We start from the raw sequence: 69,667 nt of genomic DNA, 5'->3' as shown, positions 1-69,667 counted from the left end.
TATTTTTATTTCGATTGACGGTTGAACCCTTACATTTGCTTAAACAATCTTAAGGTGATTTTGTTGCCGATCCAGACTTATTGGGTATATTTGTTAATGTGAAATATTATGTTATATTTGTTTACATGTTTTGTATTTAAAGGACTTCCTATCAAAATGATTTTTTATACGTTGGGGATTGTGAAAAGTATTTCTTGAAACTGTAGAGGCAGTATAAACTTTACAGCTTTTAGATTGTCGGGAAAGATATTTTGAGACTGCAGGAGCAAGGTAAACTTTGCAGTTTTTAGGTGACTAGGAAATGTATTTCTTGAGACTGTAAGAACAAGGTAAACTTTGCAACTTTTAGGTGGTTGAAAAATATATTTCTTGAGACTGTAGGGACAAGGTAAACTTTGCAGCTTTTAGTTGGTTGGGAAATGTAATTATTGAGACTGCAAGGTCAAGGTAAACTTTGTAGATTTTTGTTTCTTTCAGTATACTTCGTGAGGGTTGTTGGTTTTTTAAAAGTTCAAAACAACTATTCTAGTTAAATCATGATAAATTTATTTGAAGTTGTTTTGGATTTCTTGTGTTTTGTTATTTATATTTGGTTTGGTTGAATGTAATGCAACCTAAGTGATGTCAATATTTTTTTTGTAAAGATGGATGTATGCATGAGTTTTGTGATTGATGGAGGTCAGGTTTTAATGTATAAATTGTTGATTTATAATGGTTTTGATATATAAATGGTTGATTTATAGATGATTTTTAGTTTTTTTTGACATCCCTAAAATAGCCCTTATTTATTTTATTTTTTATTTATAAATAAAAATAAATAAATATTATGAAAAAATATATTAAATGAACTAATAATATTTAATATATATAAATATATTATGTTGATAACTAATAAATGAAAATATTTAATTTATTTAACACAAATAATTATACACAATAATAAAATATTAAGAAAATTAATACTGATGAAACGCCCTTTATATAATTTACAAAACTTAAATATCTAATACCTCCACCATACTTTTACAGTAAGCTGCAAACTAACCCCTCATGAGAGAGTCAAATGATCATCCTGAATTAGAGCAAGATTAGTATGTCACGAATATTAATTTCGATTTTAATAATATAATTAATATTCATTTCATAAGTTTTCACATTAGAGATATTGTGAGGTCATGTCGATCACTGAGGGGCTACAAAGTCATGGGTCAATCCAATTAATATATCATAACAGTTCGATTTTGAGAAATTAATGACGATATCCGCATAATCTTCTTAAATAACAGAGTGTGAAATTAGCAGATATGGGGTTTACGAAAATTTATGAAGGAATTAAGATAGAGGAGAAGTTCTATAAGAGAGAAGGGAGACCGAACAAGAAAGGAACAAAAACTAGAAACCAGTGTTTTTTAATATTATGATACTTTAGTTAAGGTTCATCTTGACTAGAATAGATATATTATCAACTATTTTTGTAAATATAAGTAAATCTTCGAACTCAAAAGTTTAAGGTAAGATCTTATAAAATTATTTCATTGAAGAAAATTGTCTTGCTAATTAGATTAAGGTTCTGTTTCTTTAATTAATTTTAATAGTTTTATTTTTATCTAAATAAGTTGCGTCAAATAAAAATATTTGTTAGTATGCGTAAATAATATTTTTTAAACAAGTTAATTTTTTTTCCCTTTTTCTCTTTTTTTTTCCTAAGGATGGGTGAATTCCAAGACGTAGGAAAAAATTAATTTTTAAAGAAACATGTAAAAGTAATTTTTTATCCTGTCTCTTTATTTCATTTTCATTTCTCAGGGAAAGTTGTTGGACTATCTGGAAGCCTCTTTTCTGACCCATGTTCCTTTTAGGAAGGTTTTCTTCCACACCCCCGTTTTTTTCCTTATGTACATTCTCACTTTATTCTTAAAAAATAATTTTAGATTATATAATTCAGAAGTTTTTTTTTATAAATATTTTGTATACATTTCATAATTTGAAAATAATTTTTTACTTTTAAGTTATAAAATTTAAAAACTACTTTTACTTTTAAATTGTGTAATTCATGGTACAATCGATAAGTCATCTTTGCATGGAAAAAATACGTTTTCATATTACACAATTTAAAAACTAATTTTTACTTCTAATTTCTATAATTTAAGAAAAAAATATTTTCAGATTGTATAAAGGGTAACGAAAGATGATAAAAAAGAGACAATTTAATCTTTTAATCACTCATAAGATAAGATGTACATAAAAACTATGTGAATGCAGAAAGAAATTACCTCTTTTATTTCACCATTCACCACCCAATTTGCTACTTTCTCAGCCCAATTCGATTCCCAAGCCCAATATATTTTGTCCAATTTTAAACCAGCGTGTTTGTAGGCGTTTTCTTCCTGCAGCTCCACAGTTTCTTCCCGCACCTCCTCCATAATTCTTTTAATTTCAAAACTACCATTCGAAAAAAAAATGCATGGTTTGTTTTTTTCATTTCCAAAGTCTACAATTTGAAATACAAAATTGTATTTGTATTTCATATTATAAATTTCAGAAGATATTTTCAAATTCAAAAAATATCTTTTAAATTCTATATTTTAAAATATAAAATAACATTTTGAATTGTAAAATTTGGAAGGATTTTTTAAATCCAGAAAATACTTTCTAAATTTTATAATTAAAAAAGGAGAAATTAAAATTTTTCGTATGGAGTTGCAAGAAAAAAAAGTATGGAAGTGCATTGTTTGCTATGTGACTCACTTTTACTTTTAACATAATATTTATTGACAGGAAGTCAAAAGAGAAAAGAAAAATTATGCAGGTGTATGTAAAGTATTTTAGAATATTATCTAATAAAAAAATGGATAATATATATATATATATATATATAAAATAAATTTATTAATTTAAAAAAATCTCAAAATTTATGTATACTATTATTTGTGATTTCATTAATACCGTGCATGTTTATTAAACTTAAACAATAAATAAATTCCTATTTCCTTCCTACATAAAAACTATATTAAATATTTTTCCGTTTTTATTCCACATTTAGGTTTCACTTTTATGAGTCTTTTTATTTAATTTAAATAATTTATTGTGATGACTAATGTTTTTTCATACCTTTATTAGTGTGCAGCACATACAAATTTTTCTCAATCACATTTATTCCATCCACAATACTAAAAAATTTGAGATTTTGTTTAAGGACACAAACTCATATTATAACCAAAGACTTGCTGGTAAATAAAAAATTGTATGTGATTTATGACAACTTATATAATAATAAAAAAATGTTAATTTGAGAGTATTTTATTAGAAAGAATTTTTTAATTTTCAAAAACACCAAAATTAGAAAAGCATATTTCTCACACGAGTATATTTTTTTGAAGGAAAAATACTAGCTTCTTGAATATTAAAGTTGAAAAGGTTTATTACTTATTTAGTTTTTTTTTGTTGTTTTTTAAAGTAATATTCACCTGAAAGCAATGTTTGTTTTGAAAGTGATTTTTGGTCAACTTTCTCATGCGAGAACTCAACTTTGTCGAATTGAAATTAAAATTTTAATAAAAAATAACATGATTATTGTGTTGAATTATTTATTTTGGTATTTAAGTAAAATTATTAGATAACAATTAAATTAAGAAATAAAAATAATAAATCATTATTATGACTAAAATTTCAAATTCTTTTCTTTTTGTCTTTATGTCATGAAAAAAATCCCTCTAACATGCATGCATGTCAAATTTAAAATAAGATTTCTAAATGGTTCTATCTAGGTTCTCCAACCCTACCACTTTTCCTTTACTTCAAAGTGACATTGGATCAAGGGCTTGACATAAGAGGTTCTCTTAAACCCTAGTTAGTGGAAAATATCTATGTACTTTCAAAGAGTTAAGCAAGTTTTGATATTACTTTCACTTTAGGGTTCTATAAACATATCTTTGAAACAATTTCATGCTACTTAGAAATCAATTTCTCATCCAAAATCCACCAAATTTGGAAACAAGTGTTTTAAAAACAACAAATCATCTTCTTTTATTTTATGGTTCTTACTAAAAAAAATGGACTACTCAAAACATATAAACTTATTTTTTTTCATAAATTAAAATTACTTATATATATAAGCTAAAAAAATTAAAAAAATATATTGATTCAAAAAGGTTTTTCTATATCAAGTTTAAGGCCAAATTAATAATCATGTTTTTATCTTAAAGATATAATACACAACAATTTAGAGAATTATTAACCCTTAGTTTGAAAACGAGAAATATAAGTAATTTGAGTAATGGAAACAAGTAAGAAGCAATAAATGCACCAAAATACCCTTACTTTGGCTTTTTCTTTAATTAAGATGTCTATATCATTTTGTATACAACTTTTACTTTACACAAATTTTTTTTCTAGTTTTTAAATATTTCTAATTTTTTTTCGATACCAAATGACTTACACAATTATATTAATTTGTATTGTTTTTATTTTCTCTCACTTTATTCCTTTAATTTCATTTTTTTTTCTAAAACAAACATATCTTAAAGTACCTTAACCCAAGATAAAGTTACTTGAACAAGACTTGTCAGCTCCCCATATGACATGTCAATTTCTTAACAAAAACTTTAAATGATAAGCTTGCAAATCAAATTTTCCACAAGCTAAATAACCCGAATTCCCTAAAGTATATGTTAATTTGACTTTTTTTTAATCTCAAAACCCACTTTTAAAATAAGTAAATGAATTTATATTTTTAGATTTAAAGTTAAAATTGATTAATAATTTTATAATACTTAAATTGATGATTTTTTTCAAGCTAAAAGATGTTTCATATAGTGTGTTTTTTATTACTAAGTTTTATGATAGTATATTGAATAATAATAAATAAGATGAACAATACATATAAAAAATATATAAATTTATTTTTTTAAAATTAAGTTAGAGGTGATGTTAATATTTCATAGATATATTGATACAAATTGTTAGAATTTTAGAAACAAGCCAAGCATAATATGTTTGTGGGTTGGAATGTACTATTCTTCTCCTTTTAAATACTCATAGTCAACAATGTCGGACTTGGTAGTCGATGGGTTGAGGAGGGTTACCTACAAAAGATATTCCAATACCTAAGTTAGTAATCGATATGTGGTAGCCGATGATAATAAATATTGTTTAATGCACACCTTTGTGTTGATTGAAATGCATATTTATATAGGATAACAGTGAACATCTGATACTGAATCTGAATTATGGTAAGTTATTAGATTAATTTCAGCATTAAAATAATATTTCATATCATGATTATACTAATTATGTTATCTGAAAAGACGTTTATTAGGTCATTCAGAGTCATTTCCACCAAGTCATCCAAGTTGTATTCGATCAACTATCTAAACCGAAGGGGTCTATGATGAACAATACCTTCTATTTTTGTATTTTGGATTTCTTTTTGGCATATATATTTTTTTTTCTTATTATGACACTACAAGAAAATGATGAAATAGAAACCAATTTTTAGAGACCAAAATAATTAGTTGCAATAGTAACTAAATTAGAGACCATTTTGGAAACTAAAACAAAAATTAGTTTTTAAATTAGTTTATATTATTTTCTATTATTGTTAAATAGTTTCTAAATTGGTCTCTAATTAGCAACCAAGGTTTTAGAGACTAAATTTAGAAACTAAATAATTGGTAGATAAAACATTGGTTGCTAATTAGATACTAATTTAGAAACTATTTAACAATAATAGAAAATAATAGAAACTAATTTAGAAACCAATTTTTGTTTTAGTTTCCAAAATGGTCTCTAATTTAGTTACTATTGCAACTAATTATTTTGGTCTCTAAAAATTGGTTTCTATTTGATGATTTTCTTGTAGTGTGAGTTCTAATCCAAATACGCAATAAGTCTGAAATATTTGTGAGTACTGGAGCAAACTAAAATAGTTATAATGAAATTCCCTTACACATATGTTTTACAATTAATTCCAAAGGAATCATATCTTCTAGATCAAGATCACATTCTCCATCTGCATTTGACTAAGTTCAAACTGATGTGTAGTTACTTAGAAAAAATAGATTATCTAGAAAGCAGCACCAAATCAAATATAGGTAAAAATTTGTCTCCTAAAAAGATCTTAGTCGATATTAAACTTCGAATCCAAGCTCTTGGGACATCATCAAAAGCTGGAAGCCAGCCATCTAACTTCCACCAAAACTCAAGAGTCTGCTTTGATTAGATAAGCAGCATATACTGATTCTGATTTGCATATCTTCTGCTCTCTCTCTCTCACACACACACACAGACACAGAGTTAATTACTCACACATAACCATAAGATAAACATAGATGACACTTTAGCCTTTCGTGACACATGAAAAAGGATCATCAATGTAATCTCACCAAGGGACAAGATTAGATGAGTCAGTAAACAATGGAAAGTAAATCTAAACGTATCATACTTAATCCTTTCTTATTATTATATGATTGTGTTAGGAAGAGAGATATCTATATATTTGATAAAACTTATGTTTTGCTCTTCTATTTTTGGTATAAATTACATGCATCTTCTGGATGAGACGTAGCAACACAACTGTATATTTAGAATTTGAACTTATTCAGAATCGTTTAGTTAAACTAAAGCAATCTTACATAAGATGGCAATGTATTGGGTGATTATGTTTTTTAATGACTAGAAGTTATAGCAAGAGAGAGGATTAAATCCAAAGATATATAAGCATAATCTAAGATTCATTGTGATTAATAGATAAAAATGTGATGAAATAGCTGGCCATTTGCCTTGATAATTTGAAGTAAAAAAGAAAGATGTTATTGTTGGAAGTTAGCAACGTGAGGCAAGATAGAATCCAACAAAACCTCCAACCCACCTCAGAGTTGAGGTAACCTTGCCGGGTGCCTGTTCCCGTGGCTCAACACTCTACTCAATGCTTTGTCTGCATTATTTTATACCAATGTCCCCTCTTTTCATGCTCACCTTTGCCACTTTTCTAATTAACCACCCATTTGCACCCCTCCAAACTCTTAGTTAAATTAATAACACTTATGTAGCACAAACACAAACACAAACACTGATACGACATCAACACGAAAATATGAATCTATATATCATATAATTATAAATTATATAAATGATAACAAAAATTTATGTGCATTAAGTATATTTCAGTTTTTTTTAGTAGAAATATGTTTTTCATAACTAGTTCAAAATGACTTGTTTTTTATAAAAATTTTATATAATAAGTTTGAATTTTTAGAAAATTAATGTATTTTTTTTTTTAAAATTATGTTAGATTCGTATTAGAATTGTCAGAAATGTAAAAAATGTCACTTCAGTAATAAACGTATTCTATTCTACGAGTGTCATGTATGGGTGGATATCCGTGTCTGAGCTTCATTGGATAACACAACTACTACACTATTTTATTGCATCATCAAAAAAAAATGTTACCAAGACCACGTTCATTCCCCCTTAACTTCATTGAAATTTAAACCCTTAAAGCCTGCAAATCCCTCAGTTTTCGAGCTTGCCCACGTTCACCTAATCGCTTCCTTTTTACTCCATCAAGTCAACCTTTGCGTAGGGCACTAGCTTATATATATATATATATATATTGTAGCCACCCCACGAGTAGTTCCTCAGGCTGTGTAGCGAGCCTTTTTTTTAGGGGTTTTCCCTTTCAGAAAATAGAAGGCTTTTTGCTACTGTTGCTTTGTAATTTATCATCATCATCATCGTCATTATACAGCATCCATGGCTGAGTTTCAAAACTACAGGTGCAAGCAAAAAACTAAGGTTCCCTCAAAGAAAAAGGGATATAGCAGCAAGTGTGCTTCTTTGGTGAAGGAGCAACGTGCGCGTCTCTATATCCTACGTCGATGTGCCACCATGCTACTTTGTTGGTACATTCAAGGAGATGATTGAGTTTTACACTCTTATTTCACCCTCCTTTGCTCTTGTTTGTATGTAACATATATATCCTAAACTTCTAAAATGATGATATCTTTGTTTGAAGGAAGCTCCTTGCCATGCATGGTCTGCCAGCACAGTTGGGTTGAACTTCACTATGGATTTGTCATTTTAGTCTCCTTTGTTCCTTCTTTTTTTACCCATTTGAAATATCCCAATGGGTTTTTATGGAGAAAGGAGAGTTTTATGGACACCCCCAGTGCTGTTTTTCCACAATATATGATGTTGGCAAGGAGTTCAGTAACTAAACGTCCTTTAGCTCATTCTTGAATAATTGGAACTTGTACTTCACTTGGAAACTATTCTACCCTTTTCTACCAAAACCCCATTTCCTTGTATTACATATGTTACTTCTTTCACTAATGGTATTATGGCTTAATAACTAGCATTTGGCATCTCTCTACTCATACAAAAGGGAAACTCAACAAGATGTAAAATCATAAAGTTGCTTCAACTTGAGAAATATTATGATGGCTTTATATACTTCCTCTGAATTCAAGGGATAGAGTTAGGGCTATAGGACTAGTGGCAAGCATTTTGTTCCAGACTCTTACACTATTCCAGTTATTATTTGGATTGAATGAATCTCCTTAAGGGGCGACAAAGGTTTCACTGTCCATAACCTTGTTTCAAGAACCACATAGAAGTCAACTGTGAACAAAATATAAAACGTTGGTGGGGGGTTAACAAAAATTGGTGCAATTCATGATATACAAAACTCAGTGATTGTGAAGTGAAGAAGATGTTTAAGGATTTATGAGGAGGCATCGTGTTGAGAAAAGGTTGATTTGACAGCACATATGTATTGGATCTAGCTAAGACTAGATTTCCATTATATTGGTTGGCCATGCAAAGACAAACATATCTCTTGATCCATGTTCTTTGTCATTGCAAGTTCGTACACCCTAACCAATTTGATTCTAAAATAAGCAAGTCATGTGGATCTCATTTTTAATTCGGAAAATGCTACTATTTCAAACCCTCATATGCTCTTTTTGCTTCAACATTTTCAAAATGGTCCATAGGAGTCCTTCACTCCGAGCATGGCTGCTTCTTCCTGCACCCCATGTGTTTTTGAGGCACCCATAGTAAATAGGAAATTAATGTTTTGTCATTCAGTAAATAATTTAAAACCCAAAACCCTAAACAGTTGCTCTCTTCTCTCACCCTGCGACACCCCTAACTTGTGTTGCATTCCAAGATCCCATTTGTGGTGATTCTTGACAGATTTTAAAGGTTTTGCTCTCGCTTGTGATTGTGTACTTGCAGAGTTCAGTATTTATGTTTATTGAAATGTTTTCTAAGGCCATTTCCTTTGTTTTTTTTTTCAGAACTTCTGGATTACATAAATCAAAAGCAATTCATCAATATTTTCACTTCATTCTGGGATCCAACATCTAAATTAACATTTCGATTTATATAATCCATAATACATAGTTGTGTTATGAATTACATAAGCCGAAATGTTAATATGGACTCAGGAGTGAGTTCTGAATTATTCAATTCAGAATATAATTACTAATTTTTTAAGCTTATGAATTAGATAATTCGTAAATGCACCAGATTACCCAATCCAAAACACAATTAAACCACTATATCTTTGCAGCACAGTCACGGAAAACAAGTTGAAAATTCACCTGAAAATGCTACCACCATCACAAACCGCCGCCAACAACCTCCAACCGCGGTCAACCCAACCCACCACCTCCACCTTCAACCCACACACTCTCTTCACTCACCAACCAACAGTTTCAACACCTGCACTGTCAATGCCTCATGTTTTTAACTTTTTACTGAGAAGGGCAATTATGGAATTTTAAAATTTACGGGGTGCAGGAAGAAGCAGCCCCGAGAGGTTTGTGAAAGTCTTTGCCATTATAATTAGTCTTTTAATAAGTAAGCAAGTCTTTTAATCCTTACACTGTGTTCACAATCAAAATTTGCTTCTTATAATCATTCTTCCTTTGCAGCATTATATAATTTAGTTTTTTTTAATAAATGTTTTTTCTAATGTGTATTATCTAAACAAACAAAAAAATTACAAATTTCAACTCTAAGAAAATTAAAAAATACAAAGAAATATTCATAAGAGAAATGGAAGCTGTGAAGAAAAAGGAAACTAAAAGAGAACTGCAATTTCTGAGACAAGGAAAACTATTCGATAAAAGAGAAGGTTCTGTCAATTCTGCCCATTGTTTGCACCTTCGAATTCAACAGCTTCTTTCACATTCGATTGTTCTTTATCATAGATTTTGTTTTTCTTTGCAGAAAAAAAAACTTTTAAATATGGATATAAATTTAATTTCTTTAACTAAGTCTTTGTAACATACATAGTCATATTGAAATAATTCAGTTAAGAAACCCATATTTTAGGTGGTAATTGGATACAGACTACTTGTATCTTTGGTTAGAAAGTATCATAGTTTAAGAGGATAAAACTATGGAAATTAATTCCAGTACCTGATAAATTGTGACATGTCCTCGATCGATGTTATATAAAATGAAAAAAGTATTCTTAAATAAGAGTGAGTATCAAATACATTCAATAATATGTTTTTATATTTTGTTTTCTGAAATTTCTTCTTCAAAATGTATTTTTTTTATTCTAGAACTGTTTTACCTTAACAAAACTTAGATTTTCCAATTCTATTACAGAATTTAATTTGTAGAACACAAAAATCTATTCCAGAATTGTTTTTCCAGAATGTATATTTTTTCTATTCTAGACTTTCAATTCCAAAATGAAAGACAATTTTGGAAATTAAAATCTGAATCCGGTGGCAATAAAGTTATCTATAAGCTTGAATCTCACCTAAGATGATAATTGAAAAAGTTTAACAAAAAACTGTATAAAGATTCCAACAGTTGTTTTTATAAACAAGGAATCAATTCATGATTTGAAGATTTTAAGGTTAGGTAAATTGTAGTTATAAACCAGTGTGCGAGGGCGAAATAACCAAAAGGTGAATTATTACACTCATAAAAATAATGCATATATTAGTCAGGTGAATATGTATATGATTTAATTCCACGTAAGTAATGAAGTGGGATCAGTGTAAGATTTAACACTTGACATTTAATACGCGTTTTCCACATAAATTTTGTTATGACAGCATATTATATAATATGACAAGCAATAACTAATAGCTCAGTATAACATTATTTTATGACAGATAGTTAATATAGTTGAGATTCTTTGTTGATGATTCGAAGGACAAGGCAGTATTAAAGTATATATAAACAAAATGAATAACAAAATTGAAATCAAAACAAACAGATACAATAACTCAACTAACAAAACCGTTTGGTATAACTTGATGTTGCGTATGATCATAACCATGTCAGTGAATAATTTAAACATGAGTTTCAGGGTACCAAGTAAACATATAAAAGCCTCAACATATGATTAGTTAGATCATGTTGATGGCGATTACTTTCTTGAACATGTAATTGGATCTACAAATTTTCACTTTAAAGTAAATAAAAGTGGATGTAAAACCTGAATGGTATCGCTCTGATAGGACTTTGATTCTTATTTGTCAATCCAATCCTTGAATAGCAACATCATGTAAAGTGGAACATTAACTGCTGCAATGACAGTGAACATTCGCAGTGTTCGTATCAACCTCTGGATTATAAGTTTTGTCTTTGATTTGCCTGTTCTGGGAGGTATTCTACCAACAGGATCAAGAGCAATTCCTGAATCCACGTTTACAGAGTGTTCTCCTTCCTGAGCAGTATTTTTTCTAGCTGCTGCCCGCATCACAACATTACCCCTGGCAGCATATAAAAGAAACAAAAGGAAGAAGCTAACGTTTTGCCTCACGATTCACAATAAGTTCAATATAATAGTTCTACAGGATTAAACTGCCACATATATGGAAACCAAAGTTTACCTTTCTCCTAAGCTTCGGTCGTTTGAATTTACAGTAGATGGATTCAAGGGTTTCTTTACAAGATGCATTGACCCTTCTGCATCCCACATCATCTCATATTCATAGTTAGCATCCTCATCCTTGTCTTTCGTTTCACTTCTAGAAAAGATGCCAGAGATTAGTTGTTTACAACAGCCAAATAAGCCCCAACACTGATGCCAAAAACTTGTGCCACTTGTTGGCCAAAATAGGGTGGCAAGAAGGGTCAGGACAAATAGCACAATATACCTGACATTTATAGCAAGATAGAACTCATCAAGAAAAAGATGACCCAAAAGATCTGGTGAAAATTAGACTCACTTCACTTTAGACATACCACATGTAAATGTGTAATTGAATTGGAAGATAACATAAGTGAGTCAACAAAGCATCTCTTGGAATGGAAGCATTTGGAAGAGTTGAGTTGTCAACTGATAACAGCATGAACGAAGGATACAAGTTTCCTTGTTGCCAACTTATAGTACCTAGAGTGTGCTGCATACTACTGTCAGTTAAATTTTTCCAAACAATCAAGGAGACTGTTTAAGCAAGAAGATAAGGTTTTTACCTCTTCTACAGGCCCAGATTTAGGTTGATGAGTGACGGTACACTGATCATGATCATGACCGGACAAAATAAGCTTCTGTCAAAACCAAAACTGTTAATTCAGAGACCAGTTACCCTCACTATAGTTTCAGCTCCCAACTCCCCTACATTGAGTCGTCCTCCACTTCTCAGTCATCGCAACAGATAAAATGAAAATGACCCGGCTATTTTTATCGGTACAGAACAAGGTCTTAAAAAAATGAAATACATATATTGAACAACAAATAATTGATAAACCCACCAAGGATTATTTTTCACCACACCCATATTAAGGTAGAAATAGCAACACAACATTCCAAAAAGGAGATGGATGACTCACAGGTTTGATTGCATCCAGTAAGTACTTTGAAGACTTCTCAGAAACATAATTTTGATACCTGGATAAAATAAAATTTAAATCAAACATCAGCAGTTATGAGCTACCAGCACAAGATTCATGCAGTTGTCATGCTTCTCGCATGGTTTGAAAGATGAGTAACTTACGCTATCTCATTAGTATTACCATTTAGAGCATAATTTATCCTCTGAAATATAAGAAAGATTTGTTAACAAGTTTCCAGAATGGCAGCTAATAAAACATTCAGATTTCAGACACAACTCACTGCAAAATATTATTCCAATAACCAATGCCATACTACATTCAATGTGCCTGATATAGATTTGTTTCAAGAAACTAAAATAAACTTTACCTGATTGATAACTGGGGAACTACGATGAGGACCACAGTCAGTATCATCACGTCGATATAAAGGAATATGCGTCAACAAGACTCTTGGATGAACCACATCACCTAGTAAAGTTCAAAAGAAACAAGCATTACAATGAAACAATTGACCCAACCTAACAATGAAATATATTTATTCATAGGCCACTTCATACCAACAGAGATATTCTTCAGAAAATCCCAAGCTTGAGAAGTCAGATGATTCTGTGGTTGTCCTGTAGAAAACATAATTAGTTCAGCATTTTCAGCTTTATCAAAATTTTCCAAGCACAGATAAGGACATATAGAATATGATTTAAATTTACAATATTTAAATTATATAAATTGTTAGATATTTAGATAGCTAAACTATAATTGCTTGTTTCAGATAAAAAAAATGTCAAAGAATGAAACATAATTCATAAATAAACCCTTGTCCAAATGGAGAAATGTTCATTGTTAAAGGCCATGAAGGAGGAATAAGTTCCCTGTGAAACATAGTAAATGGCACGAGGTAACACAGATACAAAAACATCTATTCCAGCAGGTACAGCTGAGAGAAGAGGGTTTGATCAAAGGAAAAAACTTAAGTGTCAGATAAATCAGGATTATATATTGCACTGAAAATTAGACAAATGTGATGACTTGGTACCATAAAATAAGAGTACTAGCAATTACAGCATTGCTACTTAAGAAACATGACAGATCATATTTATAAGGCAAATCAAGCTTACCATCCACAACTTGAGCATCAATGGCAATAAAATCCACTTTTCCAACGGTAAATCTGTAGTTCCTTGTCCCAAATGCTTCCTCATAGCGTTGGATAACCTATGCTCATGTAATGAAAGAAATGTTAAGAACAAGGAAGGAACCAAACGAGAGAAAACAATTAATGGTCAGTGCAAAACTAAACCACAAATTAGATTGTAAATTATGTAAAATTGAAGGGAAAAACTTATTTGAAGAACCATTTAATAAAACATTTTGAAAACATTTAGGATGTGGTTTAAAGCTCCTCTTCATAAATCACAATGAAAAAGACAGATATCTGACATTATTGCAAAATGTCATTTTACAGTTGTCAGTATCAATCATCAAGCAAGTTCAATGAATTTTTGTGTCATTCACAACCACCACAACATGAAGACATTTCATTGTTACGATAAAAATGTCATGTTCTATTGACATTCATATTCTAAGAATATATGAATAATGCATAAATGTCAAGGAGATTAGTTTATACAAATTTCATCTCACTCAACAACAATTTGTATGTCATCAATAGTCCAAATTTTAAATTGGGAAAGGATTATATTGACTTCCTGAACTTTAGTCCATTTCGAAATACACACGTTGAACTTGTTTTCATTGCAACTACTTCTTAATTTTTTTGTATTAATAATACAATTCAGTAATAGAGCCTTCAATTAACCTTCCATTAACTCACTACCGGACAACTCATCCTAACGCTCCATTGAGATTATATCTAAGCAGTTCAATTACTATTATTTTAAAACATAATTTCCTGATTTTTGGCTTTCAGAGGTCTAAAAAAATAACAAAATAAAATAAGAAAGACTCGGAATACCACATAACGGACTCATCTTGTATTCTTCTCCTTTTTCATTCACCCAAGGTCATGTTTCACTCTCTAAAAACCTTTCTAACAGAAAAAGTCAGGGTAAGTCCAAATGCTTGAGTCTCTTCCATGCTCCATGCATTAATGAGAACTTGAGTACTTCTGGGTACCCTAAGGCCACACATGTCTAACTCAGCCCCTGATTTGTGGATTCCTATTGAAACTTCTAGGTGCGATCTAAGGTTTTTTTCCCAATGGTATGCAGATTAGGAGCTTACTGATATCTGAATCTTTAGGTTCTACATACATATTTCTCTGGGTTTTGTGGCAACTCAGCCATAGCCCATTCTACTGTGGCTGATGTTGCATCTATCCCATCCATAAATGAATCCTTCCACAAAATGTGAGACAAGCAGACATGTATGACTTCGGAGTGTGGATGAAATGACAAAGATGAAAATGAAGTCACGTGGTCCTTGAAGTCTTTCTTCATGTTAATTTTTTTAGATATTAAAAACAGAATAATCAGGAAAATGTGTTTTAGAAAGAATAACATTAACAATAGTATAGTAGTAGTAGTAGTAGTAGAAAACTGAAAGGCTAACATTTATCTCAAAGAAGGATCAAGATGAGTAGTTCATTAGTGACTTAACAGAAGGATCCATTGCATTAACACAAAAAGCTTAAGTAGTAATTAGAATGAATATAAAGTTCAAGGTGTTTATTTGCAAATGACCAGAGTTTGAGGGTTCTATATATTCTTTTCCCTTTTAATATCAACATTCAACAACCCTTAGGCACAATAAATGTAATTTCTCGTCCTTGAGGTCTTGAGACCATTGTAACCACGACTACATTCTTAGACTCTCAGTCATGTCTTTGGGCATTTGATTCGCTGCATAATCAGGAGAGTTATTCCGTAATTAAGTGCAGATTTCATTCTCTATTTATTAAGACAGATTTGATATTTTTTAGTGATTTGATTTGATTTGTATAATTTTAATTACCTATTATTTCTTTCCTTAATTAGGTCGTAAGTAGTCTATAAATTTAGACTGTAATCATAATTGTAAACCCATCTCAGAAATACAATCCATCTATTTCTTTCAACTGTTATACAGTATACAAGTCAATTCAAACAAGCCACTTTATAGTTATTGAACTTTGGGAATAAAAAGTTGAGCTATAGCATGTTGAAATACCTCTGGTTTTAGAGAATGAAGACTTCCGTACCCAATATCATGGTTTCCCGGAATGTAGTAAACTTGCATGTCCGTGTATTTTCCTTGTGCATTCAAACCAAAGATATGTCTGAAGCGACTGAAAGACTCTTGCCATCTATCCATCCAAAAGATTGTAAAAGCATTTCATAACAGAAAATTTGAGTGAACATGCTGAGCAGTCATTCAAGATAAATGGCTTAAACAACATATTACTTGAAATTAATCAGCAGCTCCTTAACATATAATCATATAAATGTTTGCTACAGTAATCTAGGGATTTCTTTTTCTATCTTTTTTTTTAACAATATGGAAATTTAATTTAAATATGACTAAATTATCAACTGATATAAAGAATTTGGAAAACAAGAGGGTTAAAACTTAACATTAAGCACCAAAGACCCTTTAACCATTTAGTTTCAGCATTTCACTCAAGTCTTTGACCAAAGACTTAATATCCATAAATTTTTGGTTAGATTCTACTTGGTGCTCATATGATGATTTTTTTAGGATGACTTATTTTTATACAAAAAGAGGAACTAGCACTTCATTTTTGCTTTTGATTATTTTGTCCACTAAATTCTTCTGTAGCAAATGTGAAAAAGAATCAAAATCTAATCTGTAAAATGCATCATCTCTTTGGTTTTCTGTTTTCTGAAGTGAAAGATAAAAATTGAGTTCCAAATCACTGTAGGTGGAAAAGGCTGATTGGAAAAATTATACATCGCATAATAGTTAAAATAAAAACTAATTAAAAACTATTACAAAACTAAATTAAGAATAGAAATATTAATGGCAGAACTTACTCTTCATCTGATAAATACGGACCTCCATCAAAGTAATCACCTAAAAACAATATGACATCAGGTTTGAAAGACAGGACAGATGCAAAGAATGATCTACGCATGTTTAAATCAGTGTAGAATTCCGCTAGCTCCAGTGCAAGTGATTTTGGAGGAAGATGGAGAGAAGTTTTATCCATGAGCTGTTATGTTTAAAAAGAAATTCAAATCAAATGATGAGAGACGCACATCCACAGAAACATGAAATAAGAAGTACATACACCCTTCATTGCAGGCATATTTTTTCACAGATATATGTATGACCATAAAATAACAATAAAAGAAGAAACATTCACCTGTGGATCTGCAATAACAGCAACTTTTACATAATCGGCTTGGTAATTCCCACCGTCTGTTTGAGCCTGCAAGCATAAATCCGAAAATAAGCTCAGTTAATTATGCCTTTTATCATGTTCAGCGAATCAGATTATACTTGTAATGTAGACACAATTTTAGATATACTGTAAAAGAACCAGTCTGTTGGCTTAGGCTCCCTTCATCTCTATCATAACTATCTTAGATGAACAGAGTATATAAATTAAACTCTTCAACAAAACCCCATAAATAATTTCCAACAAAACAAGTAAAATGTACAGAGTCAGTACATGAACTGCCCACATTCCTTGGTGGAACCACTAAATGTAAAAAATTAACAACCTTAACATACCAGACTACCTTAAATTTCAAAATTAAACAAACCCATAACTTATTATTTTATTTTATCTTAAGATAGAGCTTCAGTGTTCATGAACTCCCCCAGCTCATAAACAAAACATGAAATTTCTTCTGGTTTTGGTTGTGAAGTACTGAGAATGTCAACTATTGAGTATGACCCAGAAAAGAAAAAGGTGAAAAGATGAAGACTTTGTAGCTACCGTTGAAGAAGAAGAGCTGCGGAGCAGATGGGGCCATGAACAGGTGAAGAGGGAAGGAACCCAATAAGCGAACATCTCACCATAGAGAAGGGTTAGTGCCCATAAGAGGCACAACAACAGAGTTAACTCGTGCTGCTTCATCACCAACACAGATCCTCAAACACACAACTATGGAATCAAGTCAAATCAAACAAATCAAATCATGGCTTCACTCATTTGAACTCCATCTAGTTACATTAGCTATCTCGATTCTCTAAAAATTTTATTTTTTTTCTCTCATTTTCTTTCTCTGTTCTGTCAAATTGGCTCTGATATCCGCTTTTCAACTGTAATTAAACTATAGGCTTTGTTATTGAAAAAGGAAATAAAAAGAGAAAAAAATATTAGGAAAGTCATAAGAATCGTCATTTTGTCAGAATCTTGTAGTCATCCTGAAAAATATCTTATATAACCCATTGAATATAAAATATCGTTAATTATAAATGTGTCAAATTAAGATAATAACTATAAAAACCAAAAAAAATATTTTATTTTTTTAATATTTTTAATAATTTATTTAGTATGGTGAAAAGGAATAAGAAAATGTAAACAAACGCGGAAAGAAAGAAAGAAAGAAATAAAAAAATTAAGTTTTTTTAAAGTAACTGTAAAATACAATTTAGCAAATAAGGGTAAAGTTAGAAAACCATATTTTTTCTCTTTATTTCCTTGAATTTATTATTTTTTTTAATAATTCAGAAAAAGATAGCCGTAAAAAAATATTTTTTTTGTTCTTTTTTTATTGTAACTATCAAAATAATTGGTTTTTCTCATTTTATTATACAAAGTTTTAAATATAAAAAAGTTTAAATTGTTTATACGTCAAAAAGATTTTAAATTGTACAACCTGAAAGAAGTTTAAATTGTTAAATTCATGAATAATTTAGAGTATATAATAAAAATATTTTTAAATTGTATAATATAAAAATATATTTGTAGATTAAAAATTGTTGGAGATCCCACATCGACTAGAGATTAGAGCCTTTCATTGTATATAAGTGGGTGCAAACCTCAACCTTATGAGCCAGTTTTATGGGGTTGAGTTAGGCTTAAAGTCCACTTCGTAACATGGTATCAGAGCCATTTCGAGCCTATCCTAGAGTATTTGTTGGGCTTATCAGGCCACCCCCTATCGGGCGTGAGGGGGGTTGACTTAGGCTTAAAGTCCACTTCGTAACAAAAATGTTTATGCATTAGATTAATGTAGTTTAGAATGCATTTTTAAATTACACAATTTAAAATGTGTTTTTAGATTTATTATGAATTATGTTATCTAAAATATATTTATAAATTAAATATATTTATAAATTGTGCAATTAAAAAAATCTATGGAAAATTTGGATTTTTTTAACACTTTGTGGAAATGTATAAAGAAAAGAAAAAATATATATAGTGATTTGGAATAAATTGAAATGGACTGAAATTTTTAAAATGATATTTTTTATGAACAACGTTGACTTTGTTCTTTTTACCTATTTTTTCAAAAGGTTTTACCAATATCTAACATTATTTCATTCCGAATAAAGACATGTTAATTTAAGTTACCGACCAGCATATAAACATTTTCTAATTTTTTTAAGAAAATAAGTTTAAAAAGTGTAGACTGGAAAGTATAAAATAATATTTAAATTTAAGCCTTTTTGCCCTTTTTTTTCTCCTCTAGAAATTGACAAAGATATTTTCACATTCCATAGTGCATTTACATTATTTGTGCTAAATGTTGTCTAAACGTCCTTACATATCAACGTTATATTAGAAATGTGAATGTAATGCTTAAACAAACTCATTATTTAAGGGTTTAATAAAAGTATAAAAAAAATGAAAAATAAGATTGTTTGGATTGAAATGATGAAAATGAAGAATGAGAGAAAAAATTATAATATATTTGATTGATGCCATAGAATTGTACTACCTATTAAAAAAATAATGAAAATATAATATACACTTCAAATAATTATATGTATAATCAAGCAACTCATATATCTTTAAAGATTGACTTGTGATACCACTAAAATCGGTTTAATTTATGACAATGGATTAATAATCATTTAATTATATTTAATTAGAAGTTTCTTTAGGTTCAAAAGTCTATAGATATAATTTATATACAATGTTCTACTAAAGTTCTTATTAACTTGAATGTAAGAAAATTTTCTATAAGTCACACTCGGTCTTTATCAAATTTCAACAACTTTTCAATTAAAAAATTATTTAATCTCAATAATTCAGACGATTCCAGTTCAATTTCGGTAAGAAAAAAAATATTTTGGTTATATATTAATATATTTAGAAAATAATTTATAAAATGAAATTTTAAAAATATTTTAATGCAAAAAATAATTTTTTGAAGATAAAAAATATTATTATTATTTTCTCTGTCTCAAATGTCTAAATATCAGTCTTCTAAAAAATGATTTGTAGCCTCTATAATCAATTACCTGTTTGGATAGCTTAAAAAAATTCATTGTCTTTATCCTTTAAATAGATGTGTGATTATTTTCAATACCTGTAGCTTTTAAAATTTGTATTTTGTACTAAGTTGATTGAGTGAACTTATTACAATTTATGGTTTAAACTAGTGATATTAATTTTTCCATAGTGGAAAGGAGAAGAAGTAGAAGAAGTGGTTCTCACTCCTCAGGTTGGAAGTGCTGGTTATCCATGTGTGAAGCTAAGTGGTTACCCTTCACTTTTGCATGGTAGTTTCGTGGTGGTTTATTACTTATTTGGTGGTGTTCATTGAAGTAAGCCTTGATAGAGAAAAAAAAAACAACAAATGAGGTTTTTAAAGGGATAATTGATTATCCATTATACATAATCGATTAACAACATTTTTTAAAGGAAAAATAATTATTCTTCATACTTAATCGATTATCAATGATTTTTTTAGGATAATCAGTTATCCTTATTGCTTAATTGATATGGCTCAATTTATTTTTCAGCACATCTTAATTCCAAATCATTGTTTACCCAACTGCTATCTTTCTTTCACTTTCTCACTTTCTCTGTATGGGCTTTTCCGACGCCTTTCATCAAGAATAATCACATCTTCAATATCTGTCGAATTAGATGGCTTTGCCAGAGAGTAATTATATTTGAGGATCGCGATTCATAAGAGATTCATTTGTCCATGTTAAAGGGTGACATTCGGTGGTGGTGGTGAGCAATCAAGGGAGAGTGGAGTAGTATGTAGTTTGGTTGATGGGGAGAGTGGTTGTGGGGGTGGTGGAGACCGTAGTTATTACTTAATTGAGTGTGAGATATCACCAAACAATTAAGAAATAATTTCAATAACGAATGATTTATTTAGTAAATATAATTATAGATGGAATGAGACGTGTGTTGATTGAGATGAAATTAACTCTTCCCAAGATACGATGTGTTTTGTTGTGATGTGTAGAAAATAAGTGAAAAGTTCAAAAATTGAAAATAGTAAATAAGTAAATAAATACAACTGGATCTAGAGAAACTCGTTAGAGATTAAAGATAGGTAAAAGGTTAACATCTCAAATTTACAAATTTTATTAGTAATTTTTATTTCAATTTTACAAATGATTGCTTTTAACTTTGATAATTTTGTGTTTATTCGTGAACTCCAACAATTTCTTGGAACACCGCATAATTTTAAAAAAGATAATTTTACTCTTCTTTAAAGTGTCTTCAGGATCATCTATTATGATTTTTTTTTTTAAAACTAACTTCCTAAAAATTCCATAACATAATTTTTGGAGTGAGATTTTCAGAAAGAATATTTTAAACATATGAAATATATTATGGAACGAGGTTTATAAACACAAACTTTCCAAAACGTATATAACACTTTATAAAATGAGTTTTTTAAAACAATTTTTTTTCTAACACTCTCTCTCTCCTTCCTTTGTAGCATTCTCCCTTTTCTTTTTATTGTTGTGATGGTGTAGTAGTGACCAAAGTGGTGGTGTGATGTAGTGAGGGATGGTATTCTAAATTTTTTCTGTTAGTAGTGGGGGTACAATTAGTAATATTGGGATGCAGTAAAAAATAGGCAGTTTCTTCCTGCACCCTTACATTTTTATTCTTGCACCCTTACATTTTTCTTCTTGCACCTCCACAATTTTGTAAATTCCGAAACTGGCCCCCACAATTTTGGGATTTGGGAATGTGATATAGATTCATCAATCCGAAAGTGAATCATGTTGCATTCTGGATGAGAGGTATTCCGGAAGCAAAATTTGCATAAATTATTCATTTCTGGATTGCTGAATTCGGAAGCCTAATTTCTATTATGGATTAGTGAATCTGGAATGATTTTTTTCAATTATGGATTTCTGAATCTGGAATGTATATTTTAAATTACGGATTGACGGATCCAAAATGGTTTTCTCAATTATCGATGTTTTGCATTTTTTATTTTGGATTAACACTATTATTCATGTACTACTGGAAGCATCAATCCGGGAGATTATCGGATGCGCCAATCCAAAAATTTACCGGATTTCATAATCCGGAATAAATAAAAAAAAATAAATGTACAATTTATATAGGAATACTTTTGTCTTTGTGCAACCTCGTAGGGGTGCAGGAAGAAAAATATAGGGGTGCAGAAAGAAACTGCCTAAAAAATATTTTAATATTGGGCTAAAACTTGTGGGAAACCCATAAGGCCCAATAAAGGATACTTGGGCAACTCTATTGTGAGCCCACCTCCTCCTGCACCACAGATGTGAGAGGGTTGTTTTTTCTTGCATCTTCATAGCTTCTTGCAACACCCCATATTTCTAAAAATATTAAAATATATTTTATTTGAATAATATTTTTTCATTTCAGAATGAGTAATCCAGAAAAACTCAGGATTATAGAATCTAAAAGTATTTCCAATATACCTTTTGGATTCTATAATCCAAAATGGGTTTATTTTAGAAAATACTTTCTAAATTATGGAATAAGAAGGTATTTTTAGATTAAAAATTCAAAAATTATTTTTGGATTGAATTTTATAATTCAGAATATATTTTTTTAAAGAAAAAAATATATTATGGACTGTAGAATTTCGAAAGTATTTGGAATTCTACAATTTAAAAGGTGTAAATAGAGAAAAAAAATTCTAGATTGTAAAATCTAGAATGTATTTTCTTAAGAATGAAATGATCTTTTCACCTTATCTATAGGTGCCAATAGAAGCTATGGAGGTGCAGAAAGAGAGAGGCACGTGAGGGACACCTAACACACGAGAGAATGAACTGAGTAACACCAACGCTGTTTACTTTTTCTCTTTCATTCATTCGAGTTTGTTCTGTTCCTTGCAATTGAATTTGAGAAGCATAATCGATTTTGTCTTTCTGGGCACCCCTGAATTCCCCTGCATCCCCCTCAGAGAGGTTCAGTTGGAAACGATGTCAGCTCGATTGATGAAGAAGGTTCTCAACGAGCAACACCATCTTCACGAACACGTGAGCGAAGAAGAAGAAGAAGAGAACGATTCTGAGCCCATCACTCGCTCCTCCATCAACCCTTTCGACCTCCTTAATGACCAAGATTCTGAACCCGAAAACCAGGTTTGAAAAAAACCCCACCTTTTTTTTGTTTCGATTCAAACTTTGATTTTGTGAAGCATTACCCTGTTTACCCTTTTTAATTTTTCATGTCGGTTCTATCTTTTTGTTCCTATCATGCACCAAGATTTTGGATTAACTAGATTTTGTAAATTTGCCTTTGTATTTGTGAATAGGTCAGAAACAAACAACTATGAAATTGAATTTAGGTTGAAGATAGAATTTATCGTTATTATGTTTTGTTAATTAAATGTCTCACCATTTAGTATAATGGAATGGTTTAGCCCTAAGTTGATTAAATGTCTCACTAGTTGGATGTGAGGGGCTTCTACAAAAGTTAACTGCATTAGTTGATTTTAGCTCATGGGAGAAATCCAATTCATTCTACTTTCCTATATTTTCTTCTTTTATAAGTTCTTATGGAGAAACTTAGAATCGCATGAAGTATTGATTTTTTACAAGAAAAATTTTGTATTGATTTTTACAAGAAGAATTTCTTGGATGTTTAACCTCAAATTTATTCTTGGATTCTTGTTTGTTCAAAACAAGGTAGACATTTAGGAGTATGCTTCTTAGTTGTCACTTAATGTTACTGTTTTGGCTGCAGGGAGATGAGTTGGCGTCCTCTAATGAAACATTGGCGAGTTATGGTGATGATGATGATAAAGAGGGGTCATCTTCATTGAAACCTACTGCTGAGGTTTCCACGTCAAATCCCAAATCGAAGAAAAAGAAAAAGAAGAAAATCAAGGAAAATGCTGCCGCAGCAAACAAAATGAGAGATGATAAAGATTTGGACTTGATTCTAGAAGATTTATCTCTGAATGTCAACTCATCAGCTGAGCAACCTGTTTCTAGCAAAGACAAAATTAAATCTGTTAAACAGCAAGCAACCTCCGTATTGAAGGTGGATCCTAAATATTTGAATGCTGAAAATGAGCTGAGAAGAATATTCGGATCCAAGGTTATGAAATCATTTGAGACCAGCAATCAAGCGAGCAGTTCTAGGCAAATGCGAGGGGTGAGGGGGCGTGTACATTATAATCTTAGAAAGAGTGTTCTTGTCACTCCATCAGACAATTGGCTCCGTTGTGATGACTCTTTGTCCATGCAGTTTCTGGAGTTGAAAAATGGATATAACTACTTCAGGTAAGGAACTAAGGATCATTCTTCTTCGTACAACTGATAAAAATTTCTTCTCCGTTTGCATATAATAAACACACAAAGAACTCTGGAGTCTGGACAAATACAAGTTTTAATTAGGAATAACCTTGAGTGGAATAAAAGTGCCTAATGGGTGAGTTATGAAAAATAGTAATAGAAAGAGGAGGGGGAAATTTATCCATAGCATAGGAAGTTACGTACTTTTGCCTGGTTATTGATTACTTTCATTTCCTACACTCTCTTTCTCTCCCTCTTCATATTGTTGATGTTTTTTCCTTTTAAAAGGAGGGCAAGCATGATTGAGTCCAGTAGTTTGGGCTTTTGTTATTATTCATTTTCATTGTTAATGACAGTTGGGTTTGTGGAATTTCGTACTTAAGCTCAATCTGGCTGGTTTATGACTTTGTGGATTATTTGTGAAGTTAAGGATTTAATGTGCCTTTTGTACTTGGCATTTAATTTCATATTTTTTACAATGTAGATATGTACACTCGCCATCTTACTCCCAATCTCAGAGAGCATTTGAAGCTGCCAAAGCAATTAATGACATAAATGGCATAGCAAGCATATTACAGCACCGTCCTTATCATATTGATTCCCTTCTAACAATGGCAGAATATTTTACAGTATTGGGTGAACAACCAATGTCTGCAGATGCTATTGCCAGGTGTCTATATGCCCTTGAATGTGCATGGCATCCCATGTTCAATCCACTGCAGGGAAATTGCCAGTTGAAGTTCAAGCATGATACTAACAAACCTATATTCACAGCTCTTTTCACTCACATGAAAAATTTGGACAGACGTGGCTGTCATAGATCTGCCTTAGAGGTCTGCAAGTTGTTGCTTTCCCTAGATTCTGATGATCCCATGGGGGCTATTTTCTGCATTGACTACTTTGCTTTAAGGGCCGAGGAATATGCATGGCTGGAGAAGTTTTCTGAAGAATATAAAAGTGATAACTCCATTTGGTTGTTTCCAAACTTCTCTTATTCCCTTGCCATTTGTCGGTTTTACCTTGAGCGCGAGGCCTGCAAAAATGATGGTATGAATGCTGAAAAGTCTTCATCGACTGATCTTATGAAACAAGCATTGATGCTTCATCCCTCAGTTATAAAGAAGCTAGTTGCAAAAGTACCATTGAAAGATCGCACATGGACAGATATTCTCCAGCATGCTTTTTTCCGGTCAGATCAAACAGGAATTCCATCTGTAGATCACTTGATTAATATATATGTTGAGAGAGATTATCTTATATGGAGGCTTCCTGATCTGCAAAAACTTCTTAGCGGTGCTGCAAAACTAGTGATTGAAACACTAGAAAGTAATAAAAGTGAAGTTAAGGATTGGGCTTGTGTCAGAAAAGAAGCATTTTCATCTGAGAAAAATGAGTAAGAGATTTTCTTTTTTTTTTAAGCTTAATTTTGCATGTTCACTTTGGTGGCATATCTGTTGAAGTGAATTTTTATCTGGACCTGAAAAAGCATAAAATATTTGAGGGCCCATTTAGTGTTGTTTTTTTATTGTGAGTTTAAATTTTTTTCAAAAACTAAACTGCTTTTAGTCCCCCTCCCGCAGCATTTTCTCGTCATGTTAAAATTAATGTAAGTTCGTGTGGTAGTGGAAGCAGTGGGAGGAAGGGTCTCTATAAAATGTAGAAGTGTTTTTTTTTAACTAGAAAGCATTCACAATTTTTTTTTAAATTAAAAATAAATTTTCAACTGTATGTTAGCCAAACATGTTTGAAAGTTGTATTTGAAAGCCAAAAACTCGCAACCACTCCAAATGCAACCTAATTATGCTGTTTTACAGATCATCTAAATTTACTGTCTTCTAGATTTGGTAGCTTATTTCAACTTGGAATGAGCATTTGGTAGTTGAGCAATTGAAATTATGATTGAGAACTCTGCAATGAGCTGATAACATAACTGAAAGTGGTTGTATGATGAATAAAAAAATTAAGCTTACTCATATCATGTAATTAAGAAAGAGGAATAATTGAGGAAAAAGGAAGTAGCAAGATGAATCTTATTCATTGTGCAGCTTTGGAAGCAGTTCAATTGTTTATTTGTAATATGTCTGCACTGTTTTAACATCTCTGATCATTTGCTTATGCTTTCTTATATGTTAGGTATGGACATTTGCTGGTATCTGATTTCTCTGATTCACTCTCATCAATTCCGCGAGAAAATCTTCAACAATTTATGGGCGTTCCAAGGATGATGGAGGATGGTATGCAGGATGAAAACCAATTTGCTAATCTGCCTGGCAATGGTCATGCTCCACGTGGTGTTGCAAATAGGAATGCATTAGCTGTCTTGTTTGAGTCAATGCTACCATGGGTTACTTACGAGGATACAGAGGATGGTGAACCTGATGATAACCAACATGATGACCACAGACAAGACAATCAATGATTCTGGATGCAACTGGCCTTCCTGCTCTAAAGGCCTTTTTTTGGATGGAGTGTTGAACTCAATGATGAGATGTCTTTCTTGTACAGAGCAACGCCTAGGGAGCATGATGTCTTCTGCTACTATGTTGATCATTGTCAATCATGTGGGAACTCTCTAGATGCATAAGAATGCCATATAATTTTGTGGTGTCAAATTTTGGGGAAATTGATGTCAAATGTTATACCATTTCCATTTGTTTCAAATTTTTGTCACTGTTGTTTGATAATGTACTGATCACACGAGTTTAAACATGATATCGACACCTTGAGATCAAAGTTGGATGGCTGTCAAAGAATGAAAAGACTATTTCAAAAGGAAACACTTCAAGTATCTCATGGTGATTAGAGAGTAGTTAAGAAGCATTGGGTGGAAATTAAACGTACGATTTTCTGTCAAATGGATTGTCTTCAACATAAGAATGCGTCTAATCACTCTATTAATTAATCATTGAGGTATTATCATTTTTATTTTTAAATATATATTAATATTATGAGAAGTCACAATTTTTGTTGATTGTGGACTAGTGTAATTGATGGACTACACTTTCAAAATTAATATAATAAAGTTACAGACTTCGAAGATCAGAGGATGATTTCTACTCCATGTTGTGGAAACAATGATGTTACAAAGATTATACTCAATTATTGACACGATTTCATGATTTTTTCTAAAGCTGGTTTACCTGATTTTGGGTGAAACTATGCCAGAAGTTGCTCACAATTGTAACTGCAATAGCTATAAAAACAACAGTACTCAAGTGAGCAATAGGCTAACAAGAGAATAAAACCTTACCATGTTGCTTGTTTATTAAATTAGAACTTCATAGTACAATATTCTAGACCCTATGATGCCTATAATTATTTCTCAATGCACACTTTTTACAGACTAAACAGAGAAAAGCCATTTAACACGCCGGCCTAGGCATGCTGAGGAGGAATAAGAAATGGTTTCCTGACCCTATGGTAGGTGGAACATACTTTGTTATAAGTTCCTCCAGCTCAAGCATGCAGAGATGTGTGACATTCTTTTCTTTTTCCTCCTTTCTTGGCAGATTGAGTGGATCAGTGTAAGGCTAGCCTTCAAACACACTATAAGAGAAGTGGGGGACCAAGTATGGGATTGAGTTAGTATGATAAAGTTATCATGTGAGTGGATTTTAACATATCATTAAGGTCACAACTACATGCAGCTAACATCATTACAACACTGCTAAGCATTATTGTCAATATCACTTAATTTATGGATTTTTGGATTCTCTTATTGTCTGTCTTGTCCACGCTCATTTACTTTTCTGCTTTCTTTCCCAACTTGTGATGATGCTCAACCTTCTTCTCGTGAAGATTCTCACATTTTGTTGCTGGTTTGAGTTTGGAATGAATGACACTACAAGTAACAAAGAATACTCAACCTGCACTGTTTAACTTTTCTTCACCATGTTTGTTAATTAAGAAAAGAAGAAACGCATAATATTTTGTCACTTTATGTTTTAAATGACAAATTCAGCATTGTTTTCACTTACCATTAAGTAAATATACACCCTACACAATCAAGAAAATGCCACTGCCACAGTGGCTTCAACTTGAACAAACACTGGTGAGTTTGCACTTCAGACTAAATTATAATTTGCCTAGGAAGAAGGAAATAGACACCTTATTAAATGTTAATACTATGTTGCTACCCTACTGAATTTTACTAATCCAAAGTACATTGAAGTAATAATCATTACACAATAAAATTTTAATCAAAGATCTTTATGTACTTGAACCACACCAGTAAAGATGTTATAAGTCAATTGTTATTTGAAGTTAAAGGAGAAGCTTAGAATTTTGTAACTCATCAAATTAAAATAACTTAGCTGCAGGGCTCATGGAATCAGCAAATCATTTCGTGGAAATAATGGATCATATAATCAATGAGTAGGCGAACATGGCTGTGTGTGGGGAGCCACAAGCAGAAAGCAAGTTGTGCTAATGTTTTTGTATTGACACTTATAATTCAGGGGTTGTGCTTTATCCTATGTATGAACCGAAAAGAAGTAAAATAATTAAATCTCTAATTACTCTTTTAGTCTTTATATTAAAGATTAAAAGTTAATTTAATTTTGAATTTTTTCAGAAGGTCATGATCTCAATTTTCTTTTAAAACCATTCATTCTGTTAAATTGATATCACTATGTAACTTAATGATTCTAACACTAGATATTGAATTATATTTGCTAGTTATTATATGGAATCGTTTTATAAATTTAAAGACCATCATATCAAATTTTATAAAAATTAAAATTAAATCCTTTTTTTTAAATTGAGACAATAATTTTAAAATATAAAAAATAAAATTGATTTTTATCCTTAATACAAAGATTAAAAAATAATTAAGTCTAAAATAAGTTAAAGAACAAATTTTCATATCCTACAAAGATTTATACAACTTGATATAAAATGAAATTGAGTTTTTTCATTAGTTACTTATTCAATTTGTGCAGAACAGGACTTATTCATGTTTGGAAAAAATCTACACAAGTTGGATGGATTAAGTTTATTAATCATAAATAAATTAGCATAATGTTACACACATACTTATAGGATGGAAAAAATAAAGTTATTAATCTATATGGGAAATAAAAAAAATAGCATATTATACAACAATGTATGAAAAATAGTATCAAAAGAATATTAATATAGATTAGTAAGATTTACAGAAGTATTTGTGCAAATTCCTCTATAAAAGAGGAAGCTATAAAGGACTCTATAGGCACACATTCAATACAACATAGGATCAAATCAAATTGATTCAAAGGGCAAGACAACAACATGGGAAGTTGCCGCAATTTGAAGAACGCTGTGATAGCATTTTTGGTTCCTCTTCCCTCCATCTTCTTCTACCTCTCATTCCTCAACCAATACGACTCACCAAATTCCTCATCACTGTGGTCAACTTTGTGGTCATGGTGCTATCACCACCCTCTTCTATTAGCCAACACTCTCTTCTTCCTCAACGTCAATGTTCTCTTCTGGGTCATAGGCCTAATCCAGTCCAGCCACTGGGTACACTCAAAGCCCCAACTTTTTTCTTCTTCATTCACCCACTTTCACATTTGCTTTCAAGTTAATGTCTTTTGATGTTGATGGTGCAGATGATTGACCCCTATTGGACTGTGATACCTGTGATGCTTGTTCACTACTATGCCACTCACCCTTTAGCGCATTATGATTTGTGGAGGTCTAGGATCGTGGTTTTATTGACTTGGGTGTGGAGTGTGAGGCTCACTCATAACTATTTCAGGAGAGAAGGGTGGCAATGGGGTGCCAGGGAAGACTGGCGTTTCACTGAGATGAATGAACAGTATGGAAAGCAATGGTGGTGGATTTCATTCTTTGCTGTCTATGTCTCCCAACAGGTAAACTTTTCTCATTGTTCTCCTTTTACGGTATAGATGATATGATGCGATAAGCAGAAAACGATAGAGAAAAATAAGAGTGATGATGAGGTGTTTTCACTATTAAGGTGTCTATGGAAAACTGCTCTTACATGAACCTAAGGAGATGCCTTGAATTTTATGTTAATGGGACGATCTGAATCTTGACCTGACTTGAGATTTTGGAGCAGACGGTAGGAACCTGATCCAATTTTGATGTTGCCTTGTAATTTGAGACGATTAATTGCATTGTGCAACAAGGGAAGATGAGAGAATTCATTCATTATATAAGCATTGCTCTCTAAAGTATATAATAGAAATTCCTTGTCTGCCAGTGGAAGTAAGTTGCATCAGCCAAACCACGTTAATTCTGTATCTTTTCTTGTAGCGTTTCATTGTTGTAATGATGTATATGCTGTAACAGAAGTACTTGAACCTGTTACATGTTTGGTTTGATTGTTGTTTTATTGAATTGAGTGTATTCCTTTTGTAATGTGGTTCTTGTCTATGCAGATGTTTTTGATTGCATTGTCCCTTCCCTTGTATGCGGTTCATACTGTCAATCAGCCATTGAGCATGTGGGACTTGGCGGCTACTGTTGTCTGTTTATTTGGCATTGTGATAGCATACTTTTCTGATACACAGCTCTATGAGTTTATGAATAGAAACAACAAGCTGAAGGGGCTTGGTAAACCTGTGGCTCCTGTTCTTGACAGTGGCTTGTGGTATTACTGCCGGCATCCAAATTACTTTGGTGAGCAGCTGTGGTGGTGGGGGCTGGCTGTGTTTGCATGGAATCTGGGACTTGGGTGGACCTTTATTGGAGCTTTGGTTAATACTATGTGTTTGGCTTATGTGACTAAGCTTGTGGAGGACCGAATGTTGAAAAAAGATAGTAGAGCAGAAGCGTTTAGGCTATATCAAAAGACAACCTCTGTGTGGATACCTTGGTTCAAGTCCTCTTCTTCAGAAGTTAAAAATAAGAAGGCTTGATTTTTTCTTGGTGCTGTGGTTATGGTTGCTTTTGTAAAACTATCATTTTGGTATCTTATAAATTTTGCATCGTTCTTATTTATTTAATGCAATCATAAGTTGTACGTATTCTATATATGTATTTTGCTGTAATGTTGTATAAAATCTTAATGCATCTGCTACATATGGAGTTATACTTCCTGAATTTGGCTTTTCTGCTTCTAAATGTCTTTGGTATGGTATTTGGCTGTGAATTATTTTACAGTTATTGGTTGGACCATTGAACCATAACTAGTGTTTTTACCAGTTCAATTACTTGTGTTGTCTAGTTTTTAAAATATTTCTGTTTCAGATCATGATTTCAAAATATAAAACGTGCCATCAATTTGGATGCTCTGTCATGGGTGCAAATTGATATCCAATGAATGTCTATTTCCCTAAATACAGAAGTCAAAGAAGTAGAATATATCACCATGCAGTGTGGGAAAGAGATATATCCATCTAAATTTTCTAACATAGAGAGCTTTGAAGTGTGTGTTAGCCACTTTAGATCTTTAAACAGAATGCATATGCCAAAGGTTTTGGTTTGAGATTCTGACACATGTATACGAAAAATGTTTGCTCAGGTTAGTTCATGACCAAAATCCTCCTATTTATGTGCCAACACAATTTATTTGCATATTCCATAATGTAAAGAACATACAATATTTTCAATGAGATGAGTCACAAAGATTACATTTAGACTCAAGAATGTAGGTAATGAGCCAGTGGTATTAGTGTTGAGCTGAAATTAGAGTTTTCTTTTGATGGTTAAGAAATTCAGCGAGGCACATCTTGAAGACTATTTCTTCCTGCACCTCCATATCTTCTTCTGACACCTCCATACACAACATGAAAATACATTTTTATCCTTCTTGTGCCACCCTCATAGAATAACTTCTGGATTATGTAATCCGAAAACGCATTTAAAAAAAGACTTCCGGATTACATAATCCGGAAGTTAAAAAAGATTTCCGGATTTTGTAATCCATAAAGTAATCATGCATTTGAAAAAAGACTTCTGGATTATATAATCCGGAAGCTAATTACAAATTTGAAAAATGACTTTCGAATTATGTAATTCGGAATATTACAGAGGGTTAGTTTTGGAAATACAAAAATCTATGGAGGTGAGAGAAGAAGGTATGGAGGTGCAGGAAGAAGCAGCCCATCTTGAATAGCCAACTCTTTTCAGTGTTCAGATGCCATTGGATATTTTTTTGGCAATTGCTTCCTGCACCATATCACTGCACCCGATCCCAGCGGAAAAGACGAAACTGTTCTTAAAAAAAAATTCCGAAATATGTGTTCCGGATATTTTTTTCTGGAACGAAATTTTATATTACGGATTTTTTTATCTGGAATGGATTTTTTATTTTTGTTTCCGGATTTTCATTTCCGAAACACAATTATTTCTTTTTCGGATTTTTTTTCCGGAATGTATTATTTTTCAATTTCAGATTTTTTTGTCCGAAATAGAATTTTAATTTTTTTTCCGGATTTTTATTTCCGAAACTCAATAATTACTTCTGGATTTATTTTTCTGAAATATATTATTTTCAATTCCGGATTTTTATTTCCGGAATTAAGGGTATTTTTGGCAATTAAAAAAATATGTTGGGTGCAGGTTAAAAATGATTGGGTGCAGGGAGCATTTGCCTATTTTTTTTTTCCTTTAGTTTTCTTTGTACCTGAGATGTCGGGCCTCAGGCTAATTCTTCCATGGATATTTCTTCCTGCACCCATACATTTTTCTTCCTACACTCCTATATTTTTTTGAAGTACCAGATTATCCTTGATAATTTTGGGTGATTCCGGAATAAGGATTCCATAAGTAAAGTGTGTTTCAGGAAATTGAAAAGATAAAAAATCATTCCAGAATATCCAGAACACATTTTTTTAATTTCCAGATTGGTAAATAAGAAATTCATAAAATATGTTATGGAAAATATTTTCCAAAAATATTAAAAAAAAAATTAATTTGGAAGTCATTTTTAAAAGGGGTAAAATAATATTTTTTTGAAAATATAGGATGCAGGAAGCCATTTGTTGGGGGGGTGCAGGGAGAAACAACCTTCTTCCATCTTACAATGAATTGTGCCTCCATCCATCAAAGCCGAATTCAATTTCAACCTGCACCCGATTTGTCACTAAAATGACAAAAATATTCATACAAAATGTCGAAAATAACCTCAAATAAAAAGAGTATATGAATAAAGAACCCTTTCTCCAAAATACATTTTCGGAGTTGAATTTTTGGAATGTATTTCTATATTTTTATGTTCTGGATTTTCTTTTTTAAATGTATTTTTTTTGCATTTCAGATTTACTTTTTCAGAATGCGATTTTGTTTTTTTTTTTAAACTGTATTTTTTAAATTATGAATTTCAAATTTGAAATAGAGGATAATTTTGAAAATTTTGAAAAATGATAGGTGCAGGCAACCAAATTTGCTCTTTATTTCAGAATTGAAAATCCATTAAAACAAAATACATTTTGGACAAGCAAATCCGAAATAAATTTTTGTGTTATGGAAATGAAATTTCATAATAGAATTTGAAAATCAAAATTTCATTCAGAAAAAATAATTTCAGAATAAAAAAACATGTTCTAAAAAAGAAATTTCCAGAAAACAAATTTTCATCTGAACAAGAGATTACAGAAAAGTGTTCTGAAAATCCAAATTTAAAAACGTATTCTGAAAAGAGATTTTCGGAATGTATTTTTATCCACACCTAATTTTATTTAAATTTTTACCATTTCATATAAAAATTGGATGCAAAAGTAATTTTCCAGACCTCATTTTCCTACAACCCAAAAATCTCAGCCAGTAGTAGCACCCCTTTTAAATTCCAAATTATATATTTCGGATTAACCTTTTCTTAATAAATTTGTTTATTCACATAACAATACTGACCTAAGAGAAACGTGCATAAGATTAACAAGAAAAACACATTAAGAATGTTTCTCGTAATTGAACAGAATAGTCACTTTAGATAGTTTCATATGATAATTTAAGTCCAAATAGAGATTATGAGACTTGACGGTTTACTGAAACGACCTCACACATTCAAACTTTCTAGAGACTTTTGGACAAGATTTTACAAAAAAAAATATTAATTAGTTTTAAGATCAAATATCACAAAAAGTAGTTTTCATAGTAATTAAAATTACAATTCTGCATTTGAATAATACAATTGACTACGAATTTTCCTCTTGAGTTTGTCCATTCTTAAGAAATAGGAGGATTTAAAATCAAATCTATCATTTCTATGATTTTTCATGATAACATTTTATCTCTTAGTAAATTTCTTAGCAGTCTCAGTTCTCATCTCTTCAAGATTTCACATTTGTTCTGACAATATTAGTCCCTGCAGTCCCCAGTTCAAATACAACTCCTTAGTCTCTCAGTCCACCCTCAAGAAAACATGGTGTGAACAGTTGATTTTACGTGCAGTTCTTTAAATTTGTGTACCTTGTCATTCACGTAGACACACTCTTGGACATCCTTTTCTGAACAGGCTTTCTTTTGTTTATGAATTAAGTGCATAAAGTATTGGAAAATTTGTAATGGTAATGGTCATGGAATCGTTAAACCAAGAGAATGATTATCTTTCTTTTCGATCGGTCGGTTTACCTATCATTTTTTTTTTCTTGAAATAGTTTTCTTGTTTTCATTTTATTTTACTATTTCCGTCTTCGTGAACTCTAAGCTCAGATGCTACCGATAAGAAACACTCCAACATTCAAGTGAGATTTCGGTGTTCGATACTCGGTGTTATTAGTAATGAACGATGATGACCTGTTTTTAAGAATCTATGATGAGTCTTTTGTTATTGCGCAATTAGAATTTTATTAGTCGTGTCAGTCTTGAGGAGGTGTTAGTTCTTCACGGTTACGGTAACACTTTCTCTATCCTAAATGAGAAGAAAATTTTGATAAAGTAGTGTGGAAATTTTGGTCATGTTGAATGCGTGTGTTGTTATGCCCGTGTTGAACGTTTCCCTTGTAGAGTAGGTCTTCAAAGGAATGAAATACCAGTAACAAAGTCTTGGTCTTGGACATCCTTTTTTTCTACACGCTTTGCAGAAATTAGAAAATAGTGAGTAAAAGAGTGCTTTGGAAAATTTGTATTCTTCACATTTTTGTATCCTGAACCAAAAGAAAAGTTAAATAAGCTAGTGTGAAATGCTGAACTATAGTGATCGTGTTCCATCATGTGCATGGAAAGTTCCCCCTATTTTCCATGATGTTCCAAAGAAGCAGAACCTCCCCAATTAGACCATATCTGAAAATACAAGATGAGACCCCCTAAGGTTAATGCTTTGTTTTTTTTCCCTTACTGATTATGATGCTAATGAGTGATGTGTTAATAAAAATGACTTGTAAGTTGTAACTATTAGCCTCTAATTTGCTTACTAGTATTCACAGAGGATGATGTATCACAGACTGAACACTGACAAGACTGATAAGCCAAAAAACAATGAGATATCCCAAATTCCTTCCATGTGAAAGCAAAATTAACTGCTATCATCAAGACTGGACCATTAACTTTTTCAATTTTTAAAAGCAACATATAAGCTTTGGTTAATCAACTTTGAAACTGTTTGATTCCGAATCCTGACCATAACTACGAGCATTGGTTGTCTTTTTTGTACTTAATGCCCACTCGTGAAGGGAAGTGAATATTATTAAATGAATAAAATATGATTAAACTGACTAGGCCAAGAGACAAAGCATAAAGCAATGGATGAGAAGAAAGAAGGATAACTTCTCAGAAAGATCCTTCTGTGATGGACAATTTACATAGTATTATTGTAACTTTTATTTTGGTATCTGAATTCTCTAAAAATTATCGATTTTTATTGAAAAATACAACTATCAACTAACTATAGTACTATATTGGGTTTCCACTTGTTTATTCAGACAAAACAAAACAAGAGGGTGAAATAAAAGTAAAATGCAGATCCTTAATTTTGTTTATCATTTGTTTGCATGTGAGACATTGAGACTTGAGATCTCTTTCTGCAATGGTTTCACAGATAAGAATGGCCACGAGTGTTCAATAGAGACCATAACAGAGGTTGTCACATTCAATGCAGTATTAAATATATAGTAAATGCCATATGCCACACAGTCTAGTTTTCCAGGCATATTAAATATCTTTTCTATGGTCTGGGTTTGAGTAGCTATAATTAGGTGAGTCTTAAATTCCCTGATATGATATCCTTTCAATTAAATTCAAAGAAAAATCTTATCATAAAACTAATTAATACATTAACCATTGGTAGGTTTTTCTTTTATGGGTAAACCTTTAGTTTAAATGATAATGAAATGCTTTTTCGTTTGTTTCCTCTTTTTCCTAGAAGCAGCTCATTATTGACCAGCCACCTAAAGAAACGTCAATTTCATTATTGTTATTACAAGTCAAGTCAACCACTAAATATTTAAAGAATTTACATGTAAGTTGAGTCTTCTTGGATCGTTTTATGGTCTTGGTAGAGGTACCTTTCCATTCTCGATGTCTACATTCTGCTACTCAAATTAGATATTGTGATGTATGTTGATTAATAGCTTCTAGAAACAAAATTATTTATTGGTTTACTTGATATTTATACTACTTGAACCTTGTTCATGCCTAATTTTTGGTTGATCCATATTTCACCTTGTTTGTTAATGTTTGGTATCTTTAATTAATATCTTTAATTTTGCATCAGGTGAAAGTTTAAGTTTGGTAATTATTTGAGTAACTTACATGACATTTAATTGAGGTGAACCAGTGAGTTTAACTCAGTGTCTTTTCTGTCAATAGATCAGACTAAAATTGTGTCACTTTAAACTCAGATACCTATGTTCTTCATGAATAAGTTGTGATGTACAATTATTTTATAGTATTTGTTCTAGTTCTCTCAAAGTAAAATTCCCATTGTTAAAAAAAATCATACGAAATTCCCTCTGAGATTACAAAATGGTCATGAACTACTCATTTTACGATGGAGGAAACAGAATCATGTCATGACTCTTGAATTTGTCCCTGAGAATATCCTTCGGCAGTTGCCAGTTGGCTCATACTTAATTACCTTGGTTCAATCAATCTAACTAAGCTTATCATCAACCTGACACTCAGACAATGACACATCCCTAACAATTGTTTTGTGTTCCTACTGTAAAAAATAGACACTCACTCACACTTAAATTCTCTCTAAAAGAAACACTCTTCTTTGCAATTCTCTCTATTGTATTTCTTTCTGTGGTGTATCTTACAATTGAGAGAGCATCCTATTTATAGGCTTTAGGAAGCTCTTCTAGAAAAGTCTTCATTATGGCCTTAAAACCCCACTAACAACACAATTAAAATCCCACTCACAACTTTTGACCTTTTACATATCCAAACTCCCATTCTACTCTTTTCTAGTAACTTCTAACTTTAAAACCCACAAATTACATTAAAGTTTATTCAACAAAACTCCCCCATAAACTTAAATGTTTCTACCATCCATCATGCCAATCATCTTCTTGAATTTGTCGAAAAAGACTTTCGGTAGCGGTTTTGTGAAGATATCAGCAACTTGATCTTGACTTGCCACATGCACCAATTCCACAATTCCTTTCTTCACATGATCACGAATAAAGTGAAAACGAACGTCAATATGTTTGCTTCTTTCATGGTTCACTGGGTTCTTTGCCAACTCAATTGCTGATTTGTTGTCAACTTGAATCACAGTTGCATCTAGTTGCTTTAGCTCCATCTTACTCAACAAGTTTCTTAGCCATATCGCATGACATACACACCAAGATGCTGCCACATATTCAGCTTCACACGTCGATAGCGTCACGATCGGTTGCTTCTTTGAAAGCCAAGAAAATGCTGTGTTGCCCATAAAGAATACATATCCCGATGTACTTTTCCGATCATCTATGTCTCCGCACCAATCGCTGTCAGAGTAACCCACCAACTTGTAATCTTCTGCTTTTGAGTAGAACAATCCGAGTGATACAGTACCTTGGATGTACCGTAGGACTCGCTTCAACGCCTTCCAATGTGAGTAAACCGGTTCCTCCATGAATCGACTTATGATGCCGACACTTAATGAAAGATCCGGCCTTGTGCATGTGACATAACGAAGGCTTCCTACCAAACTCCGGTATCTACTTGCATCGACACGTTCTCCTCCATCGAACTTTGAGAGTTTTGCACCTGGTTCCATTGGTATTGATACTGGGTTGCAATTTTCCATCTTGTACTTCTTCAAAATCTCCTTTGCATATTTCTCCTGTGATACAAAAATACCTGTCTCTTTTTGTCTAACTTCCAAGCCAAGGAAAAACTTCATCAATCCCAAATCTGTCATCTCAAATTCCCGTCTCATTGTGCCCTTAAACTCTTCTATCATATCATTATTGTTACCCATAAAAATGAGATCATCAACATAAAGAGCAACAAATATCATGTTACCTCCATTGTTCTTTGCGTAAAGAGCATGCTCGTAAGGACATTGCTTGAACCCGTTCTCCTTGAAGTATGTATCGATACGAGTATTCCATGCCCGCGGTGCTTGCTTCAACCCGTAAAGTGCCTTCTTCAATTTTAGCACCTTCTTCTCCTCTCCGATTTTCATGTACCCAGGTGGTTGTTCGATGTAAACTTCTTCTTCAAGCACACCATTCAAGAATGCCGACTTGACATCCATTTGAAATATCGGCCATTTAAATTGAGCCGCTTGGGAAATGAGCAATCGAATTGTCTCCATTCTTACAACGGGAGCAAACACCTCATCGTAGTCAATTCCCTCCTTTTGTTTGTATCCCTTCGCAACGAGTCGCGCCTTGTACCTCTCTATCTCGCCTTGAGCATTCATCTTTTTCTTGAATATCCACTTCACACCAATGGGCTGACTTCCCTCTGGCAATTCTGTTAGCTCCCATGTGTTGTTGCGGTCAATCGCTTTAATCTCCTCATCCATGGCAGTTTGCCACTTCTTGTCTCGCACCGCCTCTTCAAAGCTGATATTTTCAGCATCTGCCAAAAGACATACTAGGTGTACCTCATTTGTCGAATCATACAAATCATGCAAACTTCGAATTTTAGGTTGTCGTGGTTCATCTTCATCATCGGTTGTTTCGGAATTTATACTTGTCGGTGATGATTCTCCAACTTCAATCATAACCTCTGAAGAATTGTTCCAATCCCACTCGCTTGCTTCATTTATTTGCACATCACGACTCACCGTCACCTTCTTGCTTATTGGATCAAGTAGCTTGTACCCTTTTGTCTTCTCATCATACCCAATAAAAACATACCTTTTGCTTTTGTCTTCGAGCTTCGTTCTTCGTTGATCTGGTACGTGTGCATAAGCCACACTACCAAACACTTTGAGATGAGAAACTGTTGGCTTTTGTCCGCTCCATGCCTCTTGTGGTGTTTGATCATCTAACTTCACATGTGGACATCGATTTTGCACATAGATGGCGCATTGCACAGCTTCCGCCCAAAATTCCTTTGGCATCTTTTTGCTCTTAAGCATTGATCGAACCATGTCGAGAATGGTCCGATTCTTCCTCTCGGCCACACCATTTTGTTGAGGAGTGTATGGTGCAGTTAGAAATCGCCTTATGCCTTGCTCCTCGCAATACTCCATGAAAGTCGTTGAAGTATACTCGCCACCTCTATCAGATCGTACAGCTTTGATCTGTTTATCAGTTGTCCTCTCCACCATCACCTTGAACTTTTTGAACACCTCAAATGCCTCGGATTTTTCTTTCAGAAAGTAAACCCAAGTTTTCCGTGAGAAATCATCAATGAAGGTAATGAAATACCTTTTACCGCTGAAGGACTCTGGAGTAATTGGTCCACATATGTCGGTATGAATCAATTCGAGAGGTTGCTTAGCCCAATATTGAGCCTTTTTTGGAAACGAGGTTCTCACATGCTTGCTGAGCACACATTCTTCACAAAATTTTCCCTCGTAGTCCATGTTGGGTAGCCCGTGCACCATATTCTTCTTCGCTAACTCTTTTAGTCCACCATGATGTAGGTGACCAAAACGGAGATGCCACAACGATGCCTTATCTTCTATGTTGACTTGCAAACATTTTTCTCGTATGCTTCTCAAATTCAGCTTGTACATCCGATTTCTTGCCATCTCAATTCGGGCAACCAAACACCCTTGCTTGTTCTTCAAGTGTAGGAATCGATCTTTCAAAAATATCGAGTAACCTTTCTCCGTGAGTTGCCCCATACTCAAAATGTTGGTCTTGAGGTCTGGTACGTAATAAACATCTTGGAGTGACCCAATTAAGCCATCCTTTTGTAAGTAGCAAACCGTACCTCGCCCTTTGACCTCCACCTTTGATGCATCTCCAAATGAAACATGACCATCTTCAATCTTTTGCATATCTTTGAATAGGTACTCGTGACCGCACATATGGTTGCTTGCTCCAGAGTCGAGGTACCACAGAGTGTCATTGTTAATGTTGACTTCATCTTGAGCCATCAAGAGAACACCTTCATTCGTTTCGACTTCCAAGGCTAGGTTGGTTGTTTCTTCTATCTTTATATCAGCACGACAATCTTTTGCAAAATGCCCCACTTTACCACAATTGTAACATTTGTCAGAGTTACAATCCTTCGCATAGTGACCATATTTGTGACATTTGTAGCACTCGATGTTGGAATAATTCGATCGGCCGCCTCTTCCTCTACCACGTCCTCTTCCACGCCAATTTGGTTGGCTCGACTGTTCCTTCTCCTTATAGTACCCTTCATGGTTGCTGCCTTTTCCACCACGACCGTTTCCACGACTTCCACGACCACGCCCTCTATATTGAGAATTTTGATGATAGAGTACCTTTTCGTCTTTGATTGACGCCTTGGTTTGAAGTGCTTGCTCGAGTGTTTCCTCCTTCTTCTTCTTCTTTCGTTGCTCGTGTGCCTCGAGAGAACCGGCGAGCTCGTCGACTGTGAGCGTCGCAAGGTCCTTTGACTCTTCTATCGCGCACACAATACTCTCAAAATTGTCTGTTAATGTTCTCAAAATCTTCTCCACAACTCGTGCATCGGTTAGAGTTTCACCGTTTCGGTTGAGTTGATTCACCACAGCCTGTACACGCGTGATGTAGTCAGATACACTTTCTGACTCCATCATCTTCATGTTCTCCAACTCGCCACGCAGAGTTTGTAGACGCACTTGCTTAACTCGGTCAGCTCCTTTGAACACCTTCTCCAATATGTCCCATGCTTCCTTTGAAGTGGACGCACCAGCAATCTTCTCAAAAATTGCCTCATCAACAGCTCTATACAACATGTACAAAGCTGCCTTATCTTTCGATCGCATCTCTTTCAATGCCTTGGTTTGAGCTGCCGTATAACCCGTGGTATTGGTCGGTTCTTCAAAACCTTCTTCGACCACCTCCCATGAATCCTGAGAACCGAGAAGAGCTTTCATTTGAATGCTCCAGTTGTCATATCTGGTCGCCTTCGTTAACCGTGGTAGCGGTATTTGACCCGTCACATTCGCCATTGGCTCTTGATACCAAATTGTAAAAAATAGACACTCACTCACACTTAAATTCTCTCTAAAAGAAACACTCTTCTTTGCAATTCTCTCTATTGTATTTCTTTCTGTGGTGTATCTTACAATTGAGAGAGCATCCTATTTATAGGCTTTAGGAAGCTCTTCTAGAAAAGTCTTCATTATGGCCTTAAAACCCCACTAACAACACAATTAAAATCCCACTCACAACTTTTGACCTTTTACATATCCAAACTCCCATTCTACTCTTTTCTAGTAACTTCTAACTTTAAAACCCACAAATTACATTAAAGTTTATTCAACACCTACTTCACAAAGCCACATTCTAATGTTACTGCTCCTTTCACGTTGTCTTCTTCCTATGTCAAAAACCAAAGCCATGAAACATATTTAATTACCATTAATCATTACCCACAAAAAAAAAAAAGATAAAGGTCCTTACTTTACTTTCCAAAGTTGCCTAGCTCAAGCCTATATATATCCCTATTTTAATCCCACCAGGAGTACGGGTTCAAGTTGAGTTTTTTTTGGTGTTTGGCTCCTAAATTCCCAAAAACAGTGATGATTTCAAGTAAAGGAAATGTGTTTGGCACCAAGGGGAGAAGGGGTTTGGATTTCATGGTTTTGGTGTTAACAGTGTCGTGGTTTTGTTTGACTGCTATACGTGTCTCAGCTGCAACACAAGCAGACCCCCCATCACCTCAACAGAACCAAAAGCTAAGGTTTGGCCAAAATGGAGAATTCAAGATATTGCAGGTGGCAGATATGCACTATGCAAATGGCAAGATCACACCTTGCTTGAATGTGCTCCCTTCTCAGAATTTTTCTTGCTCTGACCTCAATACCACTGCCTTTATTAACAGAATGATCCAAGCTGAGAAGCCCAATCTTATTGTCTTCACTGGTAACTAGTCTTGTTTTTAGTTATCATTTCATTTGATTTCTAATTGTTGCATTTTTTGGCTTCTTTGCTTTCCTTTTTCTTGATTTAAGAAAATGACCTTTTCCCTTCATTCTTTCGAGTGGAATGTTTTTCTGGCTGATAATATTTTATACCCTAGTTATTTGATAAGAAATCAAAGACAAAGAGCATGTTGTTCTATTTACTTGTAGCCGGATGGAAATGAAAGGAACTCGAGTTAAAATTTTGTTTTTTTTTTTGGTTTGTAGTTTATTTTTACGTTGGTTAATCATCAGTTGCACATCTAATTCGAAGTTATAAGTTTCATTGATTAATGATGTCTGATATAACCAATGGAGCATGTTTGTTGTGGTGTGACAGGAGACAATATCTTTGGCTATGATTCCATGGATTCGGTTAAATCATTGGAAGCTGCATTTGCTCCTGCAATTGCATCAAACATTCCTTGGGTAGCTGTTTTGGGCAACCATGACCAGGAAGGAACCCTCTCTAGGGGAGGGGTGATGAAGCATATTGTTGGGATGAAAAACACCTTATCCAAATTAAATCCTCCAGAAGTACATAGCATTGATGGTTTTGGGAACTATAACTTGGAGGTTGGAGGAGTTGAAGGCTCTGGTTTTGAAAATAAATCAGTGCTCAACCTATACTTTCTTGATAGTGGAGATTATTCCAAAGTTCCTTCAATTTCTGGTTATGATTGGATCAAGCCCTCCCAGCAACTTTGGTTCCAACAAACATCTGCAAAGCTTAAGGTTCAATTTTCATTTCCTATTTCATAAAAAAATTACAAATCCACCACTTTTTCAACATTTCCAATACAAGCCTATGAAAGTAGGAACAAAAGTGAAACTATGACAACTTCTACCAAACAAATATTTTCTCAAAACACTTTCTTGTGAATGGAAATTAAACATGTGGCTTATTTTTCAGTTTTCATTGCTAATATTTGGATTGACCTCTTACTCTTTCTTTATCCTGCAGAAAGCATATACAAGTGGACCAATGCCCCAGAAAGATGCTGCTCCTGGTCTTACATATTTCCACATCCCTCTGCCAGAATATGCTATTTTTGACTCATCAAACATGATAGGTGTGAAACTGGAACCGGATGGCGATGGCATTAGCTCTGCTTCTGTGAACTCTGGCTTCTTCTCAACCTTGGTTTCAGCTGGAGATGTGAAGGCAGTTTTCACTGGCCATGATCACCTGAATGACTTCTGCGGAAAGATTAAGAATATACAACTTTGTTATGCTGGGGGATTTGGATACCATGCTTATGGAAAGGCGGGGTGGTCTAGGAGAGCAAGAGTGGTGGTAGCTAGCTTGGAGAAAACGGAGAAAGGAGGTTGGGGAGATGTTAAGTCAATTAAAACATGGAAACGCCTTGATGATCAGCATCTTACTGGAATTGATGGCGAGGTCCTGTGGAGCAAGAGCTCTCCTGGTAAGATATCCTGTGATACTTATAAGACTACTCCTGTTCTGCATAAACTGGCTAGACAATGAAAAGGATGGAATTTATCTTAAGATTAGTCTATAATTAGGAAACAATTGCTTATGGAAAGAAATGCTAAAAATTCATAATCGAACATTTTAGCTCAAGACAAGGGAATAAGAATATTGTTCTGTCAAGAACTTTTCAGGGAATTTAGAAGAAAAGTATTAAAAGTACAACCCGAGTTTAAAAGCATATTACTGTGGTAAAGTAAACTATATAATTGGAAGAAGGTGAAAGTAAAGAAGAAATATTGAAGTTTCATCTCTTTCCTTTTTTTATTCTGAAATGCTGAAATTTTATGGTCTGGATGGTGATGAGTGGGGAGAGAAGAACCAAATTACTAACCACAAATGTGATTTAAAGAGTCAAGTTTATGAATTGCAATGACATGTAGGAATAGTTCTGCCATGCTGTAGGAGAGAATTAAGCAATTTCTGTAGGATTGGAAAGTATATGAGGATATTCCTTTTTATATTCTAAGGAAACAGTAACCCCCAAGTAGTAGTTACTTAGGTTAGCTAGTTGAAGAAATAAGGCATGTTTCCTAGAAATAAGAAGGTTGGTAAACACAGATCTTCTTATCATTTGGAAGAAAATTAGGGCCTTTTGGCTTGGGAGGTGCAGTCCCTCTAGGAGCTGCTATGTGAGTGTTCTATTAAGCTAATAAGGAAGTTCATCCCTGTATTTCTGCAATAAAGATACCAAGTTTCTACAACTTAGTAATGAATATTTCAGCAATGGCATTGCACTTGAAATGAAATAGTGAAAATATCCTATGGATTAGAATTACATCAGTAAATTAGGAAGATGTATAGAGTTATGTGTGATTGAACTTGAAGGGTATCCTTCCGGTAGAAAAGATCATAGAATACTAGAATCTCGCCTTAGGGAGTTTGGGCATGTAGTGAAGAACACCAGAAGTTCCAATAAGAAAAGTAAATTAGATGGTATCCTAATCCTTAGACAAAGGGAGTCTGAGAAAAATTATAGACGAAACAGTGAAGAAAGATTTAGGAGTCAATAATTTATCCACAGCATCATTTACTCACGTTACATAATTTCTTTGTTTTTCATTTTATTTACTGTTATCTACATGGATTCATTGTTTGTTTTGGTTTTCATTGCAGGTACCTAAGAATAAAAGCCAAATGGAGGCGCTTGAGCATTTGAAAAATATGCAGACAGATATTGATATCCACATGAGGCTGTTCTGTAACGAGTTGCTATTCCATAAATTTGATACTCTTTAATATACATATCATGTGATTAAGTAAAATAGAAGTGCAAGGTTCATAAACAAGGTGCACTAGTAATTGTTGTTATTTTTGTGTAAGGATAAAAGAAGCACAATATCATAAAAAGATTCCTCCTTAAATTTGTGCAATTAAAGTCTGAGAGAAGAAAATATTTCTTTAATATTAAGTTCTACTCTCATGTAATAACTGTTATTTTTTTTAAAACAATTTTTAAGTGACATTTATAAACATCACAATATCAACGATTCTGTGTTGTTATAGGTTTAATGAGTGTGTGCAGCGATTCTGTACTATGAGATTTGGATACTCTTTTGGCGTGTTTTTGTTAGATATACATATATCACATATTGATATTCGTATAACGGTGGTGGATGAAGGATTCAATTCAAAAAGGTGGTGGTGGAAAATTCAAAAGTATTTGTTAAAATTTAATTTTAACACGATTTTAATATAATTTTAAAAATAATAAATACATTAATTTTTTAAACACTTAAATTTATTATATAAATTTTTAGTATGTTTATAAAAATAAGTAAATCTATAAAAATTAATTTTCTGTTAAAAAAAATTAATTGTATACATAAATTTCTATTATTAATCTATATAATTTATAATCATATAATATATAACTTCGTATCTCTTACTATACATTTTAAAAATTATTATATATATTTAGACGATCCGTATTCATATCCATATAGTATGAATATCTATCAGTAATACGATTCTTTATGTTCTCATAATAGAGTTACTCGTCACAAAGTAGAATATCACAATTTATTACGAATAACACCTTGTCATGCATCAATAGCAGCTAGAATGTCACCAGAATTGGGAAATGGGTTGCCTTCAAAAAATTTGTTCTAATTTACTTTCTTCTTATGAACCCTTCACCTTGTCACCAATATTGGGAAATGGGTTGCTTTCAAAAAATTTGTTCTAATTAACTTTCTTCTTATGAACACTTCACCTTACTTATTATCAATACCATTGCATGATATTAAAAGTGAGAACCTCAATGGTTGTGTATTTGGTAAAACTATTGTGAAGATTTCAGGGCTAAGTTTCAATTTCCAATAAAAAGGGGATATAAAGGAAATCATATGCTTAATTTTCACATATTTTTCAGTGCATTTTCTCTGTGTGGTTATGAGATAAATATAATCGATTAAGAGCATTGATTTTCAGCAGGCTACCACCATCTAATGTCCCCTGTTCGTGCTAGTTACCATCAGATTGTGTTGCAGTCCTAGCATGCATGCAAAATTTGTGATTACTTCCTGAATTTACATTAAATGCATCTAAACTTAAATAGGTATTTGTACACTGAAACATCAATCTGTGCATCATTATAGAAGTAGCCATTTTACAAGCTTTCACCGACATAAACACTCCCCCTAAAGACATTTAAGCCTTACAACTTAGTTAAAACAGGTTTGCCAATGTTTCTCCATGGCTTGCAATCATAGAGTTGTTCCAACCCTTCTCACTTGGGAGTGAAAGCCTGTAGCAGTAACAGATAAAGTCAGCACAAACAATTCCACATCCATAGCAATAAATCAACTAAACTTACACAGTTATATACATGTTTTTAGTATTATTCTCCAATCAGGATTTCATTTCCACAATGCAGGTATTGAAGACTTCCACTAAATGTCAACAGATTAAAAATCACTACCTAAAATACCTATAAAAATGTATCAAAGTTTTTTCCATGATAGATTAGTCAAATTAGGCAAGAGCAGTTGTAAAATGAACTTACAGCAAAAATAGTAGCATGGCCTGGATCTGCAAGGTGAGCAAAGAGGTTGTCAATAGGACCAGTGCCAGTGTATATGTGCTGGAACCATGCACCCATCACAGCCAACATGGCCAACCTCCCATTCTTGATCTCCTTTGTTCTCAACTCCTTGAGCTTCTCTGGAGAACCACTTCCCCAGCCAAGTGGATCAAACCAAAGCCCACCTGGGTACCCAACATCCGTTCCTGTGAGCTTGTTGTTGGGAAAGATGGGGTCAGTGTTGACAGAGCCTGGCTTGATGATGTCAGCCCATCTTCTACCCTCAGCCCACCCAATGAAAAAGAGCTCAACTACGAAGAGTGTGGTAGTGTCTGTGAAGTACTCCAACTCTCCAGCAGTGTACCATGAAGGGGTGTTAAGGACACCAATCTTTGTGAGGAATTCTGGGATGAAAATGCCAGCAGCACCCAACATGGCCCATCTGCAGTGCACAAGCTCTGCCTGAACATTCCATCTCAAGCTCTCAGGATCAGATGCTGCCCAACCACAACATACTTTTATGGTCACTCACTTGAGTTCTCAAGAAGTAACAGTCTAATATTATGATGCACATATACAACAGGTAGGTATCTAACACAACAATGCCATTATTCTAAGTCTACAAAGAACAATTTCCATTTTTTTTTGTTTCATTAAGTATTATAAAATAAAATAGAGATTTTATGAAGTTGAATTAGGCTTAAAGTCTACTTCAAAATGGTATCAGAGTCATTTCGAATATATCTTAGCAAGTGTTTGTTGCACTTATGAGATTACTCGTTATGGGACCACCCATAATATATTGTCCTACCCAAGCTGTCTTTCTCAACGTGAGAGTGTGTTGGAAATCACATATCGACTAAAATTTATAGCATTTCATAGTATATAAGTGGAAGCAAATCTCACTTCATAAGTTTGTTTTATGAGGTTGAATTCTTAATTGAACATGTCTCATTTGAAACTATATCTAGTATTCATACTTTTATGAAGGCTAGTATAATTTAAAGAGCTTTGAATTGTCCTTATTGGATATGCGAAACAAATGAAAGTATTAGTGCTTCATAGGTATAAGGTGTGTATTGCTTGAGCTTACAAAGACCGAGAGGATCAAAGCCAAAATCCCCTGGCAAACTGCCATCTAGCCATGGAGGAGGAGTGCTTCCTGGGAACCACAGAGGCCTATCAGGATCAGCAACTGCACACACTGTAGTGCTCGATCGTGCTCCAACTGGTGCTGTGAAACTGTTCACCTTCAGTTTCCTCCCACTCAGAAAAGAAGCTTTTGCGGTTCCCAAGAGTGATCCATTTTTTGAACTGCATGCATTTAAAACGTGTTAAGTACTCAGTAGCAGGTTCAATTTCAATGAATGACCAAGCAAAGGGTCACATGAGTATATACATGAATCGAATCACATGTTTTCAATGTTTCATCGTTTTAGTTATAGGACAATAATATTGCATGAAACATTTGACGTAACGTTTGTATTAGAAGTAATAATATGCATGGGCAGGAGGAAATTATGAACTTGCCTTGGGGTGGAGATGGCAACAGCTGCAATGGCAGAGGAAGCACAGGAGGAAGCCATGGAAGGCTTTCACCAAGAGAGATGAAGTGTTAGCTTAGTGATTTGCTGTGTTGTGGGGATGTGTGTGTGCGTGATTAAATGATGAGTGGGAAGAGAATGCAATTTTGTTATGTGTGTTCTTATCTCAAAGGATAGGAGTGTGAATCAGAAATCAGATGGTGAGTTGCCACGTAGCATGCAGAATCTCATAGGATAGGTTTTCTTAAAAAATCAGAATCTAGTGGTTCACATTTGTCAGACCAAGAACCATGTCTTTGTGGCATACATTGCAACTGCCACTGCCACCACAAGACAGATTGTTCCATGTTGTTGACTGTGTCTTTACTCCACACCACACCAATCACCATTTCTGTGGGAATCATTCACCTAAAGATACAAATTAAGTAATACATATATTAAGAAGGATTGATATATATAATATTTTAAAACAAATGGAAGATTTGGGGATAATTTTTAAAAAATTGAGATGTCAATATAAGTTAAGAAAATCTTAAAATAATTCGGGTATCGAGAGAACAATTTGGGTTCAACATATTAATTAAAATAATTAAATAGTAAAAAAATTAGATATTATGAATCCAACAGTAAAGTAAAGAGATCCATTAAATACTATAAATAGAAACAATAGCAAGAGTAAAAATACAATATTACTACAACATTAATTGCACCCGAATCAAATACTCACTTAAACTTATCAAAACTTTCTAGAGTCTTGATATATTGACACCACCCTCTGACATTAACACACATTTGACGCTGCAAACGTATCAATGACGTAGCGAAGTGAGATTGTGCGCAAATGAGTAGCGTGAGCTATATTACATCGGTTCTTAGTAACAATCGATGTAATATATGACCCAAATTCAGAGTTTCGCCTTCGATCCTTGCGACGAAGGACCTTCCGACAGTCGAATCATCAAATGACAGTGTTTTGAGAGTTGTGTGGATCTGTTTCGACGCCGACCAGTTCCGCACCATCGTCCACGACAGCGACCACACGCGGTCCTTTCTGTTAGCGGCGAAGTTGTTCCCGGTGCGCTGTCACGTTGAGCGCGTCAATGACGATCTCGCTTGGCGATGGGTCGCGACCCATGATAACAACAACTTTCAACTCGACCTCGCAGCAGAGGAACTCGTCGAGGAGGCGACAGAGTCAGGATATGGAGATGAGCATCGGTGGAGGAGTCCTCAGTGGTGGTGGACAAGAATTCAGAGAAGTAGTCTCTGTACTTCTGAAATCATTATTGTTACAAAATTACCCTTGCCACGTCATTTTTTTGCCAAATTGACAGCGTTAAATGTGTGTCATGTGCAGAGTGTTTTGAACTTTCTATACATACACTTCCAATAGAAAGTTTAAGCATAAATGTTAAGAGTGGAAGAGAAAAAGAGAATACGATGGAAAAATAAAAATAAAAACACTAATATTTTTTATATTTTCTCAAATTAGAATTTTATTTTTTATCATTATAATGGAAGAAGCAATATAATAATTTTAGAACTAAGAGAGTAAATATGTAATATAAATAAGAGAATACTATGTAGGTTTTTAAAACAAATGAGATTTGTGTAAGAATTTTTTTAAAATGAACAGTATAATTCAATAATAACATTATTAATTGAAGTGTGAGTCTATCTGATATTATTAATTGAGATCTCAGAGTAATGTCTGGAAATTTTATAAAAAAATTCAATAACACCGTCAGTGCAAATTTAATTTACTGCAAATTAAATTTTACACGTATTTGATTTGCATTAATGTGGTTAAACTCACTATAAACAAATAAATGCTAATTTCATTGTTTGTGCAAGATTAGCGAGATTAGGTAAGATTGAGCACTTCCTACTTCTGTGTGGTCACATTGAAGCTTATTTTAGACTTTAAGAAAATTCTGTCTTCAACTCTATCACTTCTTAGTTGAACCAAATTTTAGATTTAAATTATTTAACCTCCATAATTAAGATTTTTAGGTTCTTTTTAATTGATTTAATTTAAAAAATTTCCTGTTTAGAAAATGTTCTATTCAAAATTAGTGCCGTGGATAACGAAAAAGTACTTTTAATAAAATAAAAAATGTGTTTTGCAAACGAGCATCTTGTTTTACATAGTAATTTTTAGGAGGCTTTTACTTCCTCTGCAGCCATATTTTCCTCTTGTACTTTTTTTAAAAATTGTCTATTTTACTTTTTTCTGGTTTATAACTAATTTAACTTCCAAAATATTCATTGTTGTTCTTTATTGATACTTTTATATGTGAGTTTTTGCTTTGAACATTGGATTTGATAAACATTATTGTTAAAGGTGAATGTTTTGTAGGGGTTAACGTTATAAATAGCTTTGAATTTTTTTTTTTTTAGAATAGGAAGTCGTAATAATTTGTGAGTTGAATTGGACAATTCTGAATAATAATTTCATATTTAATTAGTTACATATTATACAATTAAGAAGAAGACTCATGAAGCAAAAAAAATATTTTTAATACAAATTACATTTAGTGTTTTTGGCAGTTGAAATTTCTGTTAAATATATTACTCGTGATTTGTTTTTTCTTGAATTATTCAGCGTCGCAAATGTTGCCGACATTTTTATGAACTCTTGAAAGATAATTATATTTTTAACGGTTTTTAAATCTTCATTATTCCTGACAATTTCCACCCACTATTAATGATTTTCAAACTTCTATTATTCCCAATGATTTTCAAATCTCTACTATTTCCGATAATTTCAAAATCTCCATTGTTTCATACAATTTCGAAACCCGTTAATTTAGGTATAAAAGCCACAATTTAAATTATATTTTCAAAATCACATACTTTAATTATTAACTCTACTGGAATTGAAAATTTGACGTAAATAAAAATAATTTAAAGTATTCATTAGGATGGAATAATTTACGGGGTTAAAAATTTCATTAACGATTCGTCTACTAATAATTTATGTATAGTCAAAATTGAATTGAATTTATTGGTTGCTTACTAGAAAGTAACAGGAAAATCATAAAACATTGTCTCTGAATTTTCTTTTCCAGTTTTGTTGCTGATCAAGTCTCTCGCATCTATAAACATTTCAAAATAATGTGTTATAAAATTACTGGATCAAACATATAATTTCGTCCTTTTTCGGATGATTAAAACTAGTTCTTTTTTATATATAGAAACTATAGAAGCTTAGAATAATAGAAGCAATTATAATTTTAAGTATTGAATAAATTATAATATATATAATTTCTATTATAAATAAAGGCAAATAATATGAGAAAGAATATTTGTTTTCTTTTCTTTTCTTTACCTAGATCAAAATAAAAAGTCTAAATATATACAAACAATACACTCATGGTAGATCTAATTAAAAAGACATAATGTAAAATAAAAACCAATAAAGTCTAGAATAAAAAAAGAAAAATTAAAGGTAGACATAAGTACAAAAAGAAACAACTAAGAATAAGAAAAAACAAAATTAATATTAGTTTCCTTCTAGAATCCTTATATCCATATCCTTTGTTAGTCCCGCAAACTAGGGAACAAATATTGATAAGATCCAACTTGGAACAAATACTCATTGAGGACTTGGCTTTGGTATAAATGTCAAATAGTTGCTCTATGAAAGAAATGGGAAGCAAATGAATGAGACTTTTCTTTAATTTTCCCTAACAATGTGACAATCTATTTCTATGTATTTTGTAGGCTCATGAAACACGGAATTTCCTACAATGTATCTTATTAAGTCATTGTCACAGTATAAACGAGATGGTTGCTCAAAATGAACTTTGAAATCTTGAAAAAGATAAGTTAACCATTGAATCTCACATGTAACAATGGTCATTGCCCTGTATTCAGCTTCACAGAAACTCTTTGATATTGTTCCTTGCTTTTTTTTATTTCCAAGATATGAGGGAATTTTCAAGATACACGCTCAAACCAGTCACTGATTGTCTTGACTCACTATAGGTGTCTCAATCACTATCACAAAAGGCTTTTAAATGACCAGAAGTGTTGGATCCTTACACTAAAATAAACCAAAACTCGATGCTCCTTTAATATACATAAGAATTCTAATTGTTGCATTATAGTGAGCAATTGCAAGCTTAGCAAGAAATTGAGAAAGTTGTTACACATAAAATGTTATGTCAGGTCCAATATTAGTGAGACACATAAGTCTTTCAATCAATCTTCTATAGGCTTGAATATCTGTGAAAGAACACTTTCAATAGAAGATAATTTTGCACGATAAAGATCCAAAAAAGAATCAATCTGATTCAAGTCATAATATATAGGGGATTTCCCAAGTTATTAATAGAAGGTAAGCCGCATAAAATCGAAGAATTCCAGACGAATATGCTTATCAAGATTATCAATTGGAATAGGTGCAGGTTTGCAACCTAAAAGACATGCATCTGTAACAATTCTAGTGCATATTTACTTTAATTCATCATTATACCTTTCTTACTTCTTCTTATTTCAAGACCAAGAAAATATTTTAAATTTCAAAGATCCTTAATATTGAATGTTTGATTTAAGGCTTGTTTGATTCGCTCAATCTCATATTTATCATTTCTTGCCAATATTATATCATCCACTTACACCAATAATATTGTAAAAGATCCTTTAGAAGAATTAATGAACAGTGAATGATCATTCATAGATTGAGTATATCCCATAAAAAGCAAAAAGGATGACAGTTTGGCAAACCATTCTATGTTGGCTTGCTTAAGGCCATATAAAGCCTTTTTTAATTTACAAACTTGTCTTGGTTGAATAGAAGTCAATCTAGGAGAAGCAACCAAGTATACATCTTCTTTCAACTCTCAAAGTAAAAATGCATTGTTTATGTCTAATTATTTAATTCCCAATTATAGATAGAAGTTAGAGAAAGAAGCAACCTTATGGTGGTCATCTTTGCTACTGGAGAGAAAGTATCAAGATAGTCAATGTCTTTTGTTTATGTGTATCACTTTGCTACTAGCCTTGCTTTATACCTTTTAACTATCCCATTAGCCTTATTTTTTTTCTTTAGGCAGAAGAATAGTCTCCCCTGTATGATGTGATTCCAAAGTAGATATCTCACATTGTATAGTTTTTCTCCAAATAGTCATGTTTCACAGCTTCAGAATAAGTGTTTGGTTCAACATGTGAAGAAAGAGACATAACAAAAGATATGTAAGAAGTGATGGGAAAAACGCACGCGGAAATAACACACACAATCACGAATCAACTACAAAAAAATAAACGACACAAGATTTAACGTGGTTCGGTCGCCAACTGCAACCTACATCCACACAGGCAACTATTAGGTTTTCATTCTGTCATGTGATGACTTTTTACGGCAAGTGCACCGCTTTGTTAGAAGTAATAATTGTCCCTAAGGACGGATATCGATCCCACAAGGAACAGTGGATTATCAAGTACAATAATCGCTAAATATAAAAACAGAACAACAATTAAAAGAGTTTTGAATTAATTACGGTGGCACTAATCAATAAGAAAACAGACAAAGAATTAGTTGTTTTCAATTGGAAAAATAAGGATTAGTTTCATCTCTCTCACTCTCAAGTATTTTGATTAGCATGTCAATATTAAGTTCTTTGATAGAAATTGATGCCCGTATAAAAATCATTTATATCGATTCCTCGCATATAAAATCCTTAAGAATGTCCCCTAACTATCGATCCCTCGCATAATTATAAGAACAACTTAGAATGAAGCTCAGACATTTAATAGCAATTAAAATTCATTTCAAGTTTATTCCTAGCACTCAAATATGTTAAGTATTGTTGTTTAGGTCCGAACCCTAAAAATACCTCCCGGTCAGATTTAAGATTCTCAATTTGTCACGGAAAATTAAAAGTAAAACAACAATATCAATAATCAATCAAGAACTGAATATTAATATATAAAATATCACCTAAATACATAAAAGTTTGAGCAGATTACTCCCAATCCCAAAGGGTAGAATTAGCCACGCATACTTCTAGCACCTTCTATTCTCCCAATTGGGTTACAATTCACTTTATGGTGTTTTCCTCTCAATCTGGCACCCTAAGGTTGAGCCTCTAGCCCTCTATTTATCCTAGTTTTCTTAGTTTTCTAGGGTTAGGCTAACGGGCTAAATGATAAAACATAAAAAAGGCTCAATCTTCATTTGTATCTTTTTCCATTCTGGGACCTTCTATCTTTATCTTTTTAGCTCAAATCATTCATCTTTAATCCAAATCTCCAATCTTCCTTAGAAATCTGCAATTAACACCAAATTTGGGAATAAAATACTCTTATTCAAATAAAGATCATAAAAAATGTAAAAAGGTATAAATTCATAAATTAGGGATTATTTTATATGTAAATTAACAATAAATCATCATAAGTGCCTATATTTTAATATGAAATATTACTGAAATTAGACACTTATCACTCTCCCCAACTTAGAATCTTGCTTGTCCTCAAGCAAAGTAAATGAATATATTTGAATTTAAATATCAAACAACTTAATTCACTAAACAACAGATCAAGTTAGAAACTTATGATGCTTCCAAATTCAAATATAGAAAATTATAGACACAATCAATTTCCAGGATCAAATCAAAACAAATAAATGACAATTCATCAAGGAATATCTTCTCATATGCTCACGGGTAAGTGTTTCTCTCTATTTTCACTGAATCATAACAAATCACAGTTGCTTTTCATTTCATCTTCAAATCACAAACATATTAGAAACATGAATCTTGAGGTCTTTTACAGGGTTGTAATGAGGCTGGGCTTCCAAAAAATATTGGTTTTTCTTAGATAACAAAAGGCACATCTTAAAGAAGAAGAACATACCTACAATTCAATTATAGAGAACATATATGTTATCTAATTACCACTTTCTTTCGATGTCACCTTTTTCCTCATTTTCTTTCTTTTCATGATTTTCATGAAATTTTTTTCTATCTTTTTTTTTTCAATAATAGGAAAAGATTCTTCCTATTTTTAACTTTTTGAACTTTCAAAATCAGAACCAACCATTCCCTTTTCTATATGTATTGCATCTATGTTCTCCTTCCTTAGACATGCTAAAGGGTAGAAAATTATATCAATAAAGGTTAAGGTGCAATATTAACAAAAAATTTCTTGGCCCAAAGGGGATATAAAAAAATTGGAATTCTAATATAAAGGTTGGCTTTTTGGCCCTGACTCCTAATTAACACAAACAAATGCCTCAATCATCTTCATGCTCTTTTATGATGCAACAAAAATAAAAATTAAGCAACCACAACTGTCAATTTATCAGTAAAACTCTCAAAACTGTTTAAGATTCACACACTCACTTGGTTTAAATGGTCTCATTCCTTTTTGTCTTGTCATTATCTGTCCTAATCAATCATCCTGTTAAATTTTCATGTATCATAATTTTAACTACATTTGAATAGGGATTCAATCATATTTTCTTTTCTAACCAGTGTCTAATTCATCTCACTATTTAATATTTAAACACAAATTCTTTTTTCCACAATTCAAAATTAATATTCTAGTTCTTTTTTATTTGAAAAAAAATAAAAAAAAACTAGAAAACAAACAAATTAAAACTGAAATTTAGTCAAGAAAGATAATTCAAGACTTAAAATTACCAAACTAACAAAACAGGAAATTTATTCAAAATAAGCAATAAAAACAAACTAAAAAGTAAGCAAATAAACAGAAACCATATTTTTGCCCAATCCTCTCTTCTTCAGAAGTCATCCAACTTTTTTTTTTAAAATCTTTATCTACAGTCTTGCTTCATTTACTGGATCTGCCCCCCCTGAATAATAGAACCTGTCCTCAGGTCAAAATACATAACCTGCAAAATGATTAGGAGGCATACAAGATTGATTTTTTTTTTTATATTTTTATATTTTTATTTTTTGAAAAATAAAATAAACAAAGTTAACTACATAAAACTAAAATGTGGACTGGGTTGCCTCCCAGTAAGCGCTCGTTTAACGTCATCTAGCTTGACGCCTGTTTATTTCAAGATGGACAACTCTCTTTGTTGCATCATGTTGTATGCATTCTTCCTCGTTACAAGAACATCTTCAACCACACCATAAGCATCTTTGATGGATCTTTTTGCCAACTGCATCTTGGTGGGTTGAACCTCCAAATTGCCTAAATACAGTGCAGCCTTGTCCACAGATAAAGCACCTATAGACACGGGAAGATTAAAACCTCTCAAGTTCTTAGAATTTTGAAGCAAGTTCCTTTGAGTCATGACACTGCATCTAGCCTCCAACTCTTTATTTCTCTCTTCAATATAGCTCCTATTCTTCAGAAATCTCTCAAATGTTGAATCTTGCTTCAGATTTCCTGCAAAATAATTCCTAGGGAGCAATTTGTCAAAGAATTTTCTGTCCTTCTCTATTTTTGAAGGAGGATGAGGATATGATAAATCTTTTTCAAGAACACTTCTCTCATTATTTTTAATTTTTTCTTCCTCCCTTCTTTTCATTTCTCTCTCTAACTCCTCAGTCTCATCTTCTTTTTCAGCTATTACCTTATTGCAATGCTCTTTTGGGTTGGTTTGGTTGTCAACTAAAAACTGACCACTTTGTATTTCTTCAAATTGTTTGGCCACTTTTCCCATTTGGATCTCTATATTCCTGATTGTTGCCATGCTATTTTCTTCCATTATCACAAGCTTTGTTAGGGCTTCTTCAACTTTACTCATTCTTTCAAGCATGAATGGATCCTCAACTTCAGGTGAATTGTTCAGATAAGAACAGTGTCCATTAGGATGATCACCTCCAAAAAAATCACACATGATTGAGTGACTCTGGCTTTGAGATGAATGCACAACATATAACTGTTGGGACAATTTAGCCATTTGTGCGGTTAGTTGCTCAATCTGTTGTGTCAGAATTTTATTTTGAGCCAAGAGTGCATCTTCTAACGAACCTTCCTTCTGAGTATTTTGTTTATCATGTTGGGATTGATAATCAATTGACGCCAATGCAGCAATAATCCTTGTCGCTTGTTCTACATCAAGAGTCATCGTTGTGCCGCCAGCTGCAGCATCTAGGAGCATCTTCGTGTCAGATCTGAGACCGGAGAGAAATATGCTCAGTTGAGCAATATCTTCAAACCCATGATTTGGACATTTTCTAAGTAACATTTTAAATCTTTCCCATGTCTCACAGAATGATTCATCTACTCCTTGTCTGAACACAGAAATTTCAGATTTTGCTTTGATGTAGTGAGAAATTGGAAAAAATCTTTGCTGGAATTTTTCCTCTACCTCCTTCCAACTAGTGAGACTCTGATTTGGAAGTGATCTGAGTCAATCCTTAGCCTTTCCTGCCAATGACAAAGAAAACAAACGCATATAAGCATTTTCAAGATCACTTGATTGAAAGCCCATTGTTCCCACCAATTCATAAAATGTAGACAAATGTGAACATGGATCCTCATGATCCATTGCTTTGAATTGATGAGTAATGATGATAGTGAGAAAATTAGGATTTATTTTCAAGGCCTTAGCGGTAGCAGGTATTGCGATACTAGAATAATGCCTTGGTCCTTGGTACATGACATAATCTCCAAGTGTCCTCTTAGGAGGTGGTGCTTGCTCTTCTGCCATGTTGCTTTCTTCCTAAAACATATTAGTGGAAAAAAAAAAACAAAGTATTTAAAAAAAAAAAAAAAAAAAAAAAAAAAAAACAAACAAACAAATCTGCAAAATAAAATAAAAATAAAACAAAAATAAAAATAAAACACTAAAATGACGTTAAGAGAAAAATAACAAAAATATTAAAAAAAATATATACAGATAAATGACGTTCTCTGTTCCTACCGACTCCCACTTACAGGAACTGCCGAATCCTAGAACAACCTAAGAACAAACACTCTCCATATTCAACAAGAAGCTTTCTGGAGAAGTTTCAACCGCTGGAATACTAGTTCTCCTAACCCACTATTGTCTAGGAACCTCAACTGAAGCACAACCCATGCTCCCACTGCCATAAGTATCTCTGACTGGTCTACCTGAACCTTTCCATGCTAGTTCATCCTGAATCTGACATGTGGCTCTGGGTTTCTCTCTTGTAAAGACAACCCTCTTCTGCCCACGAGATTCTGTGAACCGGACTTTGTTTATCTTCTGAACTGGGATGGTCACTCCCTCAGACACGGTAATCTGACCATATAAAACGAACCTCTCTTTCTTCCGCAGGCCTGACAAGATTTCCCTTGACGACCTTCCACTGCTGATTTCCGAACTTCACTTCATGTCTCAGTTCGTCCAACTGCCTAACAGAAATCAAACTTTTCGTCAAGCTTGGAACAACTTTGACATCCTTCAAAGTCCAGAAACCAACTGGTGTCTTCAACATTATGTCACTCATGCCCGTAACATCAAGAGTTTCGTTGTCCGCTAGTCTTACCTTTCCAAAGTCTCTAATAACTAGATTCTGCAATGCTTCAGAATCCATGACCCAGGAATCCACACTGCTATCCGAGCAACAGACTAAAAGGTCCTCGTCCGCGGAGTCTTCTGCAATGTTGACTTGTTTATCATTTGGACATTGATTCCTGAAATGTCTCACCTCCTTGCATAGTTCCAACATGTTACACTTGAGAAATCCCGAGTCTTTGACTGACTCCTTCTTTTGTTCTTGTTCCCACTATCTCTGATAGTTTTCTTACCTCCGATGACATATAGCGATTCACTAGATAATTCCCCATAACTCTTTCTTCGGACATCCTCGCCAAGAATGAGATTACGAATCTTCTCAAAAGTGAATCCATCTGATCCCGCTGAACTGGTAACTGTTGTAACCGTTTCGGACCAACTGTCAGGCAAAACAATAACAGTAGTAAAGCTTGAACTTCATCATCTAACTTAATGCCCACTGACGTAAGTCTGGCTAAGATCATATTGATGTGCTCAGTAACTGAACTCGCAAATCCTCAATTTGCATTTTCCACCAACTGAAATTTGTACCATCGAATTTTCAATTCGGAACTTCCCGTTTTCTGCCATCTCAAACGACTAGTCGAGATACTCAGTACAACTATTTTCAGATCTTGGCAATCCTTTTTTTTTTTAAATCAAGATCACAAAAATTGCACCACCCAAAATCACTCACCAACAGACCTGGTCGCAGTCCCCACTGCACTGGCGCTCCGCACCACTGGACCGCAACTACCAGGACGCGCACCGCCGCTTTTCGCGCTTCACACCACCACTGTCGTTGGTCACCGCTGATGAGCATATATTTATTCACACTCACTAGCCTTAATCATAAATTATTGGACTATAATAATAAATAAATCCATTGTTTTAATTAATATTCTTATAATTGGGTTTATTTGGGCTTTAACTATTATTTTTGTTAATTTTGTGTTTTTAAGGTAAATGATATGAAGTTGTCTACCTTTGTGAATGGGCCAAATATGCAAAAATCCAAGTTGCTTCTTTGAATCAAAACAGAAAACAAATTCTGAGGAGAAGAAAGAGAAAATCAAAGCTACAAGATCCCAGAAACAGAATTGGAAGTAAATCTTTTGCAAAATAAAAAGAATTATGGAAAGTGGAAATTGTTTACAAAATCTAAACTGTAATATTTTCCCAAGATCCTTGGAGCAGAAAAGTCTATAAAAGGACACAAGCATTAAGGAGAAAGAGAGAGCTTCATAGGGTTTTCTTAGTTTCTTTTCTTCTTTATAATTCTTTTGTTTTGCCTCCGCATGGAAGGCTAAACCTTTTTGGTTGATTCTTTTGTAATTTCCCATTGAGTTGTGAGGTTTTGTTCAATAAAAGTTTCGATTTTTCAATTCTTTATAGCAGTTTTTTTTATTGTCTAATCTTCTGGAAAACTAGTTTTTGTGAGAGGTTGTACTTGAACGCATGATTGAGAGTCTTCCTTATATTAAACTTTGGTTTCTTAGTTAGTTCGCAATGTTCTAATTAATTTCTTGGGCGCATAATTCAAGAGAGAGGAGATAAGCATTCCCATGGAGTATACGCATGGAACAAAGTGGGTATTGATTAAACAAGTATACGCATGTTTTACTGGTGAGTTTCAGTTGAATCAGATCGACGCATGTTCAATCTGGTTTAGCTCTGTTGGAGGATTGAGAAAGGATTAATCTTTAGAGAACATGTGAAGAATTTAATGGTGGAAGAACTTGGGGATCAACCGCTTTTTATTTTCTATTTCAATCTCTTTTATATTTTCCGCATAACTATCTTAACCCCTTTTTATTATTATTGTTATTACTAACTTTTCATTACTTGTAGATAGATTTTGAATTCAGTTAACTGAATCACTATTGGATTCGTTGGGAGACGACTTGGGGTCATCTAACCACTTTTATACTCTCATCTCTTTAGTGTTGGACAAGTCTACGCTAGAATCATATTAATTTGACAGCAAAACGACAGCTATCAAATTTGGTGCACTGCACTCCGTGCTGTCTCAGACCAGCACACCTGCAGAACGCACATGCAACCCTAACTTTGGGATGTCGTTGCCGCCCCTGTGAAACCCTAGCTTTGGGATGTCGTTGCAGCCCTTGTGAAACCTTAGCTTTGGGACGTTGTTGCTGCCTCTACGAAACCCTAACTTTGGGACACTATTGCAGGCCCTGTGAAACCCTAGCTTTGGGACATTGTTGCCGCCTCTGCGAAACCCTAGCTTTGGGACGCTACTGCAGCCGCAATTTTCACCTCTCGTCGATTAATTTCTGCTAATCAGATATCTGGTGTGTAAACGAAACAAGGCTTTTGATACCACTTGATGGGAAAAACGCACGCGGAAACAACACACACAATCACGAATCAACTGCAAAAAAAATAAACGACACAAGATTTAACGTGGTTCGGTCGCCAACTGCAACCTACATTCACACGGGCAACTATTAGGTTTTCATTCTGTCCTGTTGCACACCAATTACAAGTACAATGATCTCTTTAAATAGAGATAATTAGAGATAATAAAGGGACACAATGATTAAGCCCACTCACTAAAACATGGTGTCTACTCAGCCCAACCCAATTGGTCCTGGCTTCATACCCAACAAGAAGGTGATAAATTGTTATAAGACAAAACAAAATTCAAAGGATATTTAACTCTTGAAGATGTATTGGAAACATTAAGATTAAAATGATAGTCCCTTAAATACTCAGGTGGTTTTTCTATTTTGGTACTCATTCGGACATGTTGATCTAATACAAAATTTTGTTTGGTGTCACGATCTTCATTGAGGTTTTGGTCTATATGGGAACAAACTTCTTCTGGAACCTCAATGTCTGACACACATTTATTATTACTATTATTTTCAGCATTATCACAAGGTGCAAAAATGACTTTTGATGGCTAACTCTAGACAGGTTGATCTTCAGTAAACAAAATTTGATCATGAATGTTAGGACTATTAGTTTCTTTGATAGTATCTTGAACCCTTTGATATGGAAAAACATTTTCATAAAAAACAACATCTCTAGACACAAAAAATTCTCTAGATTGAATATTCAACATAACACATCCTTTTGTCCCCTTTTTAAAACCAATAAAAACACATTTTGATGCACTTGGATCAATTTTTTTTTTATTTGTTGATAAAGTGCTAGTATAGCACAAAGATCCAAACACCTTTAATCCATTAAAATCTGTTTCAGTTTTGTAAAACATTTTATGAGGAGAAGAATAATTTAAAATAGGTGTTGGAAGCATATTTATAATATGCGCAACATATGTATCAGAGAGTATGACCAATAAATTTTGGGTAAATGAGATTGTATCATGAGAGCTCTTGCTACATTTAATGTGACCATGTTTCCTTTCAACTATGCTATTTTGTTGTGGAGTATTGAACACATGATGTTTGATGCACTATTCCTTTGTTAACAAATAAATTTGTCATGAAAAGTTCAATCCCATTATCACTTCTTGTTATTTTTATTACTGTCTCAAATTGTGTTTGAACAAAAACAACAAAAATTTTCAAAGTCTTAACAACTTCAAATTTTTGTTTTAAAAGAAAAAACCACGTATTCTTCGAATAGTCACCAACTATGGTAAAGAAATATTTATGACCATGAATTGATGGTATTGAGTATGGTTCTCATACATCTACATGAATCAATTCAAAACATTTTTTAGATTTAGATATACTAATAGGAAATGGAAGTCTTTTTTGTTTTGCAAAATGACAAACATCATAAACAATTGATTTGTTATATTTAACAAAAGGAAATTTAGTGATTATAACATCAATACATTTGTTAGAAATATGTCATAATCGAAAATGGCAAAGGGTTTCTAGATCACTAACACTGGCATTAAATATTGATGGTATGTACATATTTGATGGGTTTGATTTGAAGTTTTTTATAGGATGGGATACTAAGTATATAAAGTCTATCTTGCATCTTAGCTGAACCAATTGTTTTCAAGGAGTTTTTATCCTGATGTGACAATCATTAGAGTCAAAGGTAAGAACACAAGATAAATTATCAATCAATTTTTCTACTAAAAGAAGATTAAAATTGAAACAAGGAATATACAGAACATTGTCTATGACATGATTTTGATTGAGAAAAATGGTTCCAAAATATAAATTCAAGTTTAAGGGTTGTTAGAAGGTTTAATTAAAAATAATTAAAGTTTAGCTTTGCATTTATTTTTCCTATATATGTATGTAAATGTATAAGAATATTTTATCAAAGTTTTGCTACAAAATATTTTAATGAAGATGACTAATTTTTTAACTATCCTATTGAAATCTCTTCTTTATATTACTTTTTTATCAATAAATTTTAAATATAAGACTTTACTTAAAACTAAATCCACTGTCACTCTTCATAGTATCTTCATGGCTCAACTAAAGGTTTGGTCTTGGGTAACCTCCAAAGTCCCTTCATCTAAGAGAAGAGATTGTTCGTTTTTGTGTGATTTTGTACATGGGTTGGATCACCCCTAGAGTGATTCTTATTTATTTATTATTGCTGATAAAAAAAACTATCTCCTTTAAATGATTAAAATAAAATATATATTTTTCATACATTAAATTCAATTTTTTAAATAAAATAAAATAAAAGTCACACCTGCAATAATGGATGAATGGGATATGATTTTTTTTAAAAAAAAATAAATAATTATTTTTTTATTTATGCTGGCCAACGAGCCAACCCGCCCCGCTATTGACCCATGCAGACTACGGATTACGCGAGACGGGCCTAAGCGAGTAAGCAGACTATATTAGTGAGCCTGCTCCGCAGTTTTTCGTAACGAGTTGCGTGTAAACCCAAATAGCCTAACCCGCCACATTTGATAGGACTTGGTGTTGCAAATGTCCAAATAAAGTAAACAACTAAAGTGGATATCATATGCTCTATACATGAGAAAATAACAATATAAAAGCACTTACGTAAATCATTAGTCAAATTACATAATTTGATAGTTGTGTGTACAGAGCCAGCATATCACTTCCGCTAGGAATTCAACTTCATAAGTAAAATATAGTAAAACGTGAATATATACATTTTTTTGTTATAAACTAGGTACTAGGTGCACTTTTAATAAAAAAATTGTTTCAACACTCCTACATGCAACTTCTTCAACACATTATAATTTGAGCATTCCAGTGAATGCTTAGTGAGATATTCTAAAAAAACAAAATATTTTTCCAAAAGTGTTATAAACTCTACTTGTGACGAGTAAAAGACAATGAATCCAGAATAAGACAAGTTTCTATTTTATATTAACTACATAGTTTCACTTACTCTATTTATCATTTACTTTTTGTCATATCTCTAGCACTTGAGTAAAAGAACTGTGATAATTAAATGAAGAGGACACCATAAAAACTCATCTTTCTTTTTGTCCTTTAAAATAATAACTCAGTATGGTTCACAAAACAATCGAAAAAATGATTTAAAGTAAGCTAGCATAATTTGGAAGTTTTTACACGTCGATGCATTTTATTTGACAATGAAACACAAGAATTTGGTAATGCAATAATTAAAAAAAACTAATACATATCAACGTCACATTGTTCACCACTTTAGAATTAATTATAAAATAACATCAACAAAAGAAAACAAAAAAAAAAATAAACAAAAGACAAAGCGAGAGATCCTAACCATCAAAATCACGAAATACATTGTAGTTTGTGAAACAAAATGCAATGTAATTCTAGAACGAAAATGCACCATTGTGATTGATTTGTTCAAAAAAGCAAAAACAGATTTATTCATGAAAATGCAACACTAATTAGTCACAAAAGTGATTTACAACATGAGAAATAGAAAAAGTGAAAACCAGTTGAAAAAAAAATAAAATAAAAACGATTTACTTTGAAACCATTTTTCTCGGAAAAAAATTAGTCCTGCCCAAGTAGCAAACCCATTTTTTTAATGTATACTTACAATAGCAACCTTAATTTAGGATTTTTTTACCTCAAACTTCCATTATTTTATAACATTACGTAAGATATAAGATATTAAAATAAGAACTTTTTTTTATAAAGACAAGTTAATAATTTTCCATTTCATTATTATGATATGTAACTTTTTAAAGAGACATTTTTCAAATTGATCATTTAAAGTAAAAAATATATATTTAATTTCACTTTTCAAGTTTAATTCGATAAAAGAACTTATTACATTCTATTGAATTTAACACACCCTCTTCCTAACATAAGAAATATACTAAGATATTAGCACCTTGTCCATTAAACGAGCCACAAAGGATAATTTGTTAGTTCTCCGAGTGTGAATGGCTATCATTTTGTTGTTGTGTTCGATACGTATCAGTAACAATAACGATTCTTCGTGTTTCTGCAGCTTCCGGAGAAGAAGGTCCCTCGTACAATTGAGAACACTAGGGAATTGGACGAGACAGTTTGCAAGCCCGACGACGAAGAGGTTTTGAACTTTGTGCTTTGTGATTGAGAAATTTGTGTTACTGGTATCATATTACTGTATTTTTAATCTGATACATTAAACTAGACTGGATTGGATTAGAGTTTTTTATGCTTAATGATAATCTCACTTTTACTGAGAATCAAGATGAGCTAACTGATTGCGCCAATCTAAGTTGAAACATATCAATATGAGTTTGGGAGTGTTCCTGATAGGGAGATGGGACCTAGATAACTATTGAATTCTTCGTCTTCCTCTTTCCTCTGGCAGGTTTTTAGGACTTTATTGGGATCTTTCTTGCCTTCGTGCTACTCTTTTGGTTCTCCGTCTTGAGTGAATACCAAATGGGAGAGGTACCTGCAGAAAGCACTTTGACGTTCAAGTCAAGTCAGTAAAGAGTATTCGATACTCAGGGGTACAGTAATAATGACGTCCCTTCTCCTTAGAATGTGTGTTATTTATATTATTTTAATGGGCAGCCTGATTAATGGAATGAATCACACTTGCATTACCTAATTCACTGACCTTGGTTTGAACGTTAATAGTAATATTGTGTCGGTCGGCCTGACCGTGCGTGGTGTCTCGGTTGGTTCAGTCAGGATGCCTCGAGACACGTCAGCATGTCGACCATGCCAGTAGAGACAGTAGTATAATAGCAGCATGAGTGGGGATTTGAGGGTGAACAGAGTGAGGAATAAGAACAGATTGTAAACTGAGGAATTCAGTCAATTTGCAAATGGAGTAAAGTTGTTTTTGGGTGGTTAACTTTTTTTACGAGGGGCTTGTGTTTACTATTTTGAATTTGCAAGCAGAGCTGATGTTCAAAATTCAAACATTATTTGTTTTCACTGATGAATAATACATGTCTGCAGTTGTTTGCTGGAAATGATGATGATGAATTCAGTTAAATTTTGCATCAGCAACAAACTCCTAAAATATTGATCACCACTTGCCGCTTCCATTCTACAGTATGTTTGTAATATCTGTCTAGTCTAACATACATTTTTTGAAGTAATAACTCTTTACTCAGTTTTTTCTTTTTTTGTATTTTAGGTTCACTCTTTTTAGGAGTAGAATATCGAAATAATTTCTTCTTAACTGTATAACTTTTCTGACTTTTGGCTGAGACATGACTTCGCAGAGGGGACCTTCGTTTACATCGGAGTTGCTATCTATTATACCAAATGCTCATTACTTTAACAGAGGAACATATGACTTAAAAAAGGTGCTCTGTTTTTGGATTGTCTTTTCCTATTGTCCGGGGAAAGCATAGGACATTAAAACATGTTTGAGAGTTTTTTTCTAATTTCAGTTTGTAATCACAGATTGTAGAATATGCAAAGAATAAGGACTTCACTTCTGTTATAGTTGTTCACACAAATCGTAGGGAACCGGGTAAGTGGTGCCTTCCAGTGAAGATTCAATTCATACAGCTTTATACATTCAAAAAATGTTTTTTAGTTATGTTGATATCTTTTTCCCTTAGATTTCTGGGCAACATGGCCTTACATAATTCTTTGCTCGCATTTGTTGCAGATACTCTTTTAATATTTGGTGTACCTAATGGGCCCACTGCTCATTTCAAGCTGTCGAAGCTTGTTTTGCGCAAGGATATCAAGGTATGCAATAATCTGCTTAATTTGAACTTGGAGGTAGATAAGTAAAAGAATATCTCTTCAAATCTTGATTGAGGGAGAAATAAATACGGGTGCACAGCAATTAAAGTTACTTTTTGTCTCTTGTTTTGTGCTCAGTTGTCACCGATGATGCATCAATACTTCAATTGGTGTCACATATCCGTATTTGATGCTCTAGGATACTTTACCTATACTTATCAATGAAGTATCTAATCTATAAAACACTAATACTTTTATGATGACAATAATTTATATATTTTTTATTTATTTAAACAATGTCTAATAGATGTGATTTTAATTTGGATTTGCACAATTGCAATCATATAGTTATCTTGTTTTAAGAATTTGTATACATTTTCAATATGTATATATCACTTATTGTTTCCTGTTATTTTCAAAATAATAAACTTATCGCAGTATCAGATACGCATCCTATCCGTGCATCATAGTGGTCACTAAAAAAAATTCTTATAGTGATCTTCCAATTTGTTATTTTATTATTCATTATGTATCAGCAGTAGAGATTGATACAATTTTATTTATGTATTGAATTTTGTAAACGAAAATAAATTATTTACATTTTTACTGCATGCATTTTGTGCTTCGTTGGAGAATCATGGAACTCCAACTAGTCACAAGCCTGAGCTTGTACTGAATAACTTCACAACACGTCTAGGGTCTGTAGTGTTTATTTTCTTTCATTGTATGTTTCATCTGTAGTGTTTTTTTTTTATGATTTTGCTTTATTCATTCAAATGCCAGGTCTTATTGAAATACTTTTATTTATTTCCTGTCTGTTACTTTTATATAAATATTATGCAAATCGCCAAAAAGGAATCTAAGGAGTTCTTCCGTATTTTGCTAATAGAATTTTTCATCAACAGATATCTCCTATGTTTCCATTTTCAATATAACAATGGTTTGTGTAATAGGTTGATACATTCACTTTTCCCTCAAGATCCAGAATTTAAAGGTCGACGAGTAGTCACCTTCCACAACCAGAGAGATTTTATTTTCTTCCGGCATTACCGGTATATATCTGTTAAACATACAATATTGCCATTGCTTCAAAATATTAGTAATTTTCATTTTCCAGACATTGTGTTACCTTTAACCATACTTAAATGTACATTTTTGAAACACAAAGAACTTAAAAGAGCTGAGTCGAAAGGTAAAAAGGACAAAGATGACAAGAGCGATGATGTTCCTGAACAGAAAACAATTGCTCGTCTTCAGGTTGGTATTTGCTCTTTTTTATTTTCCTTTTAGTTACCACCATTTAAAAATTCAATAGCTGTTGGCTACTGTAATAATATAGTTATTATGCTCCTCATTACTTCCTTGTTTGTCAAACTAAGTGGTATAGTATGTGAAGTGAGTTTCAGTGAATATTAGATAAATAGGAACTGGCTGTTCAGATTGTTGACTTCTGTGATTTAAAGTGATCTTGATCAGAGGGTATAGAGGAAGATTGTGCAGATTAAGTAATTTGTTTATGCCAGTTGTTTGTTATTTAATCTTTGTTTGGATGTGGACTCTACAGAGCTAATCATGAATGTGATTATGGCAGACTAAAAGTTGTCTCCATGAGAAGATATGGATGCTTACAAAGTCTTGTAGAGATTTTGCAACTTGTGTTACCAATATCTCAGATGACATCTATTTTATATTTCAATCTGTATCAGGAAAGATTGGTTGCCAATTTTATTTATGTATTGAGATTAAGCATGTCACTTTTTTGTTAACAAAAATAAATTATTTAAATTTTTATTGCATGCACTTTACCTTCACAACGTCCAATGTTTGATATTTTCAAGTATTTAAATTCTTTTGTTATATTTATTGTTTCATTTTATTAACTTGGCTCTTCACTTAAACGCAGGAATGTGGCCCTCGTTTCACGTTGAAGTTGATTAGCCTGCATAATGGAACATTTGACACAAAGGGTGGAGAATACGAGTGGGTTCACAAGGTAATTGTTTGCTAACCAACTCTGGACTGTTTCTTCCTGCACCTCTTTGCTACCTCCATATACAACATGAAAATATTTTTTTATTCTTCTGGTGTCACCTTCATAGAGTAGCTTTTGGATTATGTAATCTAGACACGTATTTGAAAAAAGACTTCTGAATTACATAATTCAAAATATTACATAGGATATTTTTGGAAATATAAAAATTTATGGATGTGAGAGAAGAGTAAAAAAGACTTCTAAATTACATAATTCAAAATATTACATAGGGTATTTT

The 69,667-nt window shown here is 32.8% G+C and overlaps 5 protein-coding genes and 2 pseudogenes across 9 annotated transcripts in view; 5 read left to right on the top strand and 2 right to left on the bottom strand.

Moving 5' to 3' along the window:
• Window positions 1-11,226: 11,226 nt before the first annotated feature.
• LOC137818093 (Calcineurin-like metallo-phosphoesterase superfamily protein) lies at window positions 11,227-18,132 on the bottom strand. 4 transcript variants are annotated; one of them, XR_016516356.1, is made up of 13 exons: window positions 17,711-18,132; window positions 17,132-17,197; window positions 16,800-16,978; window positions 15,976-16,111; window positions 13,926-14,022; window positions 13,368-13,427; window positions 13,178-13,278; window positions 12,972-13,012; window positions 12,808-12,865; window positions 12,451-12,592; window positions 12,220-12,377; window positions 11,865-12,131; window positions 11,227-11,744 (listed from the first exon to the last, which is right to left on the bottom strand). XR_016516356.1 is itself a non-coding variant. In XM_068621314.2 (13 exons), exons 1-13 carry the CDS (start codon window positions 17,849-17,851, stop codon window positions 11,501-11,503), a joined length of 1,623 nt encoding a protein of 540 aa, XP_068477415.2. In that variant the 5' UTR covers window positions 17,852-18,132; the 3' UTR covers window positions 11,227-11,500. The 4 variants fall into 4 exon arrangements, 1 of the variants encoding a protein (XP_068477415.2); XR_016516355.1 differs by having other exon boundaries at window positions 12,220-12,367; window positions 12,451-12,525; XM_068621314.2 differs by having other exon boundaries at window positions 12,451-12,525.
• Window positions 18,133-22,898: 4,766 nt separating this feature from the next.
• LOC137818092 (transcription factor-like protein) lies at window positions 22,899-27,229 on the top strand. Its single transcript, XM_068621313.2, has 4 exons — window positions 22,899-23,283; window positions 23,888-24,429; window positions 24,926-25,834; window positions 26,575-27,229. Exons 1-4 carry the CDS (start codon window positions 23,122-23,124, stop codon window positions 26,858-26,860), a joined length of 1,899 nt encoding a protein of 632 aa, XP_068477414.2. The 5' UTR covers window positions 22,899-23,121; the 3' UTR covers window positions 26,861-27,229.
• A 2,374-nt stretch (window positions 27,230-29,603) lies between these two features.
• Window positions 29,604-31,468, top strand: LOC137819274 (3-oxo-5-alpha-steroid 4-dehydrogenase (DUF1295)). Its single transcript, XM_068623073.2, has 3 exons — window positions 29,604-29,943; window positions 30,033-30,296; window positions 30,828-31,468. Exons 1-3 carry the CDS (start codon window positions 29,710-29,712, stop codon window positions 31,305-31,307), a joined length of 978 nt encoding a protein of 325 aa, XP_068479174.2. The 5' UTR covers window positions 29,604-29,709; the 3' UTR covers window positions 31,308-31,468.
• Window positions 31,469-42,153: 10,685 nt separating this feature from the next.
• LOC137818350 (putative inactive purple acid phosphatase 29) lies at window positions 42,154-45,655 on the top strand. The gene is made up of 4 exons (XM_068621707.2): window positions 42,154-42,761; window positions 43,140-43,534; window positions 43,764-44,226; window positions 45,408-45,655. Exons 1-4 carry the CDS (start codon window positions 42,419-42,421, stop codon window positions 45,413-45,415), a joined length of 1,209 nt encoding a protein of 402 aa, XP_068477808.2. The 5' UTR covers window positions 42,154-42,418; the 3' UTR covers window positions 45,416-45,655.
• A 1,199-nt stretch (window positions 45,656-46,854) lies between these two features.
• Window positions 46,855-48,947, bottom strand: LOC137818349 (chlorophyll a-b binding protein 7, chloroplastic). The gene is made up of 4 exons (XM_068621706.2): window positions 48,847-48,947; window positions 48,410-48,630; window positions 47,299-47,813; window positions 46,855-47,040 (listed from the first exon to the last, which is right to left on the bottom strand). The coding sequence occupies exons 1-4, from the start codon at window positions 48,900-48,902 to the stop codon at window positions 47,023-47,025; spliced, it is 810 nt and encodes a 269-aa protein (XP_068477807.2). The 5' UTR covers window positions 48,903-48,947; the 3' UTR covers window positions 46,855-47,022.
• A 9,050-nt stretch (window positions 48,948-57,997) lies between these two features.
• LOC150024814 (small nucleolar RNA R71) lies at window positions 57,998-58,103 on the top strand (annotated as a pseudogene).
• A 7,582-nt stretch (window positions 58,104-65,685) lies between these two features.
• Window positions 65,686-69,667, top strand: part of LOC137819295 (uncharacterized) — a 4,433-nt pseudogene continuing 451 nt past the window's right edge. Inside the window, exons 1-8 of the transcript XR_016516163.1 lie at window positions 65,686-65,784; window positions 66,654-66,749; window positions 66,923-67,006; window positions 67,107-67,176; window positions 67,318-67,400; window positions 68,031-68,104; window positions 68,351-68,654; window positions 69,301-69,390. The product of XR_016516163.1 is annotated as an uncharacterized LOC137819295 (transcript). The remainder of the gene's footprint in view (window positions 65,785-66,653; window positions 66,750-66,922; window positions 67,007-67,106; window positions 67,177-67,317; window positions 67,401-68,030; window positions 68,105-68,350; window positions 68,655-69,300; window positions 69,391-69,667) is intronic.

The sequence above is a fragment of the Phaseolus vulgaris genome, chromosome 10 (genome assembly GCF_051622355.1).
Source record: "Phaseolus vulgaris cultivar YP4 chromosome 10, ASM5162235v1, whole genome shotgun sequence".
Taxonomy (NCBI): domain Eukaryota; kingdom Viridiplantae; phylum Streptophyta; class Magnoliopsida; order Fabales; family Fabaceae; genus Phaseolus; species Phaseolus vulgaris.
The sequence above is the reverse complement of the archived record's forward strand: the minus strand, read 5'-3'. Positions and strand labels throughout refer to the sequence as shown.

Excerpts from the sequence above, each read along its gene's own strand:
- LOC137819274 (XM_068623073.2), top strand. The coding sequence starts at position 29,710 with ATGGGAAGTTGCCGCAATTTGAAGAACGCTGTGATAGCATTTTTGGTT. Across the intron at positions 29,944-30,032 it reads TAATCCAGTCCAGCCACTGG|ATGATTGACCCCTATTGGAC; the intron begins GTACACTCAAAG and ends TTGATGGTGCAG. Across the intron at positions 30,297-30,827 it reads CTGTCTATGTCTCCCAACAG|ATGTTTTTGATTGCATTGTC; the intron begins GTAAACTTTTCT and ends TTGTCTATGCAG.
- LOC137818349 (XM_068621706.2), bottom strand. The coding sequence starts at position 48,902 with ATGGCTTCCTCCTGTGCTTCCTCTGCCATTGCAGCTGTTGCCATCTCC. Across the intron at positions 48,631-48,846 it reads GTTGCCATCTCCACCCCAAG|TTCAAAAAATGGATCACTCT; the intron begins GCAAGTTCATAA and ends AAATGCATGCAG. Across the intron at positions 47,814-48,409 it reads CTTTGATCCTCTCGGTCTTT|CATCTGATCCTGAGAGCTTG; the intron begins GTAAGCTCAAGC and ends GTGGTTGGGCAG.
- LOC137818350 (XM_068621707.2), top strand. The coding sequence starts at position 42,419 with ATGATTTCAAGTAAAGGAAATGTGTTTGGCACCAAGGGGAGAAGGGGT. Across the intron at positions 42,762-43,139 it reads CAATCTTATTGTCTTCACTG|GAGACAATATCTTTGGCTAT; the intron begins GTAACTAGTCTT and ends GTGGTGTGACAG. Across the intron at positions 43,535-43,763 it reads AAACATCTGCAAAGCTTAAG|AAAGCATATACAAGTGGACC; the intron begins GTTCAATTTTCA and ends TTTATCCTGCAG.
- LOC137818092 (XM_068621313.2), top strand. The coding sequence starts at position 23,122 with ATGTCAGCTCGATTGATGAAGAAGGTTCTCAACGAGCAACACCATCTT. Across the intron at positions 24,430-24,925 it reads AATGGATATAACTACTTCAG|ATATGTACACTCGCCATCTT; the intron begins GTAAGGAACTAA and ends TTTACAATGTAG. Across the intron at positions 25,835-26,574 it reads TTTTCATCTGAGAAAAATGA|GTATGGACATTTGCTGGTAT; the intron begins GTAAGAGATTTT and ends CTTATATGTTAG.
- LOC137818093 (XM_068621314.2), bottom strand. The coding sequence starts at position 17,851 with ATGAAGCAGCACGAGTTAACTCTGTTGTTGTGCCTCTTATGGGCACTA. Across the intron at positions 13,428-13,925 it reads TGATGCTCAAGTTGTGGATG|GACAACCACAGAATCATCTG; the intron begins GTAAGCTTGATT and ends TGTTTTCTACAG. Across the intron at positions 11,745-11,864 it reads GACCGAAGCTTAGGAGAAAG|GGGTAATGTTGTGATGCGGG; the intron begins GTAAACTTTGGT and ends ATATGCTGCCAG.